Raw genomic sequence first — 60948 nt, 5'->3', positions numbered from 1 at the left:
CTGGAAAGGCTAATGTTTGATGTTTGATGCAACCGGTTTGGGAAAATTACTGAGCAGACCCTTAGACTTGATTTTATCGGAACTATGTGAAGATGGCGGCTGCTAGCAGTGAAAAGACTTTTGGACTGATTCGGCAGAAACACCAGCATGTGAGGAGATACTGCAAACTCATGGAAGGGAATCATGGACATAAAATCCACACAGAAACACATCATTGTTTGTTTTAACTCGCTTGTGGAAACAACTCAGAGGCTGCGAAAGAATGAAAGATAACAACAGAAAGAAATAGAGGAAACACCGAAATGATTATGAAATGCAGTAGAACTATGATGATGATCAGAGCCCTCCAAACTTGAAGCATGGGAACTCTCCCAAAAATTATAATTTGGCAGAATATTTGGATTATTGATATATATATGTATAATTTGGAATATTTAATGTGATTGGATTGGATAGTGAAAGTGGAAAATTTAATAAAAATGATATATATATATATATATATATATATAATATATATATATATGAATTTTAAAAGCTCAAAGCTGGAAGAATGGAGAAGTACCATCGAAAGTACAATGGCAAGAAAAACTGATGAACTATGCAGAACTAGCAAAGTTAACGGACAAATTGTACATACGACAGCGATAATTACCCCCAGATTAACCTTGTTTAATTGCACAATTGGTCCGGTGTCCTGGGAAAACAGCCAAACGCCATGGCGATCACACTGGAAGTCTTCTCCAAAGTCTTTTTAAATAGGGTTTCTCCCCTGTATGAGTTCTTTGATGGGAAGTGAGACTGTCTTTTCGACTGAAGCTCTTTCCACACTGCAAGCATTGATAGGGTTTCTCTCCTGTATGAATTCTTTGATGGGAAGTGAGATGAGCACTTTGACTAAAGCACTTTCTGCATTCAAAGCACTGATAGGGTTTCTCCCCCTTATGAATTCTTTGATGGGAAGTGAGAGAGGAGCCAATTCTGAAGCTCTTTCCACATTCGAAGCACTGATAGGGTTTCTCCCCCGTATGAATTCTTTGATGGGAAGTGAGATTCTTCTTCTGAATGAAGCTCTTTCCACACTGCAAGCACTGAAAAGGTTTCTCTCCTGTATGAATTCTTTGATGGGAAGTGAGACTCACCATCTTACTGAAGCTCTTTCTACATTCCAGGCAGTGATAGGGTTTCTGCCCTCTATGAAATCTTTGATGGGAAGTGAGACTGTCCTTCCGCCTGAAGCTCTTCCCACATTCGAAGCACTGATAGAGTTTCTCCCCTGTATGAATTATTTGATGGGAAGTCAGATGTGCACTTTGACTAAAGTACTTTCCACATTCTAAGCATTGATAGGGTTTCTCCCCTGTATGAGTTCTTTGATGGGAAGTGAGACTGTCTTTTCGACTGAAGCTCTTTCCACACTGCAAGCATTGATAGGGTTTCTCTCCTGTATGAATTCTTTGATGGCAAATGAGAGTCGTGCTATGACTGAAGCTCTTTCCACATTCAAAGCACTGATAGGGTTTCTCCCCTGTATGAGTTCTTTCATGGGATGTGAGACTGTACTTTCGACTGAAGCTCTTCCCACATTCCAGGCACTGATAGGGTTTCTCCCCTGTATGAACCCTTTGATGGGAAGTGAGGTTGGACCTTTCACTGAAGCTCTTTCCACATTCTCTGCACTGATACAATTTCTCCCTACTCCTTGTTCTTTGTGTGAAGTGATGCTATCTCTCTGAACGAAGCTCTTTCTTTGATGGGAGGTGGACTGGGAGGAATGACCGATGTTCTCTCCACACTCTGAATATTTATTTGACTTCTCCGCTATGTGGATTCTGTTGTGGTCCCCCTTGTTGTTCCCTTCCAGTTCATCACTATCTGCAATGAAGAGAAAAGCTAATTAGAGCCACAGGAAGAAATGGGAGCCCTAGATTTTTTAACAATGTTAATGAATGCTTATGAAAGAGGAAGAACCAAAAATTGTTAGATGTTGGGCCTTTCTAGTTTTCACTGCCTTTGTTGGCTGGTATTTACTGACATATTGCTTGGCTTTTATCTGGAATGGATTTTGTTCTTGCTCAATCCTGGAATCCACTCCATCTCTGAGGTCAGTCATCTCTGGTCAATCAAATGCAAACAGAAGCAAAAACAACAAACCTGACAGAAGCTACCTCAATGTCCCTAAAAACTCTGAAGTCAACAATAAAGAAGGCCTGAGCGGTATAGACAAATCTGGTCATTGTTGAAAAAGGCATGACTAAATAAAGAACATTCACAGAGGAAACAGTTGATTTCCTTCCATTCATGGTTCATGGTGGGGATGTGAGAATCCCAGATGCTACTGGTCTCCATCCAAATAGTTGAAGTTCATAATAATAATGAAATCATAAAATACAATAATTCATCAAACATTAAAAGCTTCCCTAAACAGGGCTGCCTTAAGATGTCTTTTAAAAGTCTGGTAGTTGTTGTTCTCCTTGACATCTGGTGGAAGGGCATTCCACAGGGTGGGTGCCACTACCGAGAAGGCCCTCTGCCTAGTTCCCTGTAGCATGGCTTCTCACAATGAGAGAACCACCAGAAGGCCCTCGGCGCTGGACCATCAAATAGAGGTATGTATGGAATTTCAAAACTAATCTTATGATCCAATGGGGAGTTTTACCAAGAGGGTCCATCATCACACGATTCTCCTCCTTGACTTCCTTATGCTGAGGTCTCTGGTCAGGATCCAGCAAAGTCCACGTCTCATCTGTGAAACAAACAGCAACATCTTCACCTGCACACTCCCCATCAGCTGTTGCCTCAATCTGGTTGGTCTAAATCAGGGGTCTGCAACCTTTAAGACAAAAAGAGCCACTTGGACCCGTTTCTGAAGAAAAAAAAAAACTGGGAGCCGCAAAACCACTGCGACATTTAAAACAAATATAACACTGCATTTTATTTTTAAAATCCGATTTAAATTTAAAAAATCTGATTTAAATAAAAAAATCTGATTTAAATAAAAAAATCCATTTTTTTTTTTATTTTTAAATCATTCATTTTTATCCAACCTGGGGACCACTACCAGGTCACAGCCTGATCCAATGTGGGTTGCAACAGCATACAAATTTGATTTGATTTGTTGTTGTTGTTTTAAAAAATGAGTCCTCAACTGCACACTTGTGTTAAATGTTTGTCCCATGTCTAATTGAAGACTGCTGGCTTTTACAATAATCTTAGTGTCTTTTACCCTTAATATTCCAGACCAGAGGCTATGCTCACCTCTTCCAACCTCCTCTCTTGCTAAATAAAGCACAGAATTGCACCAGAGAAGCCTGTGATGTTTGTGCTGGCTTGCATACAGGTGGCTGTAGTAGTTCATAGTGGCTGTAGTAGTTCATAGTGTTCAAACCAGTTTCTTTTTTTTTCTTCAGAAACGGGTCCAAGTGGCTCTTTTTGTCTTAAAGGTTGCAGACCCCTGATCTAGATCAAGGGAAGTAATAGTACCACTATATTCTGCTCTGGTCAGACCTCACCTGGAATACTGTGTCCAGTTCTGGGCACCACAGTTCAAGAAGGATACTGACAAGCTGGAATGTGTCCAGAAGAGGGCAACCAAAATGGTCAAAGGCCTGGAAACGATGCCTTATGAGGAACGGCTTAGGGAGCTGGGTATGTTTAGCCTGGAGAAGCGAAGGTTAAGGGGTGATATGAAAGCCATGTTCAAATATAGAGTGATGTCATATGAGGAGGGAGACAGGTTGTTTTCTGCTGCTCCAGAGAAGCGGACATGGGGCAATGGATTCAAACTACAAGAAAGAAGATTCCACCTAACCATTAGGAAGAACTTCCTGACAGTAAGAGCTGTTTGACAGTGGAATTTGCCGCTAAGGTGTGTGGTGGAGTCTCCTTCTTTGGAGGTCTTTAAGCGGAGGCTTGACAGCCATCTGTCAGGAATGCTTTGGTGGTGTTTCCTGCTGCTGGCAGGGGTTGGACTGGATGGCCCTTGGGGTCTCTTCCAACTCTAGGATTCTATATTTGTATCATTTCTTAGTCCTATGATCCTTTTTCTTAAAAGCAAATAAAAGTTATACAAAAGGAAAAGGCAACACACGGATGTCCCATCTGCGTTCAATCTGCACAGCAGGATCAGGTTACTTTCTAAAGTCCAGTGCTGCGCGATGGATCAGTGAGTTGTCTGACACTGGTAGGGCATTCAGATCACAGCACTGGTTTTAGACCTTTTGGGCTGCCAATACATCGCGGTGGCCGGGGAGTTTTGCTCTATTCCTAGCTCAAATTCCCTGCAGATGTCAAAGGGGCAGGCAGGCAGGTAGGTGGAGCCTGAAAAGGTGCTCCCCTTCTCCATATCCATCTTCCTGCCTGCCCCCCCACCCCCAAACTGAGCAAGCCCCAATACCTCTCCAGTTCCATCCATCATTGTCCCCATCTCCACTCCCCTGGAACTCACCAGATCTCTTGGAGTTCCCTGGGAGGCAACGCTCAGAGGTTGTGGGAAGGGATGCAGGAGACAACCTGACCAGGTCAACCATCCATCTTCCCCCTTCCATCCAGTCTAGCTTGGCAGGATCCGTCTCTTTCATCCTTCCTGAGGTGTCAAGGAGCCAAAACAAGCTGCAGGGTCCTGGGAAGAAGCAAAGGGAGCCTCAGAGGCCCTGCAGGGATTCTCCTGCCCTAGATATTCTCCTGCCCCTGGAGAAGCACAAATGGGGCAGCCCCTTCCCAACAGAAGCCCCATTTATTTATTTTAATCAGTATTTTTTAATTACTTTTCAATTACTAAAATCCGAAATAAACCACATTTTATCAATCTCAAATTACAATTACAATTAAAATAAATTATGAAGTCAATTATACATGTTGTGTGGCCTTCCGCGTGCTAGCGTTCAAGGCGAGATAATTTTGTTTCATCCTGCCATCAAAGTCTTAATTTATCCAATTACATTCAGTCTTGATCTTAATCCCTTATCAGCAGCTGCAGTGTTTTTGACTTCCATTTGTACTTACACATTTAATAATTTTATTTCTGCAAGAGGACTTCTGTACCCCATATATTTCCTGTATGTGATCTATACTTTATCCATGTTGATTCTTCATTCTTCCAACAATAGAGAGGCTCTCCTTAGCTTGAGTAGGAAGGCAATTGCGAACGAGTTGCAAGTGGTTGAAGCTCTTGTAATGTGGTCTAGTGCTGTAGAGATAAAAGTGGTTAGACCCCCACTGGGCCTTCCTCCCCCCAGAGAGGGGGTGGCTCTTAAGAGTTACAGGGTTGCTTGGGGAAGCTTTTCATCTCCAAAGAGAGTTCAGTAACCTGCTGGTGGTGGGAGGAGGGGGGCTTCTCTGCCCATAAATTCAACTCAAGGTGGAATATCTGGTGGGCTGCATCTGGAGGACAAAAGGCTAGGTTTTGCTTTCATAATCACTTATGCTCAGGGCCTTCCCAAGAGTCATGACCCGAGAGTGGCAGACAGATAACCATCTCAATCATAATGCCTACTTGCCCCATAGTGGGATGAAACCCAGACAAGACCAAGGGTGTGTGGTTGACGTGACTCAGGGACACAGGAACTGTCTATGCTTTCAGACACACCCCTTGATATACTCCTTCCCCAATCACTGTTTATAAACCTCCAGGGACAGAGTTGCTTTCCTTGGAGGTTTTCCAAATGGAGGCTGGAAGGCCAAATGTCAGGGATTCTTTAGCTGAGATCCCTGCATTGCAGGGGGTGGGAATAGATGTCCCTCGGGGTCCAACCTCACAGTTGCTTACTATTATTATTTTAAACATATTTTTCTTTTCAAAAGATCAGTTTTATTATTGAACAACACTAAGTAGTAGTAGTAGTATAATAATAATAATATACACTATATCATGATCAGAGTTAACAATTCCATCTATAGTTATCTAATGTCTAGGTGTACCCAAAAACATATATGTTGATTCTTCACCTACTATATTGGGTAACTCTTTATGATAATTTATAATGGCCCTCCAGCCGATCCCACCTCAAGCCTCCAATGTCCCCATTCAATGCTCTGGACACTGCCCTGCGGATTCAGACTTGGGGGTTCCTGAGCGAGGGGCCCTTTTCCTCTGCTCCCCCCTCTCTCAGCCGCTCCAGAGGGATTTCCAGTCAGCCTCACAGACCCAGGGAGTCCCCTTGTTCTCACTTTTTGGGGGGGGTCTTCTTTCCCTCAAATCTCTTCCCCCACCCCACCCTGGACTGGAAGAAGCCCCCGCTTCCGCCTGCCTCCCCACAGCTTCTCCTGTTAAACTCCCGCCTGACTCCTCTCCCAGCAGAGAGGCTCCTTCCTCTGGCCAGAGAGATTCTCCTCCAAGGTCCCCCCTCAGACCATCCCTCTCCCAACCCCCCTTTCTCTCTCCCTCAGAAAGGCTCCTTTCATCATTTTCCTGCCAAAAGTGCTGGCTCCGCCTCCTGCTGGCTAGGCAGCCAATCAGAGCGAGGCTCATTCGGCAGCTCTTTTATATCTATGTATCACCTACGTCAATTACCTATCTATCTATTTCAAATAACTGTGCCGGGTGCCAGGGGCCCGTGAGGAGCCCCCAGCGGACTTTGACTCTGTTTTAGGAAAATCTTTGGGCTCACCTGGATTACCAAAGAAAGACACCAGCCAGGAATGGAGCAGCAAAACAGCAGCCAGTAGGTCTGCTCTTTATTATAAAGGACTGTTGCAACAAGACTTTCACCCACCACATGGGAGAAGCATCCTTCCCTTGGCCTCCACCTCACACCCATCAAGTAAAACAAAAGAATTCCTTACAAGTTCCTGCTTTCTCCGGCAAAGCTAATCAAACCTCTTTGCCCCCCTCCCAGTTCCTCATCCATTCCCGGAGGGTCTGCCAGTCTCCATGGGAGGACTGCCTGTCTGACACCCATTTGCCAGGATTACTTCTAGTGCAAGAGGCTGCTGTGGACCCGATCCCAGTTTCAGGGATTATGGCTGCCACATCCCAGACTCCCCCCTTGGTAGCCACTCCTTTCCTGGACAGAACAAAGTTGGAATGGGGACAAAGGAAGTGGTCCCGTTTTGCTGCTGCAGATGCAGACGCGCTTTGCTTCTCCCTGTGCTCCCCCCCCCCGTGTGAAAATGACCCCCTCTGGCTGCAGCCTCTGTTCACAAATGTGACTTATCCATCCATGAAGGGGGTTTCTTTGCCTGCCCAGTTTTCCTTGACCCAAAGCCCCCTCCCCCAAAAGGAAGGCAGCATCTGGATCCAAAGGAAGAACATGCATGATCTCTGAACAGGGACCCCCAGGCACCCCTGGGACCCCCTTCTCCCCATGGCACCCTCAGGGGGAAGAGAGAGGACACTCACCAGATTCCTGGAGGAGCACCAAGGAAGTTTTTGCAAAGGAGAAAGAAGAAAGCAGCCTCCTCTCCTCTCGCAGGAAGGGATGTGGGAGGGAGGGAGGGAATTTAGCCATGGAGGACCTTGCCCCTCCCCCTTCACTTCCTCTCCTCTCTAGGAATCCAGCTCTGCTCCTTTTAACCCTTGGCAAGCTGAAGGCACGGAGCCCACCCCTTCCTCTGCCTGCCTGCAGTTTTCCTCCTTCTGCGCCTGCGCTAAGGGGCTCCATCTGCAACAAGGAACCCACTTTGATGCAGACCAACCGCAAGGGAGACAGGTTCCCCATTAGTATTCTGCAATGCATGTTTGGATCTCTGCTTTGAACGTTCCCTAGGAAGAGAAGGCACCAGGGATGAACAGGAATCAGAGATCCGAGGAGAGATCCAGGCTGCAAGATCCCAGAGCGCATTTTCATGAACACAAGGAGAATCCTAGCAGCAAACAGGAAGATCCCGCAGTTCAGGATACAGTGTGGTGTAGTGGTTAAGAGCGGTAGACTCGTAATCTGGGGAACCGGGTTCGTGTCTCTGCTCCTCCACATGCAGCTGCTGGGTGACCTTGGGCCAGTCACACTTCTTTGAAGTCTCTCAGCCCCACTCACCTCACAGAGTGTTTGTTGTGGGGGAGGAAGGGAAAGGAGAATGTTAGCCGCTTTGAGACTCCTTCGGGTAGTGAAAAGCGGGATATCTAATCCAAACTCTTCTTCTTCTTCTTCTTCCAAGTTAGGCGTCTGTAGCTCAAGAGTCTTCCCCTCCAGAGCAGGAGAAAACAAGCTCCCCCCGTCTTCCATGTGGCAGTCCTTCTTAAAATATACACCACTGATATATTTTTAAAAAAGCCTCCAAGTGATTTATGACAATATCACGACAATAAAACAATCAAATAGAACGCTGAAAGCAACACAAAAGTTGGTGAGCAGCAGGTCCACTTGCCAAAAAGCTCTTGTGACAAAATTCCCAAAGGCTTAGGGTAGCTTGAGAGAAGTAGCCTCTTTAGAGATAGGACAAATTTCCATTTCTTGTTGATCAAAACCCACAGTCTCTCTGCTATCTTTTTTCCAGAAGGTGTTACAAGTACCTGGCAGTATGGTAAGGATTTTATTACAGTCAGACAAAAAGGATTTGTTCTCTGTTAGTAGTACAAGACACCCAATGACTGACAATCCCTCATTTGTCCCCGAATGTTGAGAGTCTCTTGACAGAAGAACAGAGAAAGCCAGAAGACAAAAGTCAGAAATTGATGTGCATTATAATGAGTGAAATAAGTATTAAATCCCTTTACAACCAGCCAGATTCGATCCTCTGTCAACCAACCAGATGTCAGGCTATCTGGTACAGAAGCACCTGCTGTGAGGGAGAGGTCTTACCTGTAATCCCAGCTCATTACAGTACCTGTATAAAAGACACCTGTCGACAGAAGCAATCAATCCAGCAGATTTCCAAACTAGCCACCATGACCAAGACCAAAGAGCTGTCCAAGGATGTCAGGGACAAGATTGTAGACCTGCACAAGGTTGGACTGGGCTACAAGAATATGTTTCTTGTTCCTGCCTCTTCTTTTGTCCCTTTACTCCTCCCCCTCCCTCCTCCTCCTGCTTGTCATGTTCCCTCTAATTCTCCAAAGTCTTTTTTATTATTAATTTTTCATTAATAATTCTCCAATTGATATAATACCAAACATTATAATACAAACAATAAAATAATGTTCTGGCTGGCCAGGATAATTTTTTGTTTGTTTGTTTGTTTGTTTCTTGTTCCTGCCTTTCTTTCTCTGATTTATTCCCAATATCATACCAATTTTTTATATATATATATATATATATATATATATATATTATATAGTTTTTTTATTAAAGAAACAAATACAAAATCTATACAAATTATCAGCAGTACAGTCAATTACATTTCCCCCTCCCCCCTCCCTCCCCTCCCCCCTCCCAGACATACCCCAGCTCCCTTAAGTGTTGTATTAATTCATATTGTTTCTGCATGTTGTACAGTTGTAAATATTACTTTCGTATTGTTCTTGAAGCGACTAGCATGAGTTTGGTCAAACTGCGGGAGGCAGTGAAAGATAGGTGTGCCGGGCGTGCTCTGGTCCACGGGGTCACGAAGAGTCGGACATGACTGAACGACTGAACAAAATTGTTCCAAATCATTTTTGTGCTAATAAAATTGTGTACGTTTATTCAAATCCTGCCAATGATTCCAAGTCTCTTTGGGTTCCCCCCCCCCAAATAGATTGTAAGCCAGTGTGCTGTAGTGGTTAAGAGCGGTAGACTCATAATCTGGTGAACTGGGTTCGCATCTCCACTCCTCCACATGCAGCTGCTGGGTGACCTTGGGCTAGTCACACTTCTCTGAAGTCTCTCAGCCCCACTCACCTCACAGAGTGTTTGTTGTGGGGGACGGAACGGATGTAGCAGAGCGAGGAAAGTCCTTTCAAAGTCCGAATTCAAATCTTTGTTGAAAAACAGGAATGCTCCCACTCATGGCGTTGGCATTGGAGTTTCCAATTCGTACAATGCTAAACACCCAGCGCCAATGCATTCCACTGTAGCAAGCAGCAGATATTGGACAACCTGTGGGTGAAGGCACATCCGCCCCATCCCCGCGGGGTTCAACAGGGATAATTACCCCCAGATTCACCTTGTTCAATTGCATGACTGGGGTCCGGTGTCCTGGGAAAGCAGCCAAACGCAATAGGCCATCACACCGGAAGTCTTCTCCAAAGTCTATTTTATATTTTCTCTCTGATAGTAAGAGCTGACAGTGAAAAGGAACTCTCGCAGAAGGGGATGGACCTTCATTGGGGGTTTTAAGAACAAGTTGGATGGCAATCTGTCATGGATGCTTGAAATGAGATATGTGCAGGGGGTTGGACTAGATTCTGAATCTATAATTCTATAATACACCCTGCTGTGAGATCCTCAATTGACTTTTTAACAAGTGAAATTTTATACACATTCCATGTGCTGATATGCTTTCAACCCTGTATGAATTATTTGGTGGGCCATGACTGAATCTTTTCCCACATTCCAAGCACTAAGACGTTTTCTCTCTTGTATGAATTCTTTGATGGGAAGTGAGACTATCATTCCGACTGAAGCTCTTTCCACATTCCAAGCACTGATAGGGTTTCTCCCCTGTATGAATTCTTTGATGGGAAGCAAAAGTCGTACTTTGACTGAAGCTCTTTCCACATTCAAAGCAGTGATATGGTTTCCCCCCTGTATGAATTCTTTGATGGCAAGTGAGAATATTCTTCCGACTGAAGCTTTTTCCACATTCCAAGCACTGATAGGGTTTCTCCCCTGTATGAATTCTTTGATGGGAATTGAGACTGTGCCTGAGACTAAAGCTCTTTCCACATTCCAGGCATCGATATGGTTTCTCCCCTGTATGAATTCTTTGATGGGAAGTGAGATCAGCACTCAGACGAAAGCTCTTTCCACATTTCAAGCAGTGATAAGGTTTCTACCCTGTATGAATTCTTTGATGAGAAGTGAGATAGGCATTATGACTGAAGCTTTTTCCACATTCTAAGCACTGATAGGGCTTCTCCCCGTATGAATTCTTCGATGGGAAGTCAGATGGTGGCTGTGACTGAAGCTTTTTCCACATTCCAAGCACTGATAGGGTTTCTCTCCTGTATGAATTCTTTGATGGGAAGTGAGCTTGGTCCCCTCCCGGAAGCTCTTCCCGCATTCAAAGCACTGATAGGGTTTCTCCCCGGTATGAATTCTTTTATGATAAGTGAGAGAGCAGCTCTGACTAAAGCTCTTTCCACATTCCAAGCACTGATAGGGTTTCTCTCCTGTATGAATTCTTTGATGGGAAGTGAGCTTGGTCCAATCCCGGAAGCTCCTCCCGCATTCAAAGCACTGATAGGGTTTCTCCCCAGTATGAATTCTTTTATGATAACTGAGAGAGCAGCTCTGACTGAAGCTCTTTCCACATTCCAAGCACTGATAGGGTTTCTCTCCTGTATGAATTCTTTGATGGGAAGTGAGCTCCCCTCCTGGAAGCTCTTTCCACATTCCAAGCACTGATAGGGTTTCTCCCCTGTATGAGTTCTTTCATGGGAAGTGAGAGAGCAGCTCTGACTGAAGCTCTTTCCACATTGCAAGCACTGATAGGGTTTCTCCCCTGTATGAATTCTTTGATGGGAAGTGAGACTGTGCCTGAGACTGAAGCTCTTCCCACATTCCAGGCATTGATAGGGTTTCTCGCCTGTATGAATTCTTTGATGGGAAGTGAGCTTGGTCCCCTCCCAGAAGCTCTTTCCACATTCGAAGCACTGATAGGGTTTCTCTCCCGTATGAATTCTTTGATGGGAAGTGAGAGTCTTCTTCTGAATGAAGCTCTTTCCACACTGCAAGCACTGAAAAGGTTTCTCTCCTGTATGAATTCTTTGATGGGAAGTGAGACTCACCATCTTACTGAAGCTCTTTCCACATTCAAAGCACTGATATGGTTTCTCTCCCGTATGAATTCTTTGATGGGAAGTGAGATTCTTCTTCTGAATGAAGCTCTTTCCACACTGCAAGCACTGAAAAGGTTTCTCTCCTGTATGAATTCTTTGATGGGAAGTGAGACTCACCATTTTACTGAAGCTCTTTCCACATTCCAGGCAGTGATAGGGTTTCTGCCCTCTATGAAATCTTTGATGGGAAGTGAGACTGTCCTTCCGCCTGAAGCTCTTCCCACATTCGAAGCACTGATACAGTTTCTCCCCTGTATGAATTCTTTGATGGGAAGTCAGGTGTGCACTTTGACTAAAGTACTTTCCACATTCTAAGCATTGATAGGGTTTCTCCCCTGTATGAGTTCTTTGATGGGAAGTGAGACTGTCTTTTCGACTGAAGCTCTTTCCACACTGCAAGCATTGATAGGGTTTCTCTCTTGTATGAATTCTTTGATGGCAAGTCAGATTCTGGCGGTGACTGAAGCTCTTTCCACATTCAAAGCACTGATAGGGTTTCTCCCCTGTATGAGTTCTTTCATGGGATGTGAGACTGTCCTTTCGACTGAAGCTCTTCCCACATTCCAGGCACTGATAGGGTTTCTCCCCTGTATGTACTCTTCTATGCAAAGCGAGATCGCCTTTCTCACGAAAGCTCTTCCCACATTCCAAGCACTGATAGGGTTTCTCCCCTGTATGAATTCTTCGATGGTAAGTGAGAGTCGTGCTGTGACTGAAGCTCTTTCCACATTCTAAGCACTGATAGGGTTTTCCCCTGTATGAATTCTTTGATGGCAAGTGAGAGTTGTGCTGTGACTGAAGCTCTTCCCACATTCCAAGCACTGATAGGGTTTCTCCCCTGTATGAACCCTTTGATGGGAAGTGAGCTTGGACCTTTCACTGAAGCTCTTTCCACATTCTCTGCACTGATACAATTTCTGCCTACTCTTTGTTCTTTTGTGTGAAGTGATGCTATCTCTCTGAACGAAGCTCTTTCTTTGATGGGAGGTGGACTGGGAGGAATGACCGATGTTTTCTCCACACTCTGAATATTTATTTGACTTCTCCGCTATGTGGATTCTGTTGTGGTCCCCCTTTTTGTTCCCTTCCAGTTCATCACCATCTGCAATGAAGAGAGAAGCTAATTAGAGCCTCAGGAAGAAATGGGAGCTCTAAATTTTTTAACAATGTTAATGAATGCTTGTGAAAGAGGAAGAACCAAAAATTGTTAGATGTTGGGCCTTTCTATAGTTTTCACTGCCTTTGTTGGCTGGTATTTACTGACATATTGCTTGGCTTTCATCTGGAATGGATTTTGTTTTGGCTCTATCCTGGAATCCACGCCATCTCCGAAGTCAGTAATCTCTTTGGTCAATCAAATGCAAACAGAAGCAAAAACAACAAACCTGTCGTTTGTTTGTTTCTGGCTGTTTGTTTCTGCCTGTGTGTGATTAAGTTGGTTTGTGATTAAGAGTAGCTGTGGGCGGAGCTAGTCAGTGCCTGGAGGGCAGCAGTTGAGCAGGGAGCACAAGGGCTTCCGCCTCTGGGAATTGTGGGACTATCCAGGCTTGTGTGTGTGTTTGTTTCTGGCTGTTTGTTTCTGGCTGTGTGTGATTAAGTTGGTTTGTGATTAAGACTAGCTGTGGGCGGAGCTAGTCAGTGCCTGGAGGGCAGCAGTTGAGGAGGGAGCACAAGGTGACCTGAGCTTCAGGGACACTCTGTAGGTTTTGTGGGTTTGTCTTTTTGGGGCTGTGTGTGATTAAGTTTGTGTGCTTAATTGTTCCTTATTTGTTTGTGTGCTTGTTTTCTAGGGCTTCCGCCTCTGGGAATTGTGGGACTATCCAGGCTTGTGTGTGTGTTTGTTTCTGGCTGTTTGTTTCTGGCTGTGTGTGATTAAGTTGGTTTGTGATTAAGACTAGCTGTGGGCGGAGCTAGTCAGTGCCTGGAGGGCAGCGGCGCGCGCCTATTGGCGCGCGCAGTTTGACCCATCCTTTAGATAAAGGGTAACTGGTCTCAAGCGTTTATTGGGGCAGTCCTAGGTTTCCTTTTTGTCCTGACTTCAAGCTGTTCAGGATGGAGGGTGAGGGGACAACCGTAGTCACCTGCAATTCCTGCACAATGTTTGTCTTCTTGCCAAAGGATGTAGGCAGCTACACCTGCAGCAATTGCAAGTTGGTTGCCCTACTAGAAGACAAGGTCCAGCAACTTGAGGCCCGTATATCTACACTTCAGAAAATTAAGGAACTGGAGCTTTTCATGGATACAGCAGAACACACTGTCTGCACCAAGGGGGAGTCAGGGCACACCCCTGAGGAGGAGGACAGTTCCCCAACACAGGAGCCAGATGTATGGAGGAACGTGACTCAAAGAAGTAGAAAGCCCAGGGATCGCTCTGAGTGTTTGGAGCTACGCAATCGTTTTGATGTGCTCTCCCTTGGCATGGAGGATGAAGAACAGACTTCATTTGAGGACCTCTCCCTCATCACAGTTGATGAGGAATATGAAGATGAGCAGCACAGTCAGTCCTCCGGGATTGTGCAAAAGACTTTGGAAGGGAAGACTGCACATGGAAGAATCCCAACCAAGCCTAAGAGGAGGCGTGTAGTGGTGATAGGAGATTCCTTACTGAGGGGTACAGAAGCGGTGATCTGTGGGCCTGACAAGATGTCTCGAGAGGTGTGCTGTCTCCCCGGGGCCAAGATCCAAGATGTAACAGAGCAGCTGCAAGGAATCATAAAACCCACTGACAAATACCCCTTCCTTTTGGTCCATGTGGGAACCAATGACACTGCAAGCCACAGCCTCCAGAAGATCAAAAGTGATTATGAGGCTCTGGGCAGGAAGTTGAAGCAATTAAACGCACAAATCGTCATCTCATCTGTCCTCCCAGTTGAACGGCGTGGCCCAGGGAGAGAGAGGAAAATAGGGGAAGTGAACACCTGGCTTCACAAATGGTGCCAGCAGGAACGGTTTGGATTCTTAGATCACGGTCTGAAGTTTCTTGAAGATGGACTTCTGGCAAGAGATGGGCTGCACCTCACAAAGGTTCGGAGGAATGTTTTCGCCAACAATCTCAAAAACCTCATCAGGAGGGCTTTAAACTGACTTATGTGGGGGAGGGAGATAGTGGTCCTGAAGGTAGGAGTCTATCAAGTGCTGAAGATGATCATCCAAATGTCAAGAACCAAATGGAGCAAACAGCATGCAGACCTAGTAGTGGGAAGGAAAAATCCTTAAATAAGAGACTAGGGGGAATGATCAATGGTCTTCAATGTCTGTATACTAATGCACAGAGCATGGAAAATAAACAAGATGAACTTGAGCTCTTGGTACACCAAACTAAATATGACATAATAGGCATCACTGAAACCTGGTGGGATGAGTCTCATGATTGGAATGTAGTAATAGAGGGATACAATCTATTTCAGAGAAATAGACCAAACAGGAAAGGAGGAGGGGTGGCATTATATGTCAGGGATGTGTATACCTGTGAAGAGATCCAGGATTTAAAACTTCAAAACCAAACTGAGAGTATCTGGGTCAAAATTAAGGGAGAGAAAAATACCAGTGATCTCATTGTGGGAGTTTACTACAGATCGCCAAGCCAAACTGAGGACACAGATGATGCTTTCCTGGAACAGATGACCAAGTATTCAAAAGGAAGTGAGATAGTAGTAATGGGGGATTTCAACTATCCTGATATTTGTTGGATGTCAAACTCAGCCAAGAGCACAAGGTCGAACAGATTCCTCACTGGCCTTGCAGACAATTTCATTGTCCAGAAAGTGGGAGAAGCAACAAGAGGATCAGCCATTTTAGATCTGGTCTTAACCAATAGTGATGACTTGGTAAGTGGGGTAGAAGTGGCAGGATCATTAGGTGGGAGTGATCATGCTCTTCTGGAGTTTATTATACAGCGGAAAGGAGCAACCAAGCATACTAAGACAAATTCTAGACTTTAAGAAAGCTGACTTCAGAAAATTTAGGGAAATGCTGGGAGTGATCCCATGGTCAGTAATACTAAAAGGGAAGGGAGTTCATGATGGATGGGAGTTTGTTAAAAGGGAGATATTAAAAGCACAACTTCAAGCAGTACCAATGAGACGAAAACATGGAAGGTGCCTAAAGAAGCCAGGGTGGCTATCTAAAGAACTTTTAACTGATTTTAGATTTAAAAGGGATATGTACAAAAAATGGAAAAAGGGGGAAGTCACCAGAGAGGAATTCAAACAAATAGCCAGCAAGTGTAGAGACAAAGTCAGAAAAGCTAAAGCACAGAATGAACTCAGGCTTGCTAGAGAGGTTAAAAGCAATAAAAAGGGCTTTTATGGGTATGTCCGTAGCAAAAGGAAGAACAATGAAACAGTGGGGTCACTTAGAGGAGAAGATGGTGAAATGCGAACAGGAGACAGAGAAGAAGAAGAAGAAGAAGAAGAAGAAGAAGAAGAAGAAGAAGAAGAAGAAGAGAAGAAGAAGAAGAGTTTGGATTTGATATCCCGCTTTATCACTACCCGAAGGAGTCTCAAAGCGGCTAACATTCTCCTTTCCCTTCCTCCCCCACAACAAACACTCTGTGAGGTGAGTGGGGCTGAGAGACTTCAGAGAAGTGTGACTAGCCCAAGGTCACCCAGCAGCTGCATGTGGAGGAGCGGAGACGCGAACCCGGTTCCCCAGATTATGAGTCTACCACTCTTAACCAGAACTCCTCAATGCCTTCTTTGCCTCAGTCTTCTCAAAAAAAGAAAACAATGCCCAACCTGAAGAATATGGGGCAGATGATTCAGCAGGGGAAACACAGCCCGGAATAAGTAAGGAGGTAATACAAGAATACTTGGCTAGTTTAGATGTATTCAAGTCTCCAGGGCCAGATGAACTACATCCAAGAGTATTAAAAGAACTAGCAGAGGTGATTTCAGAACCACTGGCAGTAATCTTTGAGAATTCCTGGAGAACTGGGGAAGTACCGGCAGACTGGAGGAGGGCAAATGTTGTCCCTATTTTCAAAAAGGGGGAAAGAGAAGACCCAAACAATTACTGCCCAGTCAGCCTGACATCAATACCAGGAAAGATTCTAGAGCAGATCATTAAGCAAACGGTCTGTGAGCACTAAAAGTCAGCATGGGTTTCTGAAAAATAAGTCATGTCAGACCAATCTGATCTCATTTTTTGACAGAATTACAAGCCTGGTAGATGAAGGGAATGCTGTGGATGTAGCCTATCTTGACTTCAGCAAGGCCTTTGACAAGGTGCCCCATGATATTCTCGTAAAGAAGCTGGTAAAATGCGGACTAGACAATGCTACCATTCAGTGGATTTGTAACTGGCTGACTGACCGAACCCAAAGGGTACTCATTAATGGCTCCTCTTCATCCTGGAGAGAAGTGACTAGTGGGGTGCCACAGGGTTCTGTCTTGGGCCCAGTCTTATTCAACATCTTCATCAATGACTTGGATGATGGGCTTGAGGGTATCCTGATCAAGTTTGCAGATGACACCAAATTAGGAGGGGTGGCTAATACCCCAGAGGACAGGATCACACTTCAAAATGACCTTAACAGACTAGAGAACTGGGCCAAAGCAAACAAGATGAATTTTAACAAGGAGAAATGTAAAGTACTACACTTGGGCAAAAAAAATGAAAGGCACAAATACAGGATGGGTGACCCCTGGCTTGAGAGCAGTACATGTGAAAAGGATCTAGGAGTCTTGGTAGACCATAAACGTGACATGAGTCAACAGTGTGATGCAGCAGCTAAAAAAGCCAATGCAATTCTGGGCTGCATCAATAGGAGTATAGCATCTAGATCAAGGGAAGTAATAGTACCACTATATTCTGCTCTGGTCAGACCTCACCTGGAATACTGTGTACAGTTCTGGGCACCACAGTTCAAGAAGGATACTGACAAGCTGGAACGTGTCCAGAGGAGGGCAACCAAAATGGTCAAAGGCCTGGAAACGATGCCTTATGAGGAATGGGTTAGGGAGCTGGGTATGTTTAGCCTGGAGAAGAGAAGGTTAAGGGGTGATCTGATAGCCATGTTCAAATATATAAAAGGATGTCATATAGAGGAGGGCAAAAGGTTGTTTTCTGCTGCTCCAGAGAAGCGGACACGGGGCAATGGATTCAAACTACAAGAAAGAAGATTCCACCTAAACATTAGGAAGAACTTCCTGACAGTAAGAGCTGTTCGACAGTGGAATTTGCTGCCAAGGAGTGTGGTGGAGTCTCCTTCTTTGGAGGTCTTTAAGCAGAGGCTTGACAGCCATCTGTCAGGCATGCTTTGATGGTGTTTCCTGCTTGGCAGGGGGTTGGACTGGATGGCCCTTGTGGTCTCTTCCAACTCTATGATTCTATGATTCTTCTATGATTCTTCTATGATTCTGACAGAAGCTACATCAATGTCCCTAAAAACTCTGAAGCCAACAATAAAGAAGGCCTGAGCGGTATAGACAAATCTGGTCATTGTTTAAAAAGGCATGACTAAATAAAGAACATTCACAGAGGAAACAGTTGATTTCCTTCCATTCATGGTTCATGGTGGGGATGTGAGAATCCTAGATGCTGCTGGTCTCCAGCCAAATAGTTGAAGTTAATAATAATAATAATAATAATATCGTAAAATACAATAATTCATCAAACATTAAAAGCTTCCCTAAACAGGGCTGCCTTACGATGTCTTTTAAAAGTCTGGTAGTTGTTGTTCTCTTTGACATCTGATGGGAGGGCATTCCACAGGGTGGGTGCCACTACCGAGAAGGCCCTCTGCCTAGTTCCCTGTAGCATGGCTTCTCACAATGAGAGAACCGCCAGAAGGCCCTCGGCCCAAATACCAAACTTATAAACTTACAAACCCAGCCTCTCTCGTGGCATAGAGACTCGTTTATGCGTATTCTGGAGTTCTTTATACCACTTTGTATCGCTATCTCAGGGTTCCGGTAGCGGAGTACAGCATTCTCATATAATGGCTAGCATTTCCTTTCTCTTTGATCACAGTTCCATTAGCTCCAATGAGTCAGCAAACTCAAATTACCACGCCAACCAGAGTCATTTGAAAAGAAACTTTTAGTGAAAGGAGTGATGCAAAACAGCACCCCTTCCAAAGAAAGCCTTGGATATTAGGCACAAAATACAGTTATGTTTGGGATAACACCCCTTAACTTATTATTTTCTCCTTCAGCCAAAATTAAATGCCACTTTCTGTTTCCCACCTCCAATCGCCAGGAGAGCGCTACGATACAGAGGGAACACCCTCCCCTGTCCTTTAATCCTCCAGCAGAGACTGTTTTTTAGTCTACGCTTCTCTCCCTGTACACTTCCACGGCAACAGAGGGGTTTTACCGTCTTTGGCTTGTCTTACTTCGGCTGGAATTCTCACGCTGGTTGCAGCCAACTGCGCGCTTTCTCGTCGGGTGGAGGAAGAGCTGCTCTTGGCGTCCCAGGTCCCGTCCCTCTCGACCTCCAAGTCTTGATTTCGGGGACCCTACCGACGCCGTGGCTCTTCCCTTTCAGGTCCTGGATGCCCTCCAAGACCCCTCTAGGGGTCGTGATGCCTTGCGAACCCCTTTTTTCCACCGACAACGAGTGCGCGTCTGGAGAGCCCCAGCGACGCGCGGCCGGTTGCGAGTCGCGGGAAACCGGAAGTCAGTGTAGACTTTTTAAAATTTTAAGCACCTAAGACTGTTGCGAGACTGTGGAGCTGGAACTGCATGGGACTTTTGTTTTAAAGGAACTTGCTGGGTCTGCTCTGCTCTTGTTCTCTGATTCTGCTTTGTGGCCACCTGGTGTTTACTGTTAGGACTGTTTTGAGTTCTGAGTCTGGCTCACTGTGACTCATTGTGACTGAGGTGACCTTGAGTTTCCAGCAACAGAGTGTTTGGGAAATGCAAGAGATAACTCCAACTACAAGGGCAAGAGTAAAAAAAGAGGAGCTTAAGGAAGAAGTTAAGAGAAAAGCCTCTGTTACAAAAAAGTTTTGAAGAGCAAATGCTTGCTGCTATTGAAAAAAGTCAATGTTCAATGTGCAAGCTCTTTCAGAGGAAAATACAAAGCGAATTAAAGATACACAAAGTGACATTAAAGAAAACATCAGAGGAAACTACAAAGTGAATCAAAGAGTCACAGCTAGATTGGGACAATTCGATTCGAGCGTCGGAAGACGGTGAAGGAAAAAAAAAAAGGCAGCAATTGATAGGATTGGGAAAGAGGTTAAAGTCCTTAAAAAAGAATCAGAGGAATTTAAAGAAAAAATTAAGACTGAATGGAAATAAAATTGAAAGTGTTGATCCTGAAAAAATTCAGAGGCTTGAATCTCAACAAAGAGACGTGCAAGAATCCCTTGCTTTTCTGCAATTGAAGGAGAGAGAGACGAACCTAAGGTTGAGGAATCTTCCGAGTTGGAGCAAGAAAGTCTGAAAGATTACATAATTAAGGAATTTTCCACATTCTGGGAGCTGGAAGAAAGTGAGTTAGCAGCATTTATAGTGAAGGCCATATAGATCTGGAGCCAAAGGAAAGAATTCAGACAGTCAATGACTGTATGGTAGTGTTCCAGAACAGATTCAGAGAGACCAGATTCTTGGACCTTCATTATAAGAATAACCTGGTGGTTCAACAGAAATCTGTCATCATATACAAGGACATCCCACATTACTTTTGAACAGGAGATTTGATTACAACGATTATTGACTGAACTATGAGCAAGAAAGATCCCTTCAGCTGGGAATTTCTGAAGGCCTAACTTTTAAGTACAAAGAAAGAAGAGTGAGAATAAGATCATTTGAAGACAAGAAGAATTTTTTGGATAAACACGCAGCAGATTTCATAGGTTCATCATTGGATCCTGCAAGATTATATCAGTACCAGCTGGACCAGGGGGTTCAGGCCCAGGAGAAGAGAAGAAGAAGAAGAGCTAGAAGGAGTGACGGGAGGAACTGCAAAGTAAGATGACGTTGAAAGTGTTGACATGAAATGTTCACCGTCTGAACCAGAGGCCGAAGAGACACAGAGTATACCACGCATTAGAAAAGAAGAATTTGGACCTAATTTGTCTATAGGAGACCACGTAGTCCGGCACCACAGAAGGATTCTACAGAATAAAAAGTTAGGCTAATAATTTATTTCATCGGACAAAGTCAAGAAGAGAGTTGTGATTTATGCTAAGGAGAAATATAATCAAAGACGAAGAAGGGAGATATATGCAGTTGAGATCAAGGTACAAGGCGACAAATACTTGATTCTGAGACTTTATGCACCAAATGATGGAAAGTCAATATTCTAAAAAGATCCATGACATGCTTTTGGACTATTTGGACTATAATTTGGTTTGCCTAGGAGTAAGAGCTGACAGTAAGAGCTGTTCGACAGTGGAATTGCTGCCAAGGAGTGTGGTGGAGTCTCCTTCTTTGGAGGTCTTTAAGCAGAGGCTTGACAGCCATCTGTCAGGAATGCTTTGATGGTGTTTCTGCTTGGCAGGGGGTTGGACTGGATGGCCCTTGGGGTCTCTTCCAACTCTATGATTCTATGATTCTATATTTGTATCATTTCTTAGTCCTATGATCCTTTTCTTAAAAGCAAAAAAGTTATACAAAAGGAAAAGGCAACACACAGATGCCCCATCTGCGTTCAATCTGCACAGCAGGATCAGGTTACTTTCTAAAGTCCAGTGCTGTGCGATGGATCAGTGAGTTTGTGGGAATGTTTAGGAGTGTGGATGAGTATATATGATTTATATATCTCAATCCCAGCTTGTGTGAGCAAGCTCCAAATTTAGCAGAGTCACATTCCCTTTTAAAACACAGCAGAAAACGTTTGCATAGGCTTGCTTAAGCCAGCTATGTTGTTCTTCAGTTGTTCAGTCGTGTCCGACTCTTCGTGATCCCATGGACCAGAGCACGCCAGGCACGCCTATCCTTCACTGCTTCCCTCTTATATATATTCCTGGTATATTCCCCTTCTTCCCTCTTAAAAGTAAAGATACAATACAACACTGATTATTAGATAAAATAGAGTTTACTTACATACATCCATGAGTCACAGTACAGGCAAAAAGAGGCAGACAAACTTAGATAAATGTATTTACATGCAGTGAAGCTGCTTCCATAAGGGAACAGGCTTCACCTCTGCTTCTCTCAGCTGCAAGCAGAGAGAGAGCATCCTGCTAGTTCAAACGACGAGGCAAAATGGGCAGTCTTCTTTGGGATCTTCCTCCCAGGTAAGACCACACCTACTTCTGGTTCCTGCAACTCAGTCCAGGTAAACAGGAAGTTAAGCCTGGAGGACTGAGTTACCTTCATGTCCTCTCTAGCAGTGTTGGGTTTGGCTGCTCTGTGTTTACATCCCACAGAGTTGTCTGACACTGGTAGGGCATTCAGATCACAGCACTGGTTTTAGACCTTTTGAGCTGCCAATACATCGCGGTGGCCAGGGAGTTTTCCTGTATTCCTAGCTCAAATTCCCTGCAGATGTCAAGGGGGCAGGCAGGCAGGTAGGTGGAGCCTGAAAAGGTGCTCCCCCTCTCCATCTCCATCTGCCTGCCTGCCTCCCCCCACCCCCAAACTGCGCAAGCCCCAATACATCTCCAGGTCCATCCATCATTGTCCCCATCTCCACTCCCCTGGAACTCACCAGATCTCTTGGAGGTCCCTGGGAGGGAACGCTCAGAGGTTGTGGGAAGGGATGCAGGAGACAACCTGACCAGGTGAACCATCCATCTTCCCCTTCCATCCAGTCTAGCTTGGCAGGATCCATCTCTTTCATCCTTCCTGAGGAGTCAAGGAGCCAAAACAAGCTGCAGGGTCCTGAAATAAGAAGCAAAGGGAGCCTCAGAGGCCCTGCAGGGATTCTCCTGCCCCTGGAGAAGCACAAATGGGGCAGCCCCTTCCCAACAGAAGCCCCATTTATTTTTTTAATCAGTATTTTTTAATTACTTTTCAATTACTAAAATCCAAAATAAACCACATTTTATCAATCTCAAATTACAATTACAATTAAAATAAATTATGAAGTCAATTATACATGTTGTGTGGCCTTCCGCGTTCTAGCTTTCACGGTGAGATAATTTTGTTTCATCCTGCCATCAAAGTCTTAATTTATCCAATTACATTCAGTCTTGATCTTAATCTCTTATCAGCAGCTGCAGAGTTTTTGACTTCCATTTGTACTTACACATTTAATAAATTTTATTTCTGCAAGAGGACTTCTGTACCCCATATATTTCCTGTATGTGATCTATACTTTATCCATGTTGATTCTTAATTCTTCCAACAATAGAGAGGCTCTCCTTAGCTTGAGTAGGAAGGCAATTGCGAACGAGTTGCAAGTGGTTGAAGCTGTTGCAATGTGGTCTAGTGCTGTAGAGATAAAAGTGGTTAGACCCCCACTTGGCCTTCCTCCCCCTGGAGAGGGGGTGGCTCTTAAGAGTTACAGGGTTGCTAGGGGAAGCTTTTCATCTCCAAAGAGAGTTCAGTAACCTGCTGGTGGTGGGAGGAGGGTGGCTTCTCTGCCCATAAATTCAACTCAAGGTGGAATATCTGGTGGGCTGCATCTGGAGGACAAAAGGCTAGGTTTTGCTTTCATAATCACTTATGCTCAGGGCCTTCCCAAGGAGTCATGACCCGAGAGTGGCAGACAGATAACCATCTCAATCATAATGCCTACTTGCCCCATAGTGGGATGAAGCCCAGACAAGACCAAGGGTGTGTGGTTGACGTGACTCAGGGACACAGGAACTGTCTACACACCCCTTGATATACTCCTTCCCCGACTTCCGGCGGCGACGCCATCGCGGGTGGTCGTGGGCTGCTTCGGCTCCGAGGCGCCCAGTCCACCCCGGGGGTTTGGAGCCCCGCTACCACAAAGCGGGGCTCCGGTGGGGTGCGGGAAGAGCGTCCCGCACCCTGGGCTCCCCGGCTGTGCCCGTTGTGGCTCCGAACCCTTCCCTCGCTCCCCCTGTAAAGGGGGAGTGGGGGTGAAGGGACGACGGAGCCGGGCTATAGGGGACATGCCCCAACCGGGATGTAAATGCGGCGACAAAGCCTGTGATGAGCGTCTAAGTTCTACCTGTCTTTAGCGATCTGAAAGAACCCGGTGGTTGTGAGTATTTGACTGACTTTTCTATTTTTGGAACGATCCGGGGGGAAGAAGAAAGGGAGCCTGCCTCCCTCCCTTCGGGAGAGAAGAAATTAACCAGTTTAAGTGACTGCTTGCTACAATAATGGATAAAATGTGCTTGGAATTTGAAATTGAGGACTGCTGAGTTTTCCCTTTGGGGATTAAGTGGGGAGAAAATATCTCCTTTTAAAGTTTTGGTCTTTACACTCTGACTTCAGAAAAAAATGGCGATGGAAAATTTGGACTGACGTGGGAAACAATTGAAACAAAGGAAGGAAGAGACAGGAACTGAAATTTGACACTCACTCACTCACCCTCCCTTTCAAAATGCTGGACTTTGTGTTCGAACTTGTTTTGAACTCTGGTTTAAAGGATGAAGAAATGCTTACTGTCTTGAGGCTGGAAACTGCTTAATCGGAAACTGCAAGTCTTGAGTGGGATTTTAAATAAAAAGAACCTATTCCCACAGAGGAGGCTTTTCAAAAGTTTACACAATGGAAGCAAACCTTGGCAAAGAGCTGGAAGGGGTGCTTGAAGGATGGTCTGAAATGGCTGGGCAACTCCGGGAAAAGGAACCGTTTGCTGGGGGTGGCAGCCCTGGAACGGGAAAATTTATAATATCCAGACCCCGAGGTGGGAGCTCGGGGGCAAGGGACATGGAATTAAGATATCTACAAGAAGCAGAAGTATGGTACAAAGAAGCGGAGGAGCCCAGGAAGGATGTGATGTGTACCCTGAAGCTCGATGCAAGGTCTGTTGTGAATGCTGCCTGGATCTGTGGACATTTGGGACAAGAAGACAACTGGAGGATCGGTTCTGGCGAAAGACAGAGAAAGACAATGGACAGAGGGGGTGTGGGATGAAGTATTAAATGTAAAACCCAAATGGTTTGTTATGGTATCCTGAAATCGGAGAGTGAAGTTTGTTAATTTTAAGTTTATTATGAATAAGTAAGGAGCTATTGGATCTTAAGTTAAAAGCAGCATGATAAAGGTCAGAAGAAATAAGTTTAGTTTTTATAAGAATATTCTGTTAAGAGTTAGGCTATAATAGGATGATTAAGAGAACTGTGTTATTTTTAATTGAAGTTAAAAAAATTTATAGAGAAAAGTTGTTAAGAAAGTAAAATATGGATTTAAAACCGAAGGTGAAAAGGCGGGGGAAGTCAAACGTCAAGATTCAGAAATAGAAATATTTATTTTTGTAAGGTATACAAATAAGAAGAAGAATCCTGGCATTATGTGTATTTGTATTGTTTTGTATTTGTAGGTGTGGGTCTGGGTATGTGTTGTATTATGAAAATGTTAATAAATTCTTCTTAAAAAAAAAAAAAGATATACTCCTTCCCAATCACTGTTTATAAACCTCCAGGGACAGAGTTGCTTTCCTTGGAGGTTTTCCAAACGGAGGCTGGAAGGCCAAATGTCAGGGATTCTTTAGCTGAGATCCCTGCATTGCAGGGGGTGGGACTAGATGTCCCTTGGGGTCCAACCTCACAGTTGCTTACTATTATTATTTTAAACATATTTTTCTTTTCAAAAGATAAGTGTAATTGAACATCACTAAGTAATAATAATAATAATAATAATAATACACTATATCATGATCAGAGTTAACAATTCCATCTATACTTATCTAATGTCTAGGTGTACCCAAAAACATATATGTTGATTCTTCACCTACTATATTGGGTAACTCTTTATGATAATTTTATAATGGCCCTCTAGCCGATCCCACCTCAAGCCTCCAATGTCCCCTTTCAATGCTCTGGACACTGCCCTGCGGATTCAGACTTGGGGGTTCCTGAGCGAGGGGCCCTTTTCCTCTGCTCCCCCCTCTCTCAGCCGCTCCGGAGGGATTTCCAGTCAGCCTCACAGACCCAGGGAGTCCCCTTGTTCTCACTTTGGGGGGGGTCTTCTTTCCCTCAAATCTCTTCCCCCACCCCACCCTGGACTGGAAGAAGCCCCCGCTTCCGCCTGCCTCCCCACAGCTTCTCCTGTTAAACTCCCGCCTGACTCCTCTCCCAGCAGAGAGGCTCCTTCCTCTGGCCAGAGAGATTCTCCTCCAAGGTCCCCCCTCAGACCATCCCTCTCCCAACCCCCCCTTTCTCTCTCCCTCAGAAATGGCTCCTTTCATCATTTTCCTGCCAAAAGTGCTGGCTCCGCCTCCTGCTGGCTAGGCAGCCAATCAGAGCGAGGCTCATTCGGCAGCTCTTTTATATCTATGTATCACCTACGTCTATCAATTACCTATCTATTTCAAATAACTGTGCCGGGTGCCAGGGGCCCGTGAGGAGCCCCAGCGGACTTTGACTCTGTTTTAGGAAAATCTTTGGGCTCACCTGGATTACCAAAGAAAGACACCAGCCAGGAATGGAGCAGCAAAACAGCAGCCAGTAGGTCTGCTCTTTATTATAAAGGACTGTTGCAACAAGACTTTCACCCACCACATGGGAGAAGCATCCTTCCCTTGGCCTCCACCTCACACCCATCAAGTAAAACAAAAGAATTCCTTACAAGTTCCTGCTTTCTCAGGCAAAGCTAATCAAACCTCTTTGCCCCCCTCCCAGTTCCTCATCCATTCCCGGAGGGTCTGCCATTCTCCATGGGAGGATTGCCTGTCTGACACCCATTTGCCAGGATTACGTCTAGTGCAAGAGGCTGCTGTGGACCCGATCCCAGTTTCAGGGATTATGGCTGCCACATCCCAGACTCCCCCCTTGGTAGCCACTCCTTTCCTGGACAGAACAAAGTTGGAATGGGGACAAAGGAAGTGGTCCCGTTTTGCTGCTGCAGATGCAGACGCGCTTTGCTTCTCCCTGTGCTTCCCCCCCCCCCGTGTGAAAATGACCCCCTCTGGCTGCAGCCTCTGTTCACAAATGTGACTTATCCCAAAGGAAGGCAGCATCTGGATCCAAAGGAAGAACATGCATGATCTCTGAACAGGGACCCCCATGCACCCCTGGGACCCCCTTCTCCCCATGGCACCCTCAGGGGGAAGAGAGAGGACACTCACCAGATTCCTGGCTGGAGGGGCACCAAGGAAGTTTTTGCAAAGGAGAAAGAAGAAAGCAGCCTCCTCTCCTCTCGCAGGAAGGGATGGGGGAGGGAGGGAATTTAGCCATGGAGGGCCTTGCCCCTCCCCCTTCACTTCCTCTCCTCTCTAGGAATCCAGCTCTGCTCCTTTTAACCCTTGGCAAGCTGAAGGCACGGAGCCCACCCCTTCCTCTCCCTGCCTGCAGTTTTCCTTCTTCTGCGCCTGCGCTAAGGGGCTCCATCTGCAACAAGGAGCCCATCTCTGATCCAGACTAATATATTTGAACATGGCTATCATATCACCGGATCACCTCATTTGCCTCCTGAGAAATCTCTACGTGGGACAAGAAGCTACAGTTAGAACTGGATATGGAACAACTGATTGGTTCAAAATTGGGAAAGGAGTACGACAAGGCTGTATATTGTCTCCCTGCTTATTTAACTTATATGCAGAATACATCATGCGAAAGGCTGGACTGGATGAATCCCCAACCGGAATTAAGATTGCCGGAAAAAATATCAACAACCTCAGATATGCTGATGATACTACCTTGATGGCAGAAAGTGAGGAAGAATTGAAGAACCTTTTAATGAGGGTGAAAGAAGAGAGCGCAAAATATGGTCTGAAGCTCAACATAAAAAAAACTAAGATCATGGCCACTGGTCCCATCACCTCCTGGCAAATAGAAGGGGAAGAAATGGAGGCAGTGAGAGATTTCACTTTCTTGGGTTCCATGATCACTGCAGATGGTGACAGCAGTCACGAAATCAGAAGACGCCTGCTTCTTGGGAGAAAAGCAATGACAAACCTAGACAGCATCTTAAAAAGCAAAGACATCACCTTGCCGACAAAAGTCCGTATAGTTAAAGCTATGGTTTTCCCAGTAGTAATGTACGGAAGTGAGAGCTGGACCATCAAGAAGGCTGATCGCCGTAGAATTGATGCTTTTGAATTATGGTGCTGGAGGAGACTCTTGAGAGTCCCGTGGACTGCAAGAAGATCAAACCTATCCATTCTCAAAGAAATCAGCCCTGAGTACTCACTAGAAGGACAGATCCTGAAGTTGAGGCTCCAGTACTTTGGCCACCTCATGAGAAGAGAAGAATCCCTAGAAAAGACCCTGATGTTGGGAAAGATGGAGGGCACAAGGAGAAGGGGACGACAGAGGATGAGATGGTTGGACAGTGTTCTTGAAGCTACTAACATGAGTTTGGCCAAACTGCGAGAGGCAGTGAAGGATAGGTGTGCCTGGCGTACTCTGGTCCATGGGGTCACGAAGAGTCGGACACGACTGAACGACTGAACAACAACAAATCATATCACCCCTTAACCTTTTCTTATCCAGGCTAAACATACTGATAGGGAAAAGTTCCAGCCGTCACCTTCCCCCACCGCGAGGCCTTCAAGTGCGGGACCATGAAATCTACAAACCCCCCCGACGATGAGCGGGGCACCCCTTGCACCTTGTCCCTGTCATTTCCCCTCACACAAGTTGCATAAGCACCCACATAAACCCTCGTGATAAAGGGTTCCCCCAAAAGTCCCAATTTGCGCCCCTGAAAAGCATCCGAGAACGCTCCTGTCAAAGCGTTCTTTGCACGGACCATTTTCTTCAATGAACGGCAACCCTCCAATCAGAAGCATGCTTTCCAGTCTGCAAGATGGAACGTTCAGCTCAGCTACTCAACACCTGAGGAACCAGAGACCAAATTGCAAACATGCGCTGGATTATGGGGAAAGCCAGAGAGTTCCAGAAAAACATCTACTTCTGCTTCATTGACTATGCAAAAGCATTTGACTGTGTCGACCACAGCAAACTATGGCAAGTTCTTAAAGAAATGGGAGTGCCGGATCACCTCATTTGTCTCCTGAGAAATCTCTACGTGGGACAAGAAGCTATAGTTAGAACTGGGTATGGAACAACTGATTGGTTCAAAATTGGAAAAGGAGTACGACAAGGCTGTATATTGTCTCCCTGCTTATTTAACTTATATGCAGAATTCATCATGCGAAAGGCTGGACTGGATGAATCCCCAACCGGAATTAAGATTGCCGGAAAAAATATCAACAACCTCAGATATGCTGATGATACTACCTTGATGGCAGAGAGTGAGGAAGAATTAAAGAACCTTTTAATGAGGGTGAAAGAAGAGAGCGCAAAATATGGTCTGAAGCTCAACATCAAAAAAACTAAGATCATGGCCACTGGCCCCATCACCTCCTGGCAAATAGAAGGGGAAGAAATGGAGGCAGTGAGAGATTTCACTTTCTTGGGTTCCATGATCACTGCAGATGGTGACAGCAGTCACGAAATTAGAAGACGCCTGCTTCTTGGGAGAAAAGCAATGACAAACCTAGACAGCATCTTAAAAAGCAAAGACATCACCCTGCCGACAAAGGTCCGTATAGTTAAAGCTATGGTTTTCCCAGTAGTAATGTACGGAAGTGAGAGCTGGACCATAAAGAAGGCTGATCGCCGTAGAATTGATGCTTTTGAATTATGGTGCTGGAGGAGACTCTTGAGAGTCCCATGGACTGCAAGAAGATCAAACCTATCCATTCTCAAAGAAATCAGCCCTGAGTACTCACTAGAAGGACAGATCCTGAAGTTGAGGCTCCAGTACTTTGGCCACCTCATGAGAAGAGAAGAATCCCTAGAAAAGACCCTGATGTTGGGAAAGATGGAGGGCACAAGGAGAAGGGGACGACAGAGGATGAGATGGTTGGACAGTGTTCTCGAAGCTACTAACATGAGTTTGGCCAAACTGCGAGAGGCAGTGAAGGATAGGCGTGCCTGGCGTGCTCTGGTCCATGGGGTCACGAAGAGTCCATTCTGGTGTCTATCTTCTCCTTAGGAGATGGCCTCTCATTCCCTCGGTCCCCGCCATCCTCCGACCATCGGAAGATTATTATTTTGATACTGTATGATTTTCTGACATCCATCTCAGTGGCTTTCATAATCCCCTAGGCGAGAGAGCACGTACGAATCCAGGTGCATGAGGAAATGCCCCCACCCAAGTAATTCACCCAAGCACCCACCGATCAGTTGCCATGGTTGCAGACATCCTCTCAGGAGTTTCCCTATTGTTCTTCCCCAGTGGAAGATCTGAATGTATATTGTTGTTGTTGTTCAGTCGTTCAGTCGTGTCCGACTCTTCGTGACCCCATGGACCAGAGCACGCCAGGCACGCCCATCCTTCACTGCCTCTCGCAGTTTGTATATTGTATACTCTCGAGAATGTATATTGTACCCACCCTAAATCCATTCACCGGTTCCTGCCACCCTTCCTGATATGTATAACTTGTTTACCTGTATGTAAATCTTGCTAGAACCTCCTCTCTCCCCCCTCCCTTCCTTGACGTAGCTATGATGTATTTTGCAATGTATTCTGGGCAATTGCGGGAAGTTTTAAAAGTCCGTGATACGCTTTGTTTGGGGTTCGGATCCTCCTGAACCTTTTTGCGCAATAAACTCCTTTGCTTTTGCTCCAACCCCCGGCTGGTCTCCATTGACTTCACAGCGAACCACGGGCTTCCTCCGTAGGACCGGGAGCTGAGCAGCCTCTGCCCGGTAATTTCCGTAACAATACCCAGCTCCCTGAGCCGTTCCTCATAAGGCATAGTTTCCAGGCCTTTGACCATTTTGGTTGCCCTCCTCTGGACACGTTCCAGCTTGTCAGTATCCTTGAACTGTGATGCCCACACATCTTGTCCTCTTCTGACAAGATTCCAGTACTGGGCACCGCAGGTCAAGAAGGATACTGACAAGCTGGAATGTGTCTAGAGGGCAACCAAAATGGAACAGCTCAGGGAGCTGGGTATGTTTAGCCTGGAGAAGAGAATGTTAAGGGGTGATATGATAGCCATGTTCAAATATATAAAAGGATGTCATATAGAGGAGGGAGAAAGGTTGTTTTCTGCTGCTCCAGAGAAGCGGACACAGAGCAATGGATTCAAACTACAAGAAAGAAGATTCCACCGAAACATTAGGAAGAACTTCCTGACAGTAAGAGCTGTTTGACAGTTGGATTTGCTGCCAAGGAGTGTGGTGGAGTCTCCTTCTTTGGAGGTCTTTAAGCGGAGGCTTGACAGCCATCTGTCAGGAATGCTTTGATGGTGTTTCCTGCTTGGCAGGGGGTTGGACTGGATGGCCCTGGTGGTCTCTTCCAACTCTATGATTAATGATTCCCAAAGGCTTAGGGTAGCTTTAGAGATAGGACCAATTTCCATTTCTTGTTGATCAAAACCCACAGTCTCTCTGCTATCTTTTTTTCCAGAAGGTGTTACAAGTACCTGTCAGTATGGTAAGGATTTTATTACAGTCAGCCAAAAAGGATTTGTCCTCTGTTAGCTGTACAATGCACCCAATGACTGATAATCCCTCCTCATTTGTCCCCAAATGTTGATAGGAGTCTTTTATCCTTGCTTTAGCATTTCCTGAGGATAGATCTGAAATTTGCTTTCACATTAGTTTGCCTATTTGTATGGCCTGAATAGGGGAGAGACATGTTTTGTTGCATCTTCGACAGGGCAAGTGGTCCGGTTTTGCTCCTGCAGATTCAGAAGGGCTTTGCTTCTCCCTGTGCTCCCCCTTGTGCAAATGTTCTCGTCTGTCTCCATTCTCTGTTAACAAATGTGACTTTTCCCTCAGTCTGAAGGGGGTTTGTTTCCTTGACCCAAAGCCCCCTCCCCCAAAAGGAAGGCAGCATCTGGATCCGAAGGGAGAACAGAGCTGCAGACCTCCTCCGAATTGGCCCCCTTCCTGGCTTGGCAGACAGGAGAAGGGAGGACCCTCTGCTCCTGGACTTGGGGGTTTCCCCCCACCAGGCATGATCTGAACAGGGACCCCCCCATGCATTTCCCTAGTGGCATAACAAGGTCAGGTTGGACCTGGTGCGGAAAAGTTCTTGTCACTTCTCTAATATTGAACTCTTTTTTTTGTCTATGACTTTATTTCATATTTTCTTACAAAGGAATGTGGATTCTAGGCCTCTGATAACAAGTAGGTCACTGTTTCAGGGTGAATTGTGTTTTGGCTTGTGTTATTTTATTTATATTTATTGTTTGTTTGTTTGTTTAATAAAATTTATTTTTAAAAACCTGCAAAGTTGTTTACCAATAGAAAAAAGCACCACAGCAGTAAAATCAAGAAAAATTAACAACCCTACTTTAAAACATACAAAAGATAAAATGTTAAAACAGATTAAAATTACTTCAACTTCCTAAGCATCTGGGTATGCTTGCCTAAACAAGAATGCTTTTAGCAGGTGTCTGGAAAGAGTCTAGCAAAGGCATGTACTTTATTGCAAGAGGCGGGGAGTTCCAAAGTGCAGGTGCTGACTTAAACAATGCAGTGCTGGAAAGGGGGTGACAGGCAAGCGGCCAACCTTGCAGGGTTGCTGAATGAGGAGCTCCTAGGAGGAAAGGAGGTGCCATGGAAATGCAATTCTAGAAGAGCCTCTCTCTCTCCCCCTCTGTCAGAGGTGTGTGTGTGTGTGTGTATAAACATATACAGTGAGGGGGGAAAGTATTTGATCCCCTGCTAAATTTGCCCGTTTGCCCTCTGACAAAGAAATGACTAGCCCATAATTTTAATGGTAGGTTTATTGCAGCTGTGAGACAGAACAACAACAGAGAAGCCCAGAAGACAAAAGTCAGAGATTGATGTGCATTATAATGAGTGAAATAAGTATTAAATCCCTTTGCAACCAGCCAGATTTGATCCCCTTTCAACCAGCCAGATGTCAGGCTACGTGGTACAGAAGCACCTGCTGTAATGGAGAGGTCTTACCTGTAATCCCAGCTCATTACAGTACCTGTATAAAAGACACCTGTCGACAGAAGCAATCAATCCAGCAGATTCCAAACTAGCCACCATGACCAAGAAGTCTTCTCCAAAGTCTTTTTTTAATATTTTCTTTTTGATAGTAAGAGCTGACAGTGAAAAGGAACTCTCGCAGAAGGGGGTGGACCTTCATTGGGGGGTTTTAAGAACAAGTTGGATGGCAATCTGTCATGGATGCTTGAAATGAGATTTCTGGAGGGGGTTGGAATTCTATAATTCATCCTGCTGTGAGATCTTACATTGACTTTTTTTACAAGTGAAATTTTATACACATTCCATGTGCTGATATGCTTTCAACCCTGTATGAATTATTTGGTAGGCCATGACTGAATCTTATCCCACATTCCAAGCACTAAGATGTTTTCTCTCTTGTATGAATTCTTTGATGGGAAGTGAGACTATCCTTCCGACTGAAGCTCTTTCCACATTCCAAGCACTGATAGGGTTTCTCCCCTGTATGAATTCTTTGATGAAAAGTGAGATGGCTGCTTTGACGGAAGCTTTTCCCACATTCGAAGCACTGATAGGGTTTCTCCCCTGTATGAATTTTTTGATGGGAAGAGAGATGGTTGCCGTGACTGAAGCTTTTTCCACATTCGAAGCACTGATAGGGTTTCTCACCTGTATGAATTCTTTGATGGGAAGTGAGCTTGGAGACCTCCCGGAACCTTTTCCCACATTCGAAGCACTGATAGGGTTTCTCCCCTGTATGAATTATTTGATGGGAAGAGAGATGCTTGGCGTGACTAAAGCTTTTTCCACATTCCAAGCACTGATAGGGTTTCTTCCCTGCATGAATTCTGTGATGGAAAGTGAGACTCTGCCTGTGACTGAAACTCTTTCCACATTCCAAGCAGTGATAGGGTTTCTCCCCTGTATGAATTCTTTGATGAGAAGTGAGATTGATGCTTTTACTGAAGCTTTTTCCACATTCGAAGCACTGGTAGGGTTTCTCCCCTGTATGAATTCTTTGATGGGAAGTGAGATCACCACTCAGACGAAAGCTCTTTCCACATTCCAAGCAGTGAAAGGGTTTCTCCCCTGTATGAATTCTTTGATGAGAAGTGAGATTCACATACTGACTGAAGCTCTTCCCACATTCTGAGCACTGATAGGGTTTGTCCCCTGTATGAACTCTTTGATGGGAAGTGAGGTGACCCTTCCGATTGAAGCTCTTTCCACATTCCAAGCACTGATAGGGTTTAACCCCTGTATGAATTCTTTGATGGGAAGTGAGATTCGCCCTCACACTGAAGCTCTTTTCACATTCTGAGCACTGATAGGGTTTCTCCCCTGTATGAACTCTTTGATGGGAAGTGAGATTCCCACTGTAACTGAAGCTCTTTCCACATTCCAAGCACTGATAGGGTTTCACCCCTGTATGAATTCTTTGATGCAAAGTGAGACTCAGCTTGTGACTGAAGCTCTTTCCGCATTCCAAGCACTGAAAGGGTTTCTCCCTGGTATGAATAATTTGATGGGAAGTGAGATTCGCCCTCTGACTGAAGCTCTTTCCACATTCCAAGCACTGATAGGGTTTCTCCCCTGTATGAATTCTGTGATGGGAAGCAAAAGTCGTACTTTGACTGAAACTCTTTCCACATTCAAAGCAGTGATATGGTTTCCCTCCTGTATGAATTCTTTGATGGGAAGCCAAAGTCGTCCTTTGACTGAAGCTCTTTCCACATTCAAAGCAGTGATACGGTTTCTCCCCTGTATGAATTCTTTGATGCGAAGTGAGACTGTGCCTGAGACTAAAGCTCTTTCCACATTCCAGGCATCGATATGGTTTCTCCCCTGTATGAATTCTTTGATGGGAAGTGAGATCACCACCCAGACGAAAGCTCTTTCCACATTCCAAGCAGTGATACGGTTTTTCCCCTGTATGAATTCTTTGATGGGAAGTGAGATCACCACTCAGACGAAAGCTCTTTCCACATTCAAAGCACTGATAGGGTTTGTCACCTGTATGAGTTCTTTGATGGGAAGTGAGGTGATCCTTCCGATTGAAGCTCTTTCCACATTCCAAACAATGATAGGGTTTCTCCCCTGTATGAATTCTTTGATGCAAAGTGTGACTCAGCCTGTGACTGAAGCTCTTCCCACATTCTCTGCATTGAAAGGGTTTCTCCCCAGAATGAATTTTATGATGGGAAGTGAGATTGCTCCTCTGACTGAAGCTCTTTCCACACTCCAAGCACTTATAGGGTTTATCTCCTGTATGAATTCTTTGATGGGTCGTGAGATTGTTCCCTTGACTGAAACTCTTTCCACAGTCCAAGCACCGATAGGGTTGTTCCCCTGTATGCATTCTTCGATGGGCAGTGAGACTCTTATTGTGACTGAAGCTCTTTCCACATTCCAAGCATTGATAGGGTTTCTCCTGTGTATGAACTCTTTGATGGGAAGTGAGATTATTCTTCCCTTCCAATTCATCACCATCTGCAATGAAGAGAGAAGCTAATTAGGGCCTCAGGAAGAAGTGCAGTTCCAGATCATTGAACAATGTTAATGAAGGCTAGTGATAGAGGAAGAACTGAAGATAATTAGATGTGACCACTAATGATGAACCATGTTATAGATTACCTAGCAAATTTATTCTATTTTTGAGATATATAAATTTCATGAAAAGACTCAATCTACATATTTGTATCATTTATTATTCCTATGTTCCTTGTTTTAAAAAGCAAATAAAAGTTATACCAAAGGAAAAGGAAAAGGCAACACACAGAGGCCCCATCTGCGTTCAATCTGCACAGCAGGATCAGGTTATTTTAGAGAGTCATAGAATCCTAGAATCCTAGAGTTGGAAGAGACCCCAAGGGCCATCCAGTCCAACCCCCTGCCAAGCAGGAAACACCATCAAAGCATTCCTGACAGATGGCTGTCAAGCCTCTGCTTAAAGACCTCCAAAGAAGGAGACTCCACCACACTCCTTGGCAGCAAATCCCACTGCCGAACAGCTCTCACTGTCAGGAAGTTCTTCCTAATGTTTAGGTAGAATCTTCTTTCTTGTAGTTTGAATCCATTGCTCCGTGTCCGCTTCTCCGGAGCAGCAGAAAACAACCTTTCACCCTCCTCTATATGACATCCTTTTATATATTTGAACATGGCTATCATATCACCCCTTAACCTTCTCTTCTCCAGGCTAAACATACCCAGCTCCCTAAGCCGTTCCTCATAAGGCATCGTTTCCAGGCCTTTGACCATTTTGGTTGCCCTCTTCTGGACACATTCCAGCTGTCAGTATCCTTCTTGAACTGTGGTGCCCAGAACCTGGACACAGTATTCCAGGTGAGGTCTGACCAGAGCAGCATATAGTGGTACTATTACCTCCCTTGATCGAGACGCTATACTCCTATTGATGCAGGCCAGAATTGCATTGGCTTTTTTAGCTGCTGCATCACACTGTTGACTTATGTCAAGTTTGTGGTCTACCAAGACTCCTAGATCCTTTTCACATCTACTGCTCTCAAGCCAGGTGTCACCCAGCCTTTCATTTTTTTTTGCCCAAGTGTAGTACTCTGCATTTCTCCCTGTTAAAATTCATCTTGTTTGCTCTGGCCCAGTTCTCTAATCTGTTAAGGTCATTTTGAAGTGTGATCCTGTCCTCTGGGGTATTAGCCACCCCTCCTAATTTGGGTCATCTGCAAACTTGATCAGGATGCCCTCAAGGCCCATCATCCAAGTCATTGATGAAGATGTTGCATAAGACTGGGCCCAAGACAGAACCCTGTGGCACCCCACTGGTCACATCTCTCCAGGATGAAGAGGAGCCATTGATGAGCACCCTTTGGGTTCGGTCAGTCAGCCAGTTACAATCCACTGAATGGTAGCATTGTCTAGACCACATTTTCTTTAGAAGAATATCATGGGGCACCTTGTCAAAGGCCTTGCTGAAATCTAGGTAGGCTATATCCACAGCATTCCCTTCATCTACCCATGCTTGTAATTCTGTTCAAAAATGAGATCAGGTTAGCCTGACATGACTTATTCTTCAGAAACCCATGCTGAGTTTTAGTGATCACAGCGTTCCTTTCTAGGTGCTCACAGACCGTTTGCCTTAATGATCTGCTCTAGAATCTTTCCTGGTATTGATGTCTGGCTGAGCTGGGCGGGGTAAGTGTTTGGGTCCTCTCTTTCCCCCTTTTTGAAAATAGGGACAACATTTGCCCTCCTCCAGTCTGCTGGCACTTCGCCTGTTCTCCAGGAATTCTCAAAGATTACTGCCAGTGGTTCTGAAATCACCTCTGCAGTTCTTTTAATACTCTTGGATGTAGTTCATCTGGCCCTGGAGACTTGAATACATCTAAATTAGCTACGTATTCCTGTACTACCTCCTACTTATTCTGGGCTATGTTTCCCCTGCTGAATCATCTGCTCCATATTCTTCAGGTTGGGCATTGTTTTCTTTCTTGGAGAAGACGGATGCAAAGAAGGCATTGAGGAGTTCTGCCCTTTCTCTGTCCCCTGTTCGCATTTTACCATCTTCTCCTCTAAGTGACCCCACTGTTCCTTGTTCTTCCTTTTGCTACGGACGTACCCATAAAAGCCCTTTTTGTTGCTTTTAACCTCTCTAGCAAGCCTGAGTTCATTCTGTGCTTTAGCTTTTCTGACTTTGTCTCTACACGTACTGGCTAATTTGTTTGAATTCCTCTCTGGTGGTTCCCCCTTTTTCCATTTTTTGTACATATCCCTTTTAAATCTTAAGTCAATTAAAAGTTCTTAGATAGCCACCCTGGCTTCTTTAGGCACCTTCCATGTTTCTGTCTCACTGGTATTTCCTGAAGTTGTGCTTTTAATATCTCCCTTTTAACAAGCTCCCAACCATCATGAACTTCCCTTCCCTTTTAGTATTTCTGTCCATGGGATTTCACCCAGCATTTCCCTAAGTTTTCTGAAATCGGCTTTCTTAAAGTCTAGAATTTGAGTCTTAGTATGCTTGGTTGCTCCTTTCCGCTGTATAATAAACTCCAGTAGAGCATGGTCACTCCCACCTAATGAACCTGCCACTTCTACCCCACTAACCAGGTCATCACTATTGGTTAGGACCAGATCTAAAATGGCTGATCCTCTTGTTGCTTCTCCCACTTTCTGGACAATGAAATTGTCTGCAAGGCCAGTGAGGAAATCTGTTCAACCTTATGCTCTTGGCTGAGTTTGACATCCAACAAATATCAGGGTAGTTGAAATCCCCCATTACTACTATCTCACTTCCTTTTGAATGCTTGGCCATCAGTTCCAGGAAGGCATCATCTGTGTCCTCAGTTTGGCTTGGGGGTCTATAGTAAACTCCCACAATGAGATCACTGTTATTTTTCTCTCCCTTAATTTTGACCCAGATACTCTCAACTTGGCTTTGGAGTTTCAAATCCTGGATCTCTTCACAGGTATACACATCCGACATATAATGCTACTCCTCCTCCTTTCCTGTTTGGTCTATTTCTCTGAAATAGATTGTATCCCTCTATTACTACATTCCAATCATGAGACTCATCCCCCAGGTTTCAGTGATGCCTATTATGTCATATTTAGTTTCTGTACCAAGAGCTCAAGTTCATCTTGTTTATTTCCCATGCTCTGTGCATTAGTATACAGACATTGAAGACCATTGATCCCCCATGGCTCTTATTTAAGGATATTTTCCTCCCACCACTAGGTCTGCGTGCTGTTTGCTCCATTTGGTCCTTTACATTTGGATGATCATCTTCAGTACTTGATAGACTCCTACCTTCAGGACCACTGTCTCCCTCTCCCACATAAGTCAGTTTAAAGCCCTCCTGATTAGGTTTTTGAGTTTCATGGCAAAAACATTCCTTCCAACCCTTGTGAGGTGCAGCCCATCACTTGCCAGAAGTCCATCTTCAAGAAACTGCAGACCGTGATCTAAGAATCCAAACCGTTCCTGTTTGCACCATTTGCGAAGCCAGTTGTTCACTTCCCCTATTTTCCGCCCTCTCCCTGGGTCATGTCATTCAACTGGGAGGACAGTGCTGTGCGATGGATCAGTGAGTTGTCTGACACTGGTAGGGCATTCAGATCATAGTACTGGTTTTAGACCTTTTGAACTGCCAATACATCGTGGTGGCCAGGGAGCTGTGCTGTATTCCTAGCTCTATTTGCCTGCAGGTAGGCAGGTGGAGGAGCCTGAAAAGGTTCTCTCCTCCAACTCCTTTTGCCTACCAGACTCCCCCACCCCCAAGATGAGCAAGCTCCAGTACCTCTCTGATTCCATCCCTCCATCAGAGGAACTAAGAACAGAAAAAGGAACCAGGTAAGGGTGCCCACTCTCCCCTCTATTATTTATTTCAGTCCTGGAGGTGTTGCTGAATATGCTAAGGAAAAATGAGGAAGTAAAAGGTATTGTGGTAGGGTCGAAGCAATTTAAATTAAAAGTCTTTGCTGATGATATAGTGCTGACATTGCAGAATCCGGAAGCCAGTGCAAGTAGAGCACTGGAATTAATACAAGAATTTGGACAACTTGCAGGTTTTAGATTTAATAAGAGTAAAACCAAAGTGTTAGGCAAAAAATCTCTCTATTGAGGAGATTGCCAGGTTAGAGGAGATCACTGGTTTGAATATTGTTAAAAAGGTAAAATATCTTTGTGTGAATTTGACTGCAAAAAAATTGAATCTTTATAAAGATAATTATAGTTACAGGTAGGTAGCCGTGTTGCTCTGCTGTAGTTGAAACAAAATAGAAAATTCCTTCCAGTAACACCTTAGAGACCAACTAGATTTGTTCTTGGTACGTCTCTAAGGTGCTCCTGGAAGGAATTTTTTATAAAGAGTAAGTTGTGGAATGAAATCAAGAGACTTGGATATATGGTCTAATCTGAATTTTCTTTTCGGGTCGAATATCTGCTGTAAAGATGAATGTCTCGCCTAAAATGCTGTTTTTGTTTCAAGTGTTACCTGTTATAGATAACATGAAATGCTTCAAAGAATGGCAAAAAGTTTTATCTAAATTTATCTGGCAGAGGAAGAATCAAGTATAAGCTATTAACAGATGTGAAAGAAGGAGGTTTCTCCCTGCCAGATTTAAAAATTTACTTTGAAGCTGCAGTGTTTTGTTGGCTTAAAGAATGGTTTATATTGGAAAACACTGATCTTTTATATTTGGAAGTATTCGATAATGTATTTGGATGGCATGCTTATTTATGGGATAATAAGATAAAGGCCCATAGTGGTTTTAGAAAACATATAATCAGAAAACCACTGTTTAATGTATGGAATAGATATAAAGATTTATTAGAAAGAAAAACACCCAGGTGGATTTCACCATTAGAGGCCAAGGCCCATAAAAGACTAAATATGGAAACCAAGTGATTGAAATATAGTGATCTCTTGATGGAAGTTGATAAGTGTAAATTAAAGTCTTATGAACAACTTAAAGATAAAATAATTGATTGGTTGCAATATCACCAGATTAATGAAATGTTCAAGGCTGATAATAAAAATACTGGTTTTCAATCAGAAAAATCCATATTGGAATCGGAATTGTTGGACATGAAGAGTAAAAATCTTTCCAAAATGTATAACCTATTGTTGGAATAGCATACGAAAGATGAACAAGTGAAATCTGTAATGATAGGATGGGCTAAGGATGTGGGGCACAATATTATGCTTAGACTGGGAGAAACTGGAAAAAAGGAATCAAGTTTACTGCATGTACTGCTTTGAGAGAAAATATAATGAAAATGATGTACAGATGGTATTTAACACCTGTCAAACTTGCTAAAATGCATCGTACATCTGATAACAAATGCTGGAATGTAGAGAAAGAAAAGGAACCTTTTTCCACATGTGGTGGACATGCCCCAGGATAAAGGACTTCTGGGAAAAGATTTATAATGAAATGAAAAAGTGTTGAAAGACACTTTTATTTTAAGAAACCAGAAGCCTTTTTACTTGGAATTGAAAGAGAGGAAATTCCTAAAAAGGACTTAACATTCTTTTTGTATGCCACAACTGCTGCAAGATTACTACTTGCAATTATGGAACTTGCTGAGATGACTGGAAGACTCCGCGATCAGGGAGAAGAGACGGTGGAGGAAGACTGGAAGAAATTCAAATTGTATCTGAAAAAATATTGTAAGTATTGCCTAAGGAGGTGTTTCGCAATATTTTTAGGAAATAGGTTAAATATAGAGGTTTAAGAAAAAATTGTGGATAAGAGGTCTCTGTTTGGAAACTGTGTAAGAAGATTAGATAGATGAAATTCAGATGGGGGATTGGGGGAAGTCACTTAATAATGTTAAGAATAAGTTAGGTAATTGTAAGACAAATGTATATATATATTCTTTTTAAATTATTTTTTCTCTTCTCTCTTTTTTAACTTTCTTTTTTTTAAGTATTTTTTATTAAATATTTTCATGATTTACAAAGGTAGTGCAATGTCTCTCTCGTATTTTTTTCCCTATGTAACATTTTTACAAATCAATTTCGTTTGTTGAGACATTAGAAAGAAAAGGGGGAAAGAGGTGGGCGGGGTGGAGAGATGGGTGGGGTGGGGTGACAATGTTTCTATTTTACTTAATATATATAGGGTTTGGTGTCAGCGTTGTTTGTGCAGGTTCTCTGTTGTTCGCTTGTGCTCCTTTGGTGGTGAGAGAGGTCAGGGTTGGCATAGGGTGTGATTATTCATTTGTGGTTGGCTGTGGTGATCTTTGGTTTCCTGTGTGAGTGGGGTTGGTGGGTGTTTTGGGTCAGGTTAGCCATATTGATTTGTATGCTGTCAGTGGATTTTTGTCATTGTCTTGTTGGGCTGTGTGTGTGATGAAGGGGAGCCATACTGGGGTGAAGGCATCTTCTTCTGTTTGTCCCTGTGTCAGTTTCAGCCTACTGGTTAATTTTTCCAGTAAGGCTATTTCCCATACTACTTGGTACTATTGGTCCATGCTTACTCCTGACAGGTCTCTCCAGTATCTGGTTATGATGTTTCTGGCTTCCAAGAGTAGGTGGGTTATTAGTTCTTTGTGGTGTAAGTGGGCATTGTTGTATTGGAAGATGTTTAGTAAGACCAATTCTGGGGTGATTTCTAGCACTTGCTTGGTTATCTTACATATTTCTCGTATGGTTGTTGTCCAGAATAGTTGGATTTTGGGGCACTCCCACCACATGTGGAGGTATGTGCCTGTGGAGGTGCACCCTCTCCAGCATTTTAGTGAGGTTCCTGGGCGTATTAGCGCTAATTTTCTTGGTGGTAGGTACCACCTGTAGGTTAGTTTCAGGGCGAGTTCTTTTCTTTTCAGTGATATGGATTTAAAGGGGGGTTTAGACTACATTCTGGTCCTTGGGTGGGGTTGATTTCATAATCGTATCCTATGTCATCCTCCCATTGTTTTTTGATTGTGTCTAGGGAGTTCGTGGGATTTTTGAGTAGTATTTTGTATATTGTGGATACCATCCCTCTGCCGTGTCCCTTTGTCGTTAGGATGAGGTTTTCGAAGGTTGTCAGGGGTCTAGTTGCTGCTGATTTTACTGCTGGATTGTTTAAGAGTGCATGTAATTGGTGTTGTGGTAACCAGGACATTTGGGTGTCTTCTAGTTTGTCCTGTATTTCTTGTGTTGACAAAGGTTTGTTATTTTTATAAAAGTCTATTGGGCGATATAGGCCTTTGGTTTCCCAGGTTTTTATTTGGAGGTTTTGTGCTGCATGGTGGAATAATGGGTGGTAGACCAGGGAGATTAGTGGGGTTGGGGTTGGGGATAGTTTGCCTGGTTCTGTTTACATGCTTTGAGCATGGTTTGTGTGTACCTGTTAAGTGTTGTGGGGATTTTTCTTTGTTTGGGAGGAGTGGGTATGCTGTGGTGCAGATATTTTCAATTGTGTCCCTCTCTAGGTATATCCATTGTTTTCTCTCATCTTCTAGTATATATGGGATTATATTGCATATTTGGTTGGCACTGTAATATGCTTCTAGGTTGGGGATTCCCCATCCTCCTTCTGAGGTGGGGAGGTGCAGGTATTTGGTGCTTATTCTTGGGTTTTTTTGTGTGAGAAGATAAAAGAGTGTAGTTTTCTCTGCCATCTGCAGAGCTGGGTTGGGGGAAATAAAGATTGGGAGGGTTTGGAACAGGTAGGTTAGTTTTGGGAGGGTGATCATTTTTTTAACTTTCTGATTGTGTATGTGTTATTATGTGATTCAGTGGGATTTTCTGCCAAGGAGTGTGGTGGAGTCTCCTTCTTTGGAGGTCTTGAAGCAGAGGCTTGACAGCCATCTGTCAGGAATGCTTTGACGGTGTTTCCTGCTTGGCAGGGGGTTGGACTGGATGGCCCTTGTGATCTCTTCCAACTCTATGATTCTATGTGATATTCTGTTATCTTACAGAATGAATAAAAATTATTATAAAAAGAAAAACAAATTGCCTGCAGATGACAAAGGCGCAGGCAGGAAGGCAGGCAGGTGGAGGAGCCCGAAAAGGTGCTCCCTTCTCCATCTCCAGCACCTGCCTGCCTCCTCCCAGCCCCAAGCTGAGCAAGCCCCAATACCTTTCCGGCTCCATCCCTCCATGTCCCCATCTCCACTCCCCTGGAACTCACCAGATCTCTTGGAGGTCCCTGGGAGGGAACGCTCAGAGGTTGAGAGGAGGGATGCAGGAGACAGCCGGACCAGATCCACCGTCCATCTTCCCCCTTCCATCCTCGCTAGCTTTGCAAGGTCCATCTCTTTCATTCTTCGTGAGGAGTTGAGAAGCCAAAATAATCTGCTGGGTCCTGGGAGAGAGGAAGAAGCAAAGGCAGCCTCAGAGGCCATGCAGGGATTCTCCTGCCCAGATATTCTCCTGCCCCTGGAGAAGCACAAATGGGGAAACTCTTTCCCAACAGAAACCCCATTACTTTCTTTCATTTAGTCAGTATTTTTTATTACTTTTCCATTACTAGAATCCAATATAAACCACATTTTATCAAACTCAAATTACAATTCAGATTCAAATACATTATGAAGTCAATTGTCAATTATACATTTTGTGTGGCCTCCCGCATTCTAGATTTCAAGGTGAGATAATTTTGTTTCATCCTGTTTTCCGAGTCTTAATCCAATTCCATTCATAGAATCATAGAGTTGGAAGAGACCACAAGGGCCATCCAGTCCAACACCCTGCCAAGCAGGAAACACCATCAAAGCATTCCTGACAGATGGCTGTCAAGCCTCCGCTTAAAGACCTCCAAGGAAGGAGACTCCACCACACTCCTTGGCAGCAAATTCCACTGTCCAACAGCTCTTACTGTCAGGAAGTTCTTCCTAATGTTTAGGTAGAATCTTCTTGCTTGTAGTTTGAATACATTGCTCCGTGTCCGCTTCTCCGGAGCAGCAGAAAACAACCTTTCTCCCTCCTCTACATGACATCCTTTTCTATATTTGAACATGGCTATCATATCACCCCTTAACCTTCTCTTTTCCAGCTCCCTAAGACGTTCCTCATAAGGCATCGTTTTCAGGCCTTTGACCATTTTGGTTGCCCTCCTCTGGACACGTTCCAGTTGTCAGTATCCTATGTTGTGGCCGTATTTGCCTCTTGCATGAGGACCAAATATCAGGGAAGCTTTTCATCTCCAATTGGTAGGAAAGAGGGTTCATTCTGGTGGGCTGGATCTGGAGCACAAAGGGTCAAGTTTTGCTTGCATGAGCCCTTGTGTTCCTTCTTCAAACTTAATAGGCAGAAATGTCAGAGGTCAAATCTGGAGAATATTTCATTCTGGGATTTCATTCATAAGGTAGCAGAGTGCATTGATGGCTGCTTGCTCTCCACCTTAGTGCAGATTTATGCCACGAGGTGCCACAGAAAAGATCCATTGCATCCTGGTCACTGTCTCTTCGAGCTCTTGCTGTCGGAACGGAGATACAGGACGATGAGGGCAAGAAAAGAACAAGCCGTCTTAGGAGCCGGTTCTTCTCCAGAGCGATCTTGGCCTTGAATGGGAAGCCTGGACTTTGAAAGTCATCTAATCTTACTTGTTATGCTGTGTTATACTGTATTGTTTTAATTAGTGTTTCTGTAGTTGTTTTGATTTTGTGTGGAGTGTCCTATCTGGGTGGATGGAGCAGCTGAGTACTTTCGTTCTCCCCGAAAGGGAACAATGACAATAAATAATTTCTTTCTTCTTCTTCTTCTTCTTCTTCTGGCAGAACACAAATGGCGTGTAATCAATTCTTTTCACTTCTGTCAAGTAGGTCATTCCCCAGATTCCACAAGTGCAAGGACCCAGGGTTGTGTGAGTTATGGGGTTCCTTGGGGTCCAGGTCAGCTGGCTAGTCAGGATTGTCACCTGCAGAATCTTTGTCAACTATAGAATGATAGTATGCCTTGTATTGAGGACTTTTTGGAGGTGTTGCTGTATGTGGAAGCAGAGGAGCTGGTGATGCCACATTTTGGAATAATCCTGAGACTGATCCTCCTTAGATATTCTCTGTGCTTATACACTATATTCACAAACTTTACACTCCTCTTGTGACAAGATTCCCAAAGGTTCAGGGTAGCTTGAGAGAAGTAGCTTCTTTTGAGACCGCACCAATTTCCAATTCTTGTTTATCAAAACCCTCTCCCTAGTTGGTTTGGTCCTGGCTTCTGACAGGACACCAGACCATTTGATAATCTTGCATATCATTTCATATTGATATAGGGATCTGGTGTGCAGATTCCAGTACAGTACAAGCTTCTTAAGTGTTCTGTCTGGACCCAGAGCATGAGCTACTCTCAAGTAGGTTAAAAAGTATTTTTAAGTCACGTCAGGAGTGGCCCAGCTACTCGAGGAGAGGGAGAGAGGAAGCCCTGCTCAGGAGCAGGGCAGGGAGAGCTGCTCTTCAAGGGGAGACAGCTCGCGAAGCTATAGGGAACCCGAGCCCTTTTTGCAAACGGACTCCTCCTCCTCCTCCTCCAGCTTATCACAGGAATTGTCTCCAAGCGAGGGAGCGGAGCAAGGGCTCCGTGACACTGCTGAAAGACCCAGCATCACCAGCCAGACAAGATCGGACAGAAGCCCACAGCTTCCAACACAGGCACAGCGCAGGGGGGCTAGAGGACCCAGGAGACATCGTTTCAGGGTGCCGAAAATCTGGTGTTGGGTAGGTAGCCGAAGGAATGTACTTCCGGATTCTGATAGTGATTGAACGGTCATGTTTTTGACTAGCTCCGCTTGTAAATAGCTATGCTTAATACATAGCTTCAGTTTTTCAAAAGAGGCTTTGTTGTTACTCATGAGCAGCACTGGGGAAGATCCTGACAAGTCAACTTTTTAATATTGCACTATTTTGAAATTTTTAACATTTTTGCTATTCTTTGTACTTACTAGACCTCCTTTTGCCATTGTTTGCCCTGTGGATGAATCATAGAATCATAGAGTTGGAAGAGACCACAAGGGCCATCCAGCCCAACCCCCTGCCAGGGGGAATTTAACCTCCCTTGTTGATCTATTTTTAATGGTAGGAAAGAGATATTGTTGTTATTATCTGGTTCTACACTCTCTGCCAGATTTATTCCAGAAGGTTTTACAAGTACCTATCAGGATGGTAAGAATTTTATTAGTGTCAGCCATAAAGGAATTTAAGTGTTGCATGTCCTTTGTTAGTAGTACTGATAAACCCTCCTCATTTGTCCCAGAACGTTGGGAGAAGGAGTCTTTTATCCATGTTTTAGTATTTCCTGAGGATAGTTTTGAAATTTGCTTTCACAATAGTTCCTCTACTTGTTTAGCCTGAATTCGGCCTTGAGTCGCAATGCCAGAGATGACTTAGCAGTTGAGCTGGCTGGGCCCAAAACCTCTTTCTGCTCATCGGTAGAGCTGCAGAGATACCCTAAAAGGTCAGTAATAGGATCTGGCTCCTGCTGTTTCTTAGCCACCTCCTCATTTTCCTTATTCACATAAAATTGAGTAATTTTTGTTTGTGCTTTCTCTAGAGAAACTCTCTTTGGATGAGGGTCAATGGCAGTCAGGGAGAGAACATAAATTTTGTAACCACTCCGGGTCCACACTCCCTTTCCCCTTAATTCCTTATCAAGTTTCCTTATACCCGTTTTCCAGGTGAAGCGTTTTCCAAACACTCCCCTGTGTGAAGAATGGAGCTTTTTCTACATTTCAAGCACTCATTTCTTCCCACCTGTAGTTCTTTCCCACTGTGAAGTGAGGCTATCCTTCTGAATGAAGAGCTTTCTTTGATGGGAAGTGGACTGGGAGCTCTGACTGAAATTCTCTCCACTCTGAAAATTTATATGGTTTCTCCACTGTGAGGATTTTCTTGTTGTCTCCTTTCTTGTTTCTTCCTTTCCAGTTTACCACCTCAACCTGCGGGTATATGGCAGTATTATTATTATTATTATTAATAGTAATAGTAATAATAATAATAATACTAGCCTGAGGAAGAAATTGAGCCTGAAATGATTGAACAATGCAAATGAATACTTGTGAAAGAGGAAGAAGGAAAGGCAGTTACTGCCTTTTTTGGCTGGTATTACTAATCTATTTCATAGAATCATAGAATCATAGAATTTATTTATGGGAACCGGAGATTCATAAAGCCTGGCTCTTTCCAGGGATGGATTTAATTTGGCTCAATCATGGAATCCACTCCATCTCCAAGGTCAGGCATTTCTTTGCTCAACCAAAAACAGACAGATGCAGAAAGGAAAAGAGAAAATTTGACAGGATATACCTCCATGTCCCTAAGATCTCTTAAGCCTAGACTGAAGAAGGACTGGGCAGCTCAGACCAGCCTCATCATAGTTTGAAAAGGCAGAACTGGTGGAAGAATATTCCCAGACGAAACAGGAGATACCCCTCCTATTCATAGTTTTCCATGTAGGGAAAGTTGTGGGTGTGTTCAGATCTCAGATGCTATATGTGGCACAATTGGGCTCCCTCAAAATAGTTTGTTCTACAGAGATCTGTATGGAATTTCGAAATTGATTTCATGATCCAACAGGGAGCCTTACCAGAGAGTCCACGATCCCACGATTCTCTTCCTTGACTTCCTTCTGCAGAGCTCTTGGGTCAGGATCCAGCAAAGCCCAGTCTGTGAAAGGAACAGCTACGTCTTCAAAACACACACTGGACCCTAAGAGAGAAAGGGAGAATAAAGATGATCTTCTACACATTGCTCTGTTCTTTTCTGAAACAATTTTGTTGTGTATTTAAATGATGGTTGCTAATCTTTGTGTAAATGGGGGAATTCCACAAAATAATATTTTATTTTCTAAAATAATCTCATCTTCAGATAATTCTTTGCAAGCATTCCCATTTTCCAGATGGAAGGACCTCCTCTCTCTTCATCTGGGGGGGGTGGACCGTCCCAATGGCCTCAAGGGGCACCAGGAGGGGGAGGGAAAGCCCCCTTGTGCATTGTGAGGGGAGGGAATGGTTGGTTGGTTGGCCTCCATCTGTCTTGGGGGACCATGGAAGAGTGCAGAAGGGCTTTCCTTCTCTCTGTGCTCCTCCAATGTGCAAATGTTCCCCTCTGGCTGCAGCCTGTTAACAAATGTGACTTATCCCCAAAACGGATAGGGGTTTATTTGCCTGCCACATTTCCCCGACCCAAAGCCCCCTCCCCCAAAAGGAGGGCAGCATCTGGATCCAAAGGAACAACAGAGCTGCAGGCCTCCTGCAAACTGGCCCCCTCCCTGGCTTGACAGAGAGGACAAAGGAGAACCCTCTGCCTCCTGAGTTGGGGGTTTCCCTCCACCAGGCATGATCTGAACAGGGACCCCCCATGCAACCTCCCTGCGCCCCTGGGACCCCCCTTCTTCCCAAGAAAGATGAGACTCACCGGAGCCCAGGAGGGGCTTTTGCAAAGGCGAGAGAATAAACCAGCCTCCTTTCGGCTTGCAGGCAGAGATGGGGGAGGGAGGGAGGGAATTTAGCCATGGAGAACATTCACTCCCCCTTCACTTCCCGTCCTCTCTAGGAATCCAGCTCTGCTCCTTTTAACCCTTGCAAAGTCGACTGCACCAAACCCGGCCCCCCCTCTCCCTCCCTCCCTCCAGTTTTCCTGCTTCTGCGCCTGTGCTCAAGGGGCTGCTGCTCCCCTTCCTTCCTTCCCTCCCTCTTTCTCCCTCTGTGCTGAGGACTCTGCCCCAAGGAGCCCAAATCTTATCCAGACTAACCGCAAGGGAGAGGGGGGTGTCCATGGGGGGGGGGTTACCTTGGCTCTCCCCCTCCCCCAACATAGCAGCTCCTGGACCCCAAGGAAAGGCTGGGATGGAGAAGAGGCGAAAGTCTGCCTAGTGGCGGGAGGTGTCTTGGGCTCAGAAATGGCTCCATCAAGACACCCCCTCAAGAAAAACACCCTCCAGCTCTGCGACTGGGGGGGGAGAAGGATGGAGGGGCGAGCTCCTCCCCTAAAAGACCCACAGCCAGGAAAGGGGAAGCCCCAGGATAGTGGAGAGAGGGTGGGGGGGCGCATGTTGCTCAGGGCGGGCCCTCCCCACTCCCTCTGGGACTCTTCCCAGTTCAAAGCAAGAGGGACACCTGCCATCCTTTTCCTGTGTTTCCTGCCAGAAAACCAGTTTCTACTGGGCTCCCAGAACCGTCTGGCCCCATTTCCCATCCCAGAGCAGGACCAATCAGAAGCCTCTCCATTGGACAGTTGGCCAATCCCCTTTCAGATTCCCCTTAGCCTCCTCCTCTCCGTCACCCACTTTCCTGAGGGAGTCCCCCTCCCCCCCCCAGTTTCCCTCTTGGCTGCTTCCCCTCCCAGCTTCTCCTTCATTTCTCCTTCACCCTCTTCCTCTCTCTCCCCCCCCCCAGTTTGGGGGCAGCTGGATTCCCCCAGGCAGGCCCAGGAGCCCATGGAGGTGGCTCCTCTTTTCCTGCCCTTTTCCGAAGGCCCCAGCTGCTCCCATAGATGCCATGTGGGTGTCGTGGGTCCCACACTATCGGGGGTCTCTCCTCTAGGCTGAAGTAGGGTTGCCAGGTGTCCACTATTTGAGTGGACAGTCCACTTTTTCACATTATGTTCACAATTTCCCCCCCCCACACACACAAAATTGTGGACATTTTTTAATTCAAAAGCTTTATGATGAGATGGTATTTTAATACGTGTTAGAATGTTTGTAAGAAAATATATAATTTAATTTAATTTAACACCCTCCCCCCGCTTGTCCACTATTTTTTGGAAGAAGACCTGGCAACCCTAGGCTGGAGGAGGGCGGCAGCGCTCACGTCCTCAGCCGCCTTCCTGCCATAATGGCTTGGCCTCCGCAGGGCAAAAGCCCCCTCCCCCAAAAGAAGAACACGCATGATCTATGAACAGGGACCCCCTTCTCTACATTGCACCCCCAGGTGGAAGAGATAGGACACTCACCGGCAGTGCTGTCAAGTATCCCGTTTCCCCCGGGATTCTCCCTTATTTCAAGCAGTTTCCCACTGCTCTTCCTTATTTTTTATTTCCCTTAAATTTCCCGTTTTTAATGGAAGCAGCTCCTCCCCTGCTGGCCAGGGACTGGGTGGGAAGACCTCACCTACTTTGAGAGAAAAGCCTCAGCCCTCAAAGCAAGTGGGAGCCGTTTCCCGTGCTTACAGGGGGGTGTATTCCTCCCCCTGCATCAGCCCCTATCCGTTGCCGCCGAGCCCCTCAGCCGGCCAACAGGGTTAGCTGGTGGGTGGAGCCTGGCTGCTTTTGAGCAGCTACTGCTTCCTGTCCTGTTTTGATGGGATCAGACAAGAAGACGATGGGGCTCCATCGCGTGGAGCACATGGCTGCCCTCCTCTTTGCTCCGCTCCGAGCCCGAGCCCGCTTGGAGTTTACATTGCTGCTCCGCCCACTTTTGCTTCTGGCTCCGCCCACCACTGACATGTGACTGTCCCCGGGATAGGTGAGACTGCTGATCCCTTATTTTCAAATCCGAAACTTGACAGCTATGCTCACCGGATTCCAGGAGGGGCACCAAAGAAGCTTTTGCAAAGGAGAGAGAAGAAAATAACCTCCTCTCTGCTTGCAGGAACGGATGTGGGAGGGAGGGAATCTAGCCATGGAGGACCTTGCCCCCTCCCCCTTCACTTCCTGTCCCCTCTAGGAATCCAGCTCTGCTCCTTTTAACCCTGGCAAGCTGAAGGCACGGAGCCCACTCCTCCCTCTCCCTGCCTGCAGTTTTCCCCCTTCTGCGCCTGTGCTTAGGGGCTCCATCTACAACAAGGAGCCCACCTCTGATCCAGACTAACCGCAAGGGAGACGGGGGTTCCCCATTGGTATTCTGCAATGTACGTTTGGATCTCTGCTTTGAAAAAGCTACATATGGTTAAAGCAGCCTTCTCAAGAGCACACACGTTCCCTGGGAAGGGAAGGCGCCAGGGATGAACAGGAATCAGATCCGAAGAGAGATCCAGGCTGCAAAATTCCAGAGCGCACAAGGAGAATCCCAGCAGCAAACCAAGAAGAGAGCAGTTTGGGATACAGTTCCAAGTTAGGCGTCCAAGTCAGGAGATGCGTTCTTTCAGGCAGAAGTCAACATATCACTGGAACTTTGAGGATGTCAGAGCATTAAACACAGAAGTCCATGCACAGCTTTTCTTCAGCTCCGCTTGCCAAAAAGCAGCTGCTCCACTTCAGGCAGATGTTCCGCTTTCTAGAAATGGGGGCCAAATGCTTCCCTCACTTCCTGCTCCTTCTTCCCTCTCGTCCTTCCCCGAGTAGTTTCACCATTCAATTCTTCGGATGCAGCCCCGCTTCCCTGGCGGAACACCAGGCATGTTTACCCTTTATAAACTGCAGAGGTGAGCTTTTCGCTCCTCTTGTGACAAGATTCCCAAAGGCTTAGGGTAGGGTAGCTTGATAGGACTAGCTGGATTTTTTCCATAAGGTTTTATAAGTACCTCTCAGGATGGTAAGAATTTTATTAGTGAGCCAAAAAAAAATTTCTGTGTTCAATGTCCTCTGTTAGTACTACAAGCTACCCAATGCCTGATAATCCCTCCTGGTTTGTCTGGAAAGGTTGGGAGAAGGAGTATTTTATCCTTGCTTTAGCATTTCCTGAGGGTAGTTCTCAAATTTGCTTTCACATTAGTTCATCTACTTGTTTAGCCTGAATAGGGGAGAGACATGTGTTGTTGCATCTGGGACAGATGAAGTGGTCCAGTTTTGCTGCTGCAGATGCAGAAGGGCACCATGTGCAAATGTTCTCGTCTGTCTACATCCTCTGTTAACAGATGTGACTTCTCCCTCAATCTGAAGGTTTATTTTCTTGATCCAAAGCCCCCTCCCCCAAAACGATGGCAGCATCTGGATCCAAAGGGAGAACAGAGCTGCAGACCTCCTGCGAAATGGCCCCTTCCCTGGGCCTCTGATAACAAGTAGGCCACTGTGGATAGATACTTAAATCTACAGGATGGATTGTGTTTTTGCTTATGTTATGTTATTTATTCTTTATTTAATAAAATTTATTTTAAAAAACCTGCAAAGTTGTTTACCAATACAAAAAAACACAGCAGTAAAATCAAGAAAGATTAACAACCCTACTTTAAAACATACAAAAGCTAAAATATTAAAAAAAGATTAAAATTACTTGTTTCCTAAGCATCTGGGTGTGCTTGCCTAAACAAGAATGCTTTTAGCAGGTGCCTGGAAAGAGTCTAGCAAAGGCACGTGCTTTATTGCAAGAGGCGTGGAGTTCCAAGGTGCAGGTGCTGCCACACTAAACAATGCAGTTGTCAGCAGCAACCAGACACATACGCATTCAATCGGTGAAAGGTGAAGTTTATTAAAAGAAGAAAACAATCCAGCCTCAGGTCTGGAGCCCCCTGCTCTGAAGACTGCCGGCTACATGGATGATGACTCATCTGGCTCTACCACATTGTCCCTCCTTCCTTTAACACCAGGTGAGAACCTGACCCTCTGACGTCGCTTTGTTGTTGTTCAGTCGTTCAGTCGTGTCCGACTCTTCGAGACCCCATGGACCAGAGCACGCCAGGCATGCCTATCCTTCACTGCCTCTCGCAGTTTGGCCAAACTCATGTTAATAGCTTCGAGAACACTGTCCAACCATCTCATCGCTTAAGCCACGTCAACTCCCCCCTCTCTTGTAACCCACCCCTTCAACGTTCCTGCATGCTGAGGGGTGGGGTATCATTCTCTGAAAGACTATCTTCTGGTGTGTCTTGTGTCTCTCTGAGCTGCTCGCCCCCTCCTTCGCTTTCTTCTGCAGCTCTCTTATCTGTCCTCCCTTTCCTGTCTGAGCTAGCGTCCCAGTCAGACTGCTGCGAGAGCTCACTGTTTTGCTCTAGCCTGACAGCAATGCTAGAAAGGGGGTGAAATGCAAGCAGCCAACCTCGCAGGGTTGTTGAATGAGGAGCTCCTGGAAGGAAAGGAGGTGCCATGGAAATGCAATTCTAGAAGTAAAGAGCCTCTGTCTCTCACTCCTCCTCCAAATGAGAGCCAGGTGTGTGTGTATGTGTGTGTGAGCACCTAGAAAGGAACGCTGTGATCACTAAAAGTCAGCATGGGTTTCTGAAAAATAAGTCATGTCAGACCAATCTGATCTCATTTTTTGACAGAATTACAAGCCTGGTAGATGAAGGGAATGCTGTGGATGTAGCCTGTCTTGATTTCAGCAAGCCCTTTGACAATGTGCCCCATAATATTCTTGTAAAGAAGCTGGTAAAATGTGGGCTAGACAATGCTACCATTCAGTGGATTTGTAATTGGCTGGCTAACCGAACGCAAAGGGAGCTCATCAATGACTCCTCTTCATCAATGACTCCTCTTCATCCTGGAGAGAAGTGACTAGTGGGGTGCCACAGGGTTCTGTCTTGGGCCCAGTCTTATTCAACATCTTTATCAATGACTTGGATGATGGGCTTGAGGGCATCCTGATCAAGTTTGCAGATGACACCAAATTGGGAGGGGTGGCTTATACCCCAGAGGACAGGCTCACACTTCAAAATGACCGTAACAGATTAGAGAACTGGGCCAAAGCAAATGGGTTTGAGAAAAGGATATAGGAGTCTTGGTAGACCGTAAACTTGACATGAGTCAACAGTGTGATGCAGCAGCTAAAAAAGCCAATGCAATTCTGGGCTGCATCAATAGGAGTATAGCATCTAGATCAAGGGAAGTAATAGTACCACTGTATTCCGCTCTGGTCAGACCTCACCTGGAATACTGTGTCCAGTTCTGGGCACCACAGTTCAAGAAGGATACTGACAAGCTGGAACGTGTCCAGAGGAGGGCAACCAAAATGGTCAAAGGCCTGGAAACAATGCCTTATGAAGAACAGCTTAGGGAGCTGGAGATGTTTAGCCTGGAGAAGAGAACGTTAAGGGGTGATATGATAGCCATGTTCAATAAATAAAAGGATGCCATGTAGAGGAGGGAGAAAGGTTGTTTTCTGCTGCTCCAGAGAAGCGGACACGGAGCAATGGATTCAAACTAAACATTCCACCTAAACATTAGGAAGAACTTCCTGACAGTAAGAGCTGTTTGACAGTGGAATTTGCTGCCAAGGAGTGTGGTGGAATCTCCTTCTTTGGAGGTCTTCAAGCAGAGACTTGACAGCCACCTGTCAGGAATGCTTTGATGGTGTTTCCTCCTTGGCAGGGGGTTGGACTGGATGGCCCTTGTGGTCTCTTCCAAATCTATGATTCTTTTTTTTTCATAATAATTTTTATTTTTCAATTATATCAAATTACAGCCAATTAAACATCTACACACAAATTACATAAATCAATGCTCTGCTGAGCTACGACTCCCCTCCCTCTCGTCAGCAGGTTTTCTAGTCCATTCTCATCGCGCAGTTTTTACCACTTCAATCTACTGAACTATGTCAAAGGTTTATTCCAATCCTACTAGTGTTTTCAAACTTCCTCGATTCAATCTTAAATAATCCACAAATTTACTCCAATCTCTTTGAAACCTTGAGTCGTCCTGGTTTCTGACCCTGCCGGTCAGTTTTGCAAGTTCAGCATATTCGACCATCTTTGTCTGCCACTCATCAATCGTTGGTAATTCCTGTAATTTCCACTTTTGGGCGAGAAGTATTCTTGCAGCAGTTGTTGCATACACGAACAGTCTTTGATCCTTCTTAGCTATCTCTTCTCCCATCAAACCCAACAAAAAGGCCTCAGGCTTTTTGGGAAAAGTATATTTAAACATCTTCTTTAGTTCGTTATATATTGACTCCCAAAATGCCTTAACCTTATCGCATGTCCACCACATGTGATAAAAGTCACCTTCCTCTTGTCTGCACTTCCAGCACAATTTATCATGCATTCTATACATTTTTGACAATTTAACTGGAGTCAAATACCATCTATACATAATCTTATATAAGAAGAAGAAGAAGAGTTTGGATTTGATATCCCGCTTTTCACTACCCGAAGGAGTCTCAAAGCGGCTAACATTCTCCTTTCCCTTCCTCCCCCACAACAAACACTCTGTGAGGTGAGTGGGGCTGAGAGACTTCAGAGAAGTGTGACTAGCCCAAGGTCACCCAGCAGCTGCATGTGGAGGAGTGTAGACGCGAACCCGGTTCCCCAGATTACGAGTCTACCGCTCCTAACCACTACACCACACTGGCTCTCTTTCTATACATTTTCTTTCAAAGTTACACATGCAGTAAATTTCAAAGTCTCCTTCTACAATTTTGTCCATGCATCATACTCAATATTATGCCCAAAATCCTTTGCCCATTTTATCATCACTTATTTCGTTAACTCATCTTTTGTATACCACTCTAATAAAAAATCATACATTTTTGTCAACAATTTGCTTCTACCTTCTAATAACTCAGTTTGTAGTCTAGATTTTTTATCTTCAAAACCAATTTTTCTATCCTCTAAGAATAGATCATTCACCTGGTGATATTGTAACCATCCTGTAAAAGCATCTTCAATCTGGTGATATGGTTTTATCTTCCAACCTCTTTCTGTTCTCATCAGCAAATCCCCATATGTGGATCTTTTACCTTCCATGTTAACTTTCTTTAGTGTAAGTACATCAATCGGTGAGATCCACCACGGGGTTTTGTTCTCTAGAAGTCTCTTGTTTATTTCCCATACTTCAAAGGTGGCCCTCCTTATCACATGGTTCAAGAAACCTCTATGTGCCTTTACTTTATCATACCAAAGATAAGAGTGCCATCCAAATCTATTGTCATATCCTTCTGAATCCAGCAAATCGGTATTTTGCAATGTTATCCATGACTCTATGATTCTATGATTTTATAAAGAAGGCTGATCACCGAAGAATTGATGCTTTTGAATTATGGTGCTGGAGGAGACTCTTGAGAGTCCCATGGACTGCAAGATCAAACCTATCCATTCTGAAGGAAATCAGGCTTGAGTGCTCACTGGAAGGAGAGATCCTGAAGATGAGGCTCCAATACTTTGGCCACCTCATGAGAAGAGAAGACTCCCTGGAAAAGCCCCTGATGTTGGGAAAGATGGAGGGCACAAGGAGAAGGGGACGACAGAGGATGAAATGGCTGGACACTGTTCTCGAAGCTACCAACATGAGTCTGACCAAACTGCGGGAGGCAGTGGAAGACATAAGTGCCTGGCGTGCTCTGGTCCATGGGGTCACGGAGAGTCGGACACGACTGAAAGACTAAATAACAAAGGTGCTACTGGAAGGATTTTTATTTATTTATTTGTTTTGTTTAATTACCTAATATATTGTTGTGTGAGAACAGGAACTATTCATATATCTCCTCCCTCTCCCCTCTGGTGCTTGCATCTGGCTTTTGCTGAAGGATACGGGTGCATGAGTCAGATCCTCGCCCTATTGACTTACCGGTATTATTTTCTTTTGTAAATAAATCTTGATGCGCGTTCCAACGACAGTCTACTTCTGCTGTACTCTGCTATTACGGGCTAAGTTCATCACCATTCAGACAAGTGAGGGAGGGCATTGGCCCAACAGTAGCAAGTATAAAAAAGATGAGACACTCACCTCACATATTCTGTAGCAGAGCGAGGAAAGTCCTTTCAAAGTCCGAATTCAAATCTTTGTTGAAAAACAGGAATGCTCCCACTCATGGCGTTGGCATTGGAGAGTTTCCAATTCGTGCAATGCTAAACACCCAGCACCCCTGCATTCCACTGTAGCAAGCAGCAGATATTGGACAACCCGTGGATGAAGGCACGTCCGCCCCATCCCCGCGGGGTTCAACAGGGATAATTATCCCCAGATTCACCTTGTTCAATTGCACGACTAGGGTCCGGTGTCCTGGGAAAGCAGCCAAACGCCATAGGCCATCACACCGGAAATCTTCTCCAAAGTCTTTTTAAATATTTTCTGTCTGATAGTAAGAGCTGACAGTGAAAAGGAACTCTCGCAGAAGGGGGTGGACCTTCATTGGGGTTTTTTAAGAAGACATTGGATGTCCATCTGTCATGGATGCTTGAAATGAGATTTGTAGAGGGGGTTGGACTAGATTCTGAATCTATAATTCTAAAATTCACTCTGCTGTGAGATCTTAAATTGACTTTTTAACAAGTGAAATTTTGGTGGGCAATGACTGAATCTTTTCCCACATTCCAAACACTAAGACGTTTTCTCTCTTGTATGAATTCTTTGATGGGAAGTGAGACTATCCTTCCGACTGAAGCCCTTTCCACATTCCAAGCAGTGATATGGTTTCTCCCCGCTATGAATTCTTTGATGAAAAGTGAGATGGCTGCTTTGACTGAAGCTTTTTCCACATTCCAAGCACTGATAGGGTTTCTCCCCTGTATGAATTCTATGATGGTAAGCAAAAGTCGTACTTTGAGTGAAGCTCTTTCCACATTCAAAGCAGTGATACGGTTTCCCCCCTGTATGAATTCTTTGATGGCAAGTGAGAATATTCTTCCGACTGAAGCTTTTTCCACATTCCAAGCACCGATAGGGTTTCTCCCCTGTATGAATTCTTCGATGGGAATTGAGACTGTGCCTGAAACTAAAGCTCTTTCCACATTCCAGGCATCGATATGGTTTCTCCCCTGTATGAATTCTTTGATGGGAAGTGAGATCAGCACTCAGACGAAAGCTCTTTCCACATTTTAAGCAGTGATACGGTTTCTCCCCTGTATGAATTCTTTGATGAGAAGTGAGATAGGCGCTATGACTGAAGCTTTTTCCACATTCTGAGCACCGATAGGGTTTCTCCCCTGTATGTATTCTTTGATGGGAAGTAAGACTTTCCTTCCGACCGAAGACCTTTCCACATTCCAAGCAGTGATGTGGTTTCTCCCCTGTATGAATTATTTGATGAGAATTGAGATTGGCGCTTATACTGAAGCTTTTTCCACATTCAAAGCACTGATAGGGTTTCACCCCTGTATGAATTCTTTGATGGGAAGTGAGATCACCACTCAGACGAAAGCTCTTTCCACATTCCAAGCAGTGAAAGGGTTTATCCCCTGTATGAATTCTTTGATGGGTCGTGAGATTGGCCCTTTGACTGAAGCTCTTCCCACATTCTGTGCACTGATAGGGTTTCTCCCCTGTATGAATTCTGTGATGGGAAGTGAGATGACCCTTCCGACTGAAGCTCTTCCCACATTCTGAGCACTGATATGGTTTATTCCCTGCATGAATTCTTTGATGGGAAGTGAGATTCTGGCGGTGACTGAAGCTCTTTCCACATTCCAGGCATGGATATGGTTTCTCCCCTGTATGAACTCTTTTATGGGAAGTGAGATATTCCTTCCGACTGAAGCTCTTTCCACATTCTCTGCACTGATACAGTTTCTCCCTACTCTGTGTTCTTTCGTGTGAAGTGAGGCTATTCCATCGCATGCTCTTTCTTTGATGGGAGGTGGACTGGGAGCTCTGACGTGTGTTCTCTCCACACTCTGAATATTTATATGACTTCCCCGCTATGTGGATTCTGTTGTGGTGCCCTTTGTTCTTCCCTACCAAATTATCACCATCTGCAATGAAGAGAGAAGCTAATTAGAGCCTCAGGAAGAAGTGCAGCTCCAGATCATTGAACAAAGTTAATGAATGCTTGTGATAGAGGAAGAACTGAAGAGAATTAGATGTGAGGCCTTACTATAGTTTTCACTGTTTTTGTTTGCTGGTATTAACTGACATATTGCTTGGCTTTTATCTGGGATAGATTTTTTTCCAGCTCAGCCCTGGAATCCACTCCATCTCCAATCAAAACTTATATTATGATCCTAAAGGGAGCCTTACCGAGAGAGTCCACGATCCCACAATTCTCCTCCTCTTTATGCTGAGGTCTCAGGTCAGGATCCAGCAACGTCCACGTCTCATCTGTGAAACAAACAGCAACATCTTCACCTGCACACTCCCTATCAGCTGTTGCCTCAATTTGGTTGGTCTAAATTTTGATTTATACATAAATCTCTTTCCTCACTTTGAACCCCCCTGCCATTTTCATGATGAGTTTCATTCCTAACAGAAGAGGGGAAATGAGTATTACTCACACTTCTAACACATTGCTAACAGAAGTGGAAAAATGACTATTACTAACAATAGGTTCTGACTAGGCATTTGGCTATGCGATGTTGAATATTTTGTTCTCTGCTGTTTCCCCTTTTTTTGTTTCTGTTGAAAGCAATTCATGAACCCAGAACTCATACACTGACCACTAATGATGAACTATATGTTATTGATATTCTGGCAAATTTATTCTGCTATGTTTGAGATATACAGTCGTCATGAAAAGACTCAGTTCCTTGTTTTTAAAAGCAAATAAAAAGTTATTCCAAAAAGAAAAGAAAATAAAAAGGCAACACAGGGAGGCCTCATCTAAATTCAAACTGCAAAGCAGGATCAGGTTACTTTAAAGAGTCGTAGCTTCTAGTGCTGCACGATGGATCAGTAAGAGGTCATACATCGGAAGGGCATTCAGATCATGGTCCTCGTTTTACAGCTTTTGAGCTGTCAATACATCGCGGTTGCTGGGGAACTGTGCTGTATTCCTACCTCAAATTGCTTGCACATGACAAAGGCGCAAGCAGGAAGGTGGGTGGAGGAGCCCGGAAAGGTGCTCCCCTTCTCCATCTCCATCCACCTGCCTGCCTCCCCCCACCCCCAAACTGAGCAAGCCCCAATACCTCTTTGGCTCCATCCATCCATGTCCCCATCTCCACTCCCCTGGAACTCACCAGATCTCTCCGAGGTCCCTGGGAGGGAACGCTCAGAAGTTGTGGGGAAGGATGCAGGAGACAACCTGACCAGGTCCACCGTCCATCTTCCCCCTTCAATCTTCACTAGCTTTGCAGGATCTGTCTCTTTCATCCTTCCGGAGGAGTTGAGAAGCCAAAACAAGCTGCAGGATTCTAGGAGAGAAGAAAAAGCAAAGGCTCAGGGACCCTAAACATCTCCAGTGGTTTCAATTTCATCTGTTTGTGCCTCACCCTACTTCGTGAGGCTGGCATGGTATGCACACAAGTGACCTGAGAGTAGACCCCATTGAACTCAGTGGGGCATGGACAGAACTTGGTACAAAAACCAGTTACCATCCTGTCCATAAGCCTCAAAACTGCAACCCCAGAGCATGGGCAGAAAATAGCAGGTAGCTATTACAGATTTCCCCATGCTCCGTGCTCTGTATTGAGAGCCCTGTTGACACTCTTTGAGCTCTCTCATTGCAAGCCATATGTTGTGGCCATATTTGCCTCTTGCAGGGGACCATATCTTCAAGGAAGCTTTTCATCTCCAATTGGTAGGAAAGAGGGTTCATTCTGGTGGGCTGGATCTGGAGCACAAAGGGTCAGGTTTTGCTTGCATGAGCCCTTGCGTACCTTCTTCAAACTTATTAGGCAAGAACGTCAGAGGTCAAATCTAGAGAATATTTCATTCTGGGCTTCTTGTGGCAGAGCACAGGTGTGTAATCAATTCTTTTCACTTCTGTCAAGTAGGTCATCCCCAAGATTCCTCAAGTGCAAGGACCCAGGGGTGTCTGAGTTATGGGGTTCCTTGGGGTCCAGGTCAGCTTGCTAGTCAGGATTGTCACCTGCTAAATCTTTGTCAACTACAGAATGATAGTCTGCCTTGTATTGAGGACTTTTTGCCATTGTTTGTACCTCCATGTTCCTAAGATCTGTGAAGCCTGCATTTAAGAAGGCCTGGGCAGCTCAGACCAGCCTCATCATGGTTTGAAAAGGCAAGACTGGTGGAAGAATATTCCCAGATACCCCTCCTATTCATAGTTTTCCATGCAAGTAGAGTTGTGGGTGTGTT

The 60948-nt window shown here is 44.9% G+C and overlaps 1 protein-coding gene and 1 pseudogene across 1 annotated transcript; both read right to left on the bottom strand.

Annotated features, from left to right (window-relative positions):
* Positions 1 to 779: 779 nt before the first annotated feature.
* LOC117042266 lies at positions 780 to 22551 on the bottom strand (annotated as a pseudogene).
* Positions 22552 to 32845: 10294 nt separating this feature from the next.
* On the bottom strand, positions 32846 to 58940 carry LOC117042268 (zinc finger protein 850-like). Its single transcript, XM_033141799.1, has 6 exons — positions 58933 to 58940; positions 57519 to 58667; positions 37440 to 37446; positions 34318 to 35152; positions 33636 to 34233; positions 32846 to 33389 (listed from the first exon to the last, which is right to left on the bottom strand). The coding sequence occupies exons 2-6, from the start codon at positions 58531 to 58533 to the stop codon at positions 33175 to 33177; spliced, it is 2670 nt and encodes an 889-aa protein (XP_032997690.1). The 5' UTR covers positions 58534 to 58667; positions 58933 to 58940; the 3' UTR covers positions 32846 to 33174.
* Positions 58941 to 60948: the final 2008 nt, after the last annotated feature.

This window comes from Lacerta agilis, chromosome 2, assembly GCF_009819535.1.
Source record: "Lacerta agilis isolate rLacAgi1 chromosome 2, rLacAgi1.pri, whole genome shotgun sequence".
In the NCBI taxonomy this organism is placed as follows: Eukaryota; Metazoa; Chordata; class Lepidosauria; order Squamata; family Lacertidae; genus Lacerta; species Lacerta agilis.
This window is presented reverse-complemented; position numbering and strand designations above follow the sequence as displayed.

What these genes read in the sequence shown, in the direction of transcription:
- LOC117042268 (XM_033141799.1), bottom strand. Translation starts at nt 58,533, where the DNA reads ATGCGATGGAATAGCCTCACTTCACACGAAAGAACACAGAGTAGGGAG. An exon ending in GAAAGAGCTTCAGTCAGAGG is followed by an intron (nt 34,234 to 34,317) that starts GCGAATCTCACT and finishes TTCAGTCACAAG; the next exon opens with CTGAGTCTCACTTTGCATCA. An exon ending in CAGTCACAGGCAGAGTCTCA is followed by an intron (nt 33,390 to 33,635) that starts CTTTCCATCACA and finishes GTCACGGCAACC; the next exon opens with ATCTCTCTTCCCATCAAAAA.